Source organism: Nipponia nippon, unplaced genomic scaffold (assembly GCF_047370975.1).
Source record: "Nipponia nippon isolate SJK-2023a ecotype South Korea unplaced genomic scaffold, ASM4737097v1 scaffold_27, whole genome shotgun sequence".
Lineage (NCBI taxonomy): Eukaryota > Metazoa > Chordata > Aves > Pelecaniformes > Threskiornithidae > Nipponia > Nipponia nippon.
Genome location: NW_028262344.1, coordinates 1837099 through 1897464, shown reverse-complemented (window position 1 = coordinate 1897464; position 60366 = coordinate 1837099). Strand labels below are relative to the sequence as shown.

Here is a 60366-nt window from a genome sequence, read left to right as displayed (position 1 = left end):
AGAGAGATTTCTATGCATTGGAAAGACTGATCCTGGTCTGAGGGCTGCAAGAGAGGAAGCCTAACAGTTTTAAGACGAAATTTGATAGGGAATGAGATTTTATCTCAGAGAGATGAAGTTCATGGTCCAGAAGGTCTTTTCCAATCTCTTGCTCCTATGTTTTACTGTTTTTGTATTAAAAAGAGATGTCAAAGGGTCTGAATTACAATGCAGTGTGTGTTCAGTCACGCACACACAGAGTAGGAGCCAGTTTCTGACCCCTGTGTAAAAAGACAAGATTACGTTTGAGATTAATTCTGCATGGACAGAGGTGCCAGTACTTGCACATTAAGGAAGGGGCATTGATCGCAGATGCCAGGATCAGGCTCTGAAGTTCTGCTGCAGAGCTAGCACAAAATGAGCACACAAAATAGACAGTAGCTGGGAGGAGTCCAGAGGCGCAGCAAAAGGAAGGGACTTGTTCAAGGTCCAGTTTTAGTGTTATTTTTAGATACAGCACATTTTCACCATCCTCTGGAGAGGAAATGGGAGAACGATGCTACTGCCTTTCTGAAGGTCTTGGAGCTCAGGTGACAGAAGAAGTTAGGCGTTTTTGTCATTATTAATAATCACCTATTGGACTCATAAGTGCAATTGTTAGAAACTGGGAATGCCCAGGGAGGTGAAGAAATCAGAGCCTGAGCAGGACCAAGCTAATTCAGCCTCAGCCATGTGTAACCTTGCAGACTGGCTCAGTTACATTGAGAGATCTGTGTGAAGAGGCCGTGACTGTGATGGAAGTGCTCTGCGCTTGGTACTGTCCCAACGCACAAGAAAAGCAGTCTGTCAGAGGTAAGCCTCAGAGACCCTGGCACGCTGTCAGGAGCAGCTTTACCTCACGGACCAGAAATTAGGACATGCTGAGCTCCCATCAGTTGAAATAGTTATGTTTTGGCAGTATTCTCCCTTCCCACTTGGCCATTCCTTGACTGGATCTTCCAATTTTCAGCCACGACAGCTCCAAGCTCTAGCTCAGGTGCAGAAACCTCCGCTTGCTTCTCCCTCCTTTTCACCATGAACCAAACTCCTCCTGCCAGCCTTTCCCCCTCACTCCCCCCACTCTTTGAAACTGGCACCTTCCTTGAAGAAGAATAGCAAGAAAGAAAATGTATAGCTGTAATAGATTTTCCCCACTGGAGTGTACATTAAATTTAAGGCTTTGCTCTGGACACTGAATGGTTGGTCATTAACGCACCTCGAACCAGCAGCATAAAACAATCCTCATAAGTGCTACCGTGAAAAATGGTGGCAGAGATCAGAAGTGATCAGAATGCAGACGGGAGCTGCAGCTCTCGGCGTAAAAATGATTAATGAAAAATCCCCAGCATCCTTTCTTCTCTTTGCAAGGGAGGAAGCGAGCGAGCTTGACAAGAACAACAGCTCCTCATGTGAGGAGGATAATAGCAGGAATGATATGTCTCCAGGAGATTCCCAAGGCCTTGTGCGCACATAATAAATTGCCCTTGTCACTTTTGGGAAACTTATGAAGAAAGATCGCCAAAGCCAGCAGAAGCAGTGAGGGAAAAGAACAAAAGATTCAATCCAGAAGAGCCCAGCCTTGCGTGGGAGATGCACCGGCTCTGCTCACCCCTTTCCTCCGTTTGCTCAGCAAAGTGATTTTGAAGTGAACAGAAGGAGTTGGGTCCCCAGGCTCATAAAGTATCTGTCTAAAGTGTACACATCACATCTAAAGTGTATGATGGCAGTAAAGCCAAGAAAGGGACTGCAAGATGCAGAGCTGCAGATCTTAAGCCCTGTGTTAGAGAGAGCAGAGGATGCCACCGAAATGCTGGCCTGTGCTGCCATGGCGGGTGCTTGCAGTCAGGTGTTCCGGTGACTGACAAAGATGTCATGGTAGGTAAGCGCTTTGGCTTAGGAGAGCTTGCTTTCTTCCTGAATTGAGTCAAATTTCTTACATGAATGGTGCAAATCAGCTAATCTCTTCCTGCCTCAGTTCCCTACCTGTAGAACAGAAATGTTTCCTTTCTATGCTTCCTTGGCTACTCGTATGCAAATTCTTTGGGGCAGGCACTATCTCCCACTGTAGATGTGTATCACGCAGCTCAAGAATGCGATCCTGCAAATACAAGAGCCAATTGTCACACAAATACAGCCAAGCCTTTTGATACTGCTCTGGTTCTCCTTTCGGCATGCGGTGCCATACAAGCCGTGCCACACAGACTGAGCTTTATCCCTAAGAGTTTGCATAAGCCCACGGGTGAGGTGAGGAGGGATTCAAAGAAGGGGGTCACACTGGGAAATCTGCTTTAATTTCCTGCTCTGCCTCGAGCTTCCGTGTGACATTGTAAATCACTGAAAGCAAGAAACACGAAAATAGATGGACTTTGCAATGCTCGACTGGTACTGCCCAAAGCACACAGGGACCATCTAACAGAGTGCAATCACCACAGCTCCGGGCAGCGATTTGTGCATATGCAGGAAAGGCAATTTAACAGAGCAGGGGTCCTTCAGGCAGTGACTCGGGAGTGAGATAGTTTCCCTTTGTGAGTCATCTGGTAAGACTTAGGACCTTGCAAATGATCTTTGTGGACTTTTCCTTTAGTGTCTCTGTGTCACACTCTCTCTATTTCAGTGATGAGGATGGCAGCACTTGCTGTTATCCCTCTTTCCTGTGGGCATTCGTTTGAACACCTGCTGCAGGTGGTTCATCCTCCCTTCCTAAAGCACCATCAACCGCAGCTGTGAGAATATTTCCCTGAATACCTGCCAGGTGTGTGGAGAAGATAAAGGCAGGTCCTGCATTGATGGCTGTTCTTTGGATTTCTGCCATAGCTCCAGGACTGGTTGTGAAAGGAGGGCTGGACAGCGGTAGGTAAAAGTACCCCTTGGCAGAATGGGGATGACCACGGTCAAACAGATACCGCTAATTCTGCATTGTTATTCCACTGAGGATAATAGAGAGGAATGGCTTTTGCTCAAGCTCTCCCAGGTCTGTGTGGGGAGATAACAGCTCACTGAGGCCAGGTTAGCACTGTTGTTAGTGAGAAACCTGTTGTGGAGTTGGAGAAGCTTCATTCCACCTTCTACTTCTGGGCAGTATAAATCATTCAAGAGCTGCTGCAGAGCAGTGACTCCCCTCACCGGGATGGCCTCACCTGGACACACTTGTTTACCTACCGTCATATCCTATTAGTCCCAGTGCTTTATGCAAGGCAGGCTCTGGCCTCCCAGGCTCAGCCAAGTTCTTTCAAGGTATTTGCCTTCCTCTGTGCAGCGCGGGAATAATAGCGGCCAGTGGCAGGGTCATTTATTTGGCCTTTCATCCTGCAGCATGATGGATGAGGATACTGATAAATAGCTGCCTCCATGAGAAAGTCTATTTTTGGTCCTTAGCTCTCATATGTGGCTGTATGAATTGTCTTCCTGCTCACCTGCCTCATGAACAATTGTTAAAGACTTCTGGGTCTTTGAATGCTGTGCCCAGGGTTAAAGCTGGGCCTTATGAAAAGGGCTGGGGATTTTCTGTCCCCTTACTGTAAATAAAAGTGAATTTCTTCCCTGCTTACCGTCAGATCCTTCCCGTGGGGCAGTGTCTCCAAGGAAGCCCCACAGATGCCCCTGGGGCTGCATCAAATCTTCATGGATTTCACAGCCTGTTAAGTGTCCGATCCCTTGGCATTTCCCAGCTCTGAAGGTGCTCTGTTCCTGAGGGACTGATAGCTGCTGTAACTTCCAGGCCAAGGAAGCACAGCTGCATATCCTTCAGGAGAAGGGCAGAGGGGGAAACATCCTCATCAGTTACAGAAAAGTTAGGAAAAGGGAAGCTATGGCATGGGAGTGGTGTGCAGGAGGCTTAGGTTCGGGGCTGGTTTTGCTTCAGCTCCCTGCATGACTTTGCAGCAGTCACTGTGCAGAAGTATGTGTTTTAATTTTCTCTCCTGTTTCTGAGCATATTTTCCATTATTTTCTGTCTTGTCTATGTGAGACAGAACTCAGGATAGATTTAGATACCTGCATTCTGTGACTGTACATTTCCTAGTGCCATGGGACACTGATTTCATTTGGATTTCTAATTTATTTCACAATACTGTGGAATAATTAGAATTATTAAAGCCAAAATGTTCTTTGCTGCCTGTTTCTATTAGGCAAAGCAGCTCAAACTGTCAGGTCTTTGGGGAGGGAGGAGGAGGTTTGTTTTTTACCCCCTTCCAATCTTTTGTCCTTCATGACCTTTACTACTTTTGCTAAAATTAACATCCATGAAAAAAAAAACAGAGGTGGAAAATTGGTCCCTCTTCCCATTGCACCAAACATTCCTGCAGAGGAAAGGTTATTCTTTTCAGAGCTGGGCTATAGGGCATATTGGATGATATGATCTGCCCTTTCTTAGGCTAAATCATCAGCTCTAATACGTTTTCCTTCTTTCATTATTACTGTCCTCTCCTTGGAACATGAGTACTTTCCGTGTTGACTGTAACATTACTGTCTCTGCTGGTAGCAGATGGAAAGCCAAGCTGGAGGTACAAGTCATGTTACCATTAAGAGCCAGCAGCAAAATGTAATGGTTTCTAATGTAACCCTTCAAGTCAATGACAGAGCTGTTTCTCAAAAAAAAAACCAAAAAACAAACAAAAAAACCCCCCCACACACAAAAAAAACCCCAAACAACATAAAGGAAAAAACCCAACCCTGAGGCACAGCTAAGTGTACTGGTAAAATCCCATCTTTAAGATGTTGAGAGTTTTACAACTGGCTTTGATGGAAATGGGAATTTTTAGCTTTTTATTGGAATAACTCAATCAATCAAGTGAGAGCTTTCCTGGGCATAAGCAAGAAAGAATTCCCATACTATGAAATCAAGCAGCCACATTTTCAAAAGGAGGACTATTCCTGACAATCTAATTTGAAACATCAGTTTGGGGTCTAATCAGCTGAAGCAAATCAGGCCCACATAATCTTGAGTGCATGCAATGAAAATCAGAATTTCTGTCTGCTGGGGAGAGCCAACATGCCTGCATTTGTTCTAAGAAAATGAACAATTTAGAAATGGCAAAACATTTTGTTGCGGTTTGTTAACTTAAATTGTTCATTTTGGGCTGACCCAGTGTAATTATTCCCCCCGCTGACATTTTCCATTTCATAATGAGCTAAAGGTTCCTATGCAGATACGAAGTTCACATGCGGATTCTGGTCTCAGTTGGGCCAGCTTCATGCTGGTGCTGAGACACTGGCTTCAGGGGCATCCTGCTTGTTAACTTGCACAAGCAATGCGAAGGTCATAGCTGGATCGTTCTCCTGTAGCCAAGGCAGGTATCCTGCTGGAGATCCGGGCTGTCTGGGTCCCCGCTTTGTTCAGAACGGGCACTAGAGGCACCTCTCCCTTGCGATGGCTGTATAAGCCAGCTGGCCGTCTGGGTTAGGGAGTGCTGGAAAGGCTGAATGTGAACTCAAGCCATGCCGCTCTCCTGGATCTTTGGATATGAAAGTTAATATCCCTTAACTGTTGACTTGCCGAGGCCTCTACAAGCTTTCTAGAGCACCATTGCTGGGATTGTTCTTGCCCAGTTTAGAGAACCTTTCCTCCATTGCTTCCCAATCCTGTACAGCCAGCTGCCATTAGAGAGCAAACCCTGAACTCAGAAGGAAAGAGAGAAACTGATTTTGATTCATTTCACTTGCAAATTTAGTGCCTTGCCATTGTTACATCTTTAGGAGCCCTATAGCCAGTATGGGGTTTTAAAAGCTCTCTGTATTAGCCGTCTCTCCCTTGTCCCGTTCCGGCTCCCCCCTGAGCCTCCTCATTCCCTATTCAAGGAGCCATGGTGAGCCTTTGTGCTCCGAACACCCAGCAGCAGTCACCGTTATGTCTCCGTTCATCATTCATCAACAAAGAGAAACCTTATCTTCTGATGGACACATACAGCACATTCTCTGTGACGTTTAAATCTCCCTTTGTAGCCAACTCAGATATTTTTGCTGTTAAAAGAAGACCGTACAGCCGGGTGATTTCATTACTGCAAATGTTATTACAGTAAAAGCCTGTTTAAGACATAATGTCACTGAAGGGAAAATAGGATCTAGCAGCAAGTGTGGCCTGATGGAGAGTGCTGGGATTCATCACAGGCTGAAAGAAGCCTCTCAAACATCAGACCTGCTAATGGAGCAGCTTTTTTCTTCATCAAATCAAACCAGCCACTTCCTCAAAGCCCTAAGGCTAGGAATTAGAAAGAAGATTGAAAGGAATTAGGCACCCAACTCTCACTGACTTTATATTTGAGCTCCTAAGCTGTTCTTGCTGCTTTAGAAATTATAGCTAGGCTGCTAGGGTTCTTAGTACCATAGACACAGCGAGTAGAAACGCATTGTGTTAACGGCAGCTATGGGCCTCAAAAAGATGCTGCTGCTGTGTGTCCACGTTCATAATGATTAGTTCTTGGTCCAAGAACACTCAAGAAGAGAAATAATCAGAGACAGGTCCCAGCCTCCCTGAAGTCAGTGTGAATTTGCTAGGGACCTGGCCCCAATTTCCACCCTGACGCAGATATAATTCCTTTTTTCTCCAAAGCAGATTTCCCTAAGGATTTTGGATTTGCAAGAGTAAAATTTGAGCTTCTAGAGTCAGAGGTGTCGCGCAGACCGATCAGCACTCAGCTCTGGGAGCACACGGCTTTGCACACATGGGTTTGAGCCGCCCTGTGCAGATGCGGTGGTTAGTTACAGAGCAGAGCCATCCAAACGGACCTACAGCATGCTCCCAACCCTCTGCCTTTGAGGTAGTGTTTTTTAGTGTTGATTGGCTGTTTTGAAGATCATTTTGCTATGCAAGATAGGTGTGACCTTCATCTTAGCCTTTAAAAGGTAGCTCAGACTCCTTGCTAATGGGGATCATGAATGTCTCAGCTGTGCTCCCTTCCGGGGGAGGGTGGGTAGTTCTCTTCCATTTGACATCTTCCCAAGCATTGAAACGCAATGAGGATCAGGTCAACGGCAAACCTCCCACTAGCTTCAAGAAGGTTTGGACTGTGCCCCAGTCTGCTTTGCTAACAAGATGTGACAAGCTGAAGTGAACAGTTAGACAGAAAGCATCAGGATTTCACAGCATATTTTGCCAGCAACTTATTGTTTTTTCAGCTGTTTTTTTTTTATTATTTAATTTTTTTCCTCCTTGCACTGTAGCAACTCAAATCTATCCCAGGCTGCTTCTGACATTAACAAGACAGTGGATGACAGGCAAAATGCGTCCACGAGCAATTCAGAGTCTCCCCGCTAAGTAATCATAAACACTGCAAGTTTGCAACAAAGCAAGCAGCTGTCTTTCTCCCTCTGGACAAGGACTGCTTCCTCACAAATTGAAGCTCTGCAGGTTTTACAGCTGTCGGACAATGAGTCTGGTGCCTGTTATTTCCTCCTACTTTTTTTTTCCTTTTTCTTTCTTTTAATGGAAAATATCTCAGCATTGCCAGAGCTCAAGTGGCCCCCTCCAGCAGTGAATCAATACAGTCAAGTGACGAGGCTTTAACTTTCTGGCTGACGCTACTGGAATGGGCACAAAGGGGTTGTGTTACTTGCACATCCTCTCTTCCAAGGGTTTATTACCTTCGATCACATTTCTTACAGGCAAGCAGATAGGTATTTGGGGGCTGGGAGAGGATTTAACAGCACACAACTTCTGTCCCAGAGGTGCTGGGGGTGAGGAGGCTGGGGAGGGTGGGCTGGACTGGGGAGAGGCCCCGGCAGTGTGGTCACCTTGAGCTTTGCCATTTCATTCCAGACTGCTAGACCATGTATGGAGCCCCAAATGTAGGCAAGTAGAGAGGGAAGGTTACTCTTTGTCACTTCATTACTTTGATAGAGAGTTAATCCTACCCTGGGTTGACTAGCCACATGACCGTAGCCTTTTCAGACAAATTTTCTGTGAAATATTCTGGACCCCACCTTTACAGTGCTTCATCCATGGTGCAGTTAGAGAAGAGCCTGTGCCACAGTGCAAGCGGTGGATTTACCTCCCCCAGCTGGTAGTTATTGCCCCCTCAGCTGAGCACGCAATTCCCCCTGGGCAGTTTCAGTGCCAGGTAAATCCCATTTGTTCAAACCCCTTTCGGTATGTGGCTGTAATGCTGCTCTGTCATCCTGCACTACCCTTTTCAGCAATGCCACCTTCTTGCTCTGATTGTTAACTTACAGTAGGCTTAATTTTATCTTGTTATGCTACAGCTATCTGTGCCCTCTGCACTCCCTCCGTCTGCCACCCTCCTCTGCAGTGGGTCTATCAAATAGCACATGCTGGATGAAATGCATGTATTCTTTCTGTTTATGATTGAGTCTAATAAAGTCTGGCTCCTGTGCCTTCCAGGTGGCTTTTGGACATGCAGCATTTAGTGTGTGAAGGGATTGATCTCTGATCTTTAAAATAGAGCTGTGAAGACCACAGTGAATTTGCATGCATGGGCAGTATAAAGCCAGGAAACAGCAGCTCTGAAACTCTCTGACCCCTGCCCTTTATTTCCTTGTGTTGAGTTTTCCATGTCTGACAATGTGCACAGTGGTGATTTACGTATAACCAGAGCAGCCTCCAGTGGTTGGATCTGTGAACTTTTCCAAGCAGCCCTTTATCTTAGCTCACTTGTGGGTTTTGCAGACTCCAACCCCGATGCCTCCCTGCTCCAAGCTCAGCATAGGAGAAGGGGGGAGAGCTGGGAGCAGCGGGTGCCCCACTTATTCTGCTGGGAGCCGATTCCATCCCTAATTGTGCTGTAAACAGCTGCTCCATCCTCGCTGCCGCAGGCCTGCTGTGCACAGCAGTTTTTGACAATAACTGAGATATAGGGATATCATAGCTGCATGTGCCAGCATCCCACCCTGTTGTAACAGCAACACCCCCACAGCAGGCAAGTCTGTCAGTCAGGGGACATAGGAGATCTCTGCCAGTGCTATCCTTAAACTATCCAGCCCTATAGCTACTCTCTGCGGTGGTGCTCATGACTGGGGGAAGCCAGACCTTCCCTCTCTGTGTCTCCGTAGCTGTGCTCCCACGTAATCTTTATCTGCCAAGGGCCAGATGGTCCTTCTCAGTTAGTGGGCTCAGGCATCGTGGGGTGATAAAGCTCACAGGGAAGTGAGGTTGCAGGACACCTTTGTGTCCTCTCCTGCAGCGGGATGCTTCCCAGGGGGAACAGCTTTGAGAGAATCACTGCCAGGAGGAGAGGGAGTTTTGGAGTTTGTCCTTTAAATTCTCTCCCTGTGCCTTGGTGATTTGTTCTCAGAGTGGTTTTTGCTTCTCGGAGCCCTTCAGGGTAAAACAGGTGAGAGACAGGACTCTGACCCGGGGGTGATTAGAAGGAGGTGGGGAAACTGAGCAAGATATATGTGAACATCACAACAAACCCCAAATGGTGTTTGTGCCCCCACCGAGCCTGCAGACCAGTTCCAGTGCTCTGAGTGGCCTCTCGTCTTCCAGGACAGGAGCTTCAGAAGCAAGGTACTGAGCTGATAAATCCTACCAGGGAGCAAGGAGCAACTCGGTCTCTGCTACATCACTGATGTTTACAGAAAACAAGGAGAAGCAGTGAGGCAAAGAGGTCTGGTTTGTGTCTAAGAAACTTCCCTTATAAAAAGATAGATTGCTGACACTTTTCCTTGATGCAGCTGCCCAGGCATTTCAAAGCATCTGAGATTTCATTATCTAAGAAGCAGTCACTGGCTTTGTTGGGGACTTCTGGCTGCTTTACAAAGCAATTCCAGTATTATTATTGGAATAAAAACATAACAACTACTAATCCTCTGTTTAAATGACCAGTAAGTTCCCTGCAGGCAATGCTCTGCCAAAACATTTATCCACCTAATTTTATTTCATGTAGTGTTTTTAAATTCAGATTTAACCTTTTGTGATGGGGGTTGCAGGCACTTCTGTTTAGAAGCACATTTTACAGACTACTGGGAATGTAATTCCTTGGTGAAGGGGAGGGAGAGGGGCTCTGCTTGTCCACGTTAAAGGTGTTTCACAGAGCTGTGAAAGTACAAATTTCTTTTTAGGTCACTTAACCCCTGTTTTATGGAGGAGCGTTGCCAGGCAGAAGTGAAAAGCTCAACCTTTCTGCAGGTAAGTGGCATCAAACCCCTTGTTCAGGGTACAGGGCAGGCTTTTCCCAAGCTGGCACCATCAGAGAACAGTGAAATACTGTTAGCTCAGTGAGGACAGCGAAGCCAGCCCTCGCCCAGGACCTCCTGGGGTCCGTCCCTCACTGTCGCCTCTGCGCCCCTGGGAGTCTGGGCATGGAAGAGCTGGAGCAAACCATGGAGGAAGGGGATAAATCAGGTCTCTGGGTTCTTCTCATGTGTTGCACAGGAACCAAAGGGTGGGACCAGCAACCGCTCCTCGCTGCCTGTTGCCTGGGAGCAGAGGCAGCTGGCGGCAGGGCAGCATTTCTTGAGGGCAGGAGCTTTTGGAGGCCATGCCAGGAGAGGGGGAGGCTGCTTCTGGCCAGCCCGCAGGGCTGTACCTGGTAGCTCTGCCTTTCTGTGCCTGCAGCTGGTGGCAGTGTAGCTACCTGACATGTCACATCTGCTGCCCCAGCGTGGCTGATGGACATGGAGCCAGTCGGGGCTGGGCACAGTCACCCTGGGCATCTTCGCACAGCAGAGCTGTTTGATAAGGAGCGTTTGGGATGGATGGAGCTGGACCTTCTGTTCCCTGAGGATCAGGTGAGTGTAGCTGTCAGGAGGGCTTATGGGGACCCCCTGGATCTGCAGCTCTGAGAGCTTTGTTAGTCTTGCATGTGGGTCTCTCCTGGGACTTGTTGGCACCGGGTAAATATTTCTGCAGGTGCAAAGGAACTGAAACAGGCAAAGTCCATCACCCCTGGTACCCAGCTCCTACAGCGGCCAGCAGTAACTGCTTGGGGAAAGCAGTTAAGAGCAGGGCATATCCCAAATGCCTTCCTGAGCGTATCCTCCAGCTTCTAGGGTGTTATCAGCTTCCAAGGCTGAAGCTGTATCCAGAACTTCATGGGGAAGGCTGAGAGATCTGAAATCCAGGTGTGTCCAGAGCTTCTTGAACCCATGTATGCTGTTAACCTCCAGTACAGCTCCTGACAACCCTGTCATTTAGCTATGCACGATGCAGGGGAAAAAAACAGGCCTGTGATATACTGAAAGGTGTGTGCTGCTTTGAGGCTGCACTCCTGGGGCCTGTGCAGTCCGTGATGGATGTTGAAAAAGCCCAGCTAAACCTCGTTGCCCGTACATACTGCGGTGCAGGTAGGACAGGATGGGTATCTGGTGATGCTGAGTTCATCCTTGAAGCTTCTGAGGTTGCATCCTGGGATAACCACAAGTTCAGCTGAAAACCGAACAGGAAATTTTCCTGGTTTTTAATCAAATAGGAGTGGGAGAGGGAATGCCATAAATCTTCTCAGGATATGTCATTTGGCCTGGAACAGCATGTTTCGATTCTTCCTCAGGTTGTTTTTCCCACACTCCTACTTTCTGATTTGAGTCAAACTTTTAAATTGAAAGCCAGCACTTCAAAGGGAAGAGGAGAATATTCTGCCTGGAAAATGTTTAACTGAAATATTGCAGCACTTCTGAAATGAATGGTGTCATTTAGAAAATGTCAAAACAAATAGCTTCAATCTTTTGAGTTTCCTCTTTTTTTCTTTTTTTTTCCCCCAGAAAAAAGTATTCCCTGACTTTGACATGAATTTGTAAATAGTCTGTCATATCACCACATACATGCCCCTCCCAGGCTTATTTTCTTAGCAAATGAAGAAAATGTCACCAAGCCCTGGCTCTGCCAAAGAGACTGGGGGGGGGGGGGGGGGGACGGACGACGACATGGGGACGGGACACAAGGTCAACTGTAAAAAAAAAATATGAAGAAGCATCCTCTAGAGACGGCTGCAGATTTATGATATGGGTAATCACGTCATCAGCACCACTTTATCGGCTTTTTCTTTTCTCCTTCTCTGCACGCCTGTGGCTTTTGGTTTGCTGGAGGAGGGGTGAGAGAAAAGCTGGCAGGAGAATTTTGATATGTTACTGTTGCTGTTGTTTTTGTCTGCGTAGTAATGGGCACTTATGTGTATGTCTGTGCATGCTTGCATGCGATCTCTGCATTTGTGTCCGTCTCCCTCATTCCTCCCTTATCCATCCATGCACAGCATGATATAAACAAACCTGCCTCTGGACATGTCATGGCTTAAAATAGATGTTCATACATCAGCCTTTCTACAGCAGCGGCGGCAGCAGCAGGAAGACATGGCCGACTGGATCTGACTACAACACTCACTTTGAGCCGAGAAATCACAGCCCTCGCAAAGGTAGAGTAACGGGGTGGGCGTCTCCTTCTTCCTGCGTGTCTGTCTGTCTGTCTCCGCGGAGTGTGCGGGGCTGAGCAGCCTGTGCTCGTTCAGCGATGCCTCTTCAGAGCTCGCTGTGTGTCTAGGCAGGCTCTGGCTGTTTCTCCCCTCCCTCCGAGCATGGCACAACTGGCAGAGGGGCTCCGGAGGCAGCCATGAGCGTGCTCGGGGGAGCGGGGTCCGAGCCCCCAGGCTTGGCTGCCAAAAGGGGGGGGTACAGCCGATGCCTGTGAGGGTTTGGGGTGCCAGGAGTGCTTTGGGTTCTGTTCTGAGGTCTTGGATGTGGGGCAGTTTCTCTCCCCCTGCAGCACTTTCAGGGAGCTGGCATGGTGGTGTGTTGGGGGTGGGATGTTGGAAGGCAGCTTTGGGCCTGAGGTTTCTAGAGCTACATCCCAGGATAGGTGTGGATTGCTAGTTTTCCAGCCAGCTGTAGCAATAAGAGGGTCTGCTATTTGGCTAGTTACAGCCTTATACTGATGATTTAGCTGCTTTTTTCAGACCCTTCTGCTGTTTGTTTCTTAATGCTGCCCGGGGCTGGTGGCATATGGCTGTGCTGCAGCCAAGGTCACACAAGGTTTAAGGGCCCCGGCACACGGCCATGCCGAATGCCTTTTCCAGGTGGGGTTTGCCAAGTCTGAATTCCCAGCATGAAAGAGTCCAAAATTCATCAGGGCAGGGGAGATGTGTCAGGGTGAGATCTGGCCCATACCCCGTGCTGGGGGAGTGTGGTGTGCTCGGTGCCAGGGATGAGCAGTGCGGGCAGGGCTGACCTCTCCTGTGCAGCACCCCAGGATGCCAGGCAGCATCTGAACTGCCAGCCTGGAACAGGGAGTGGGGAGGGAGACATCCATGAGTCTCTCTGGACTCCCTCTGAGCTCCCCTCTGCCCTTGCAATGTTTTCCTCCTCTGCACATTGCCAAGAAATGGCTGGAGGCTTCTTCCTTCTGCACCGTTGGCTGCTGGCTGGTGCCTTAGGCAAAATGTCAAAGCAGATAGACGTGCTCTGATCCAGCCTGGCCAGCCCAAGGTCGCTGCGTTTCCTCCCCCGAGTCCCAGAGACAACTGGCCAGTGCTGAGCTGCTGCTGGGGGAACTATGATGGGATGCTCTTTGGGCACCTTCCAGGGCAGCTCAGGGCAGCAGCGTGATGGTGGGAAAGAGAATTGTATTCTTGGGAGGGGGAGGGGGGTCTGTCAGTGAGGCAGCAGCGGACGAGCAAAAAAAGGCAGCTTTGATGAACATCTGGTTGCAGGGACTGGTAACTGCTCCACATGGGTAAGGCTGTCCAGGGAGGTGTCTTGCAGATGTGTGACAAGTATCGGCATGATCTAAAGGTTTGAGAGCAGAGCTGTGTCCTAGAGGATCCGCTCTGTAAAAATGAGCTTTCTCATCCCCTGAAATTAACTCTTCCCACCCCAAACCAGTCCTAGATGTTCAAATGCAGCTGCAGGACTGCTGTACTTGGAGGGGTTAATCCTGCCTCTCCCTTCCCGAAGGCTTTTGTGCCTGGTCTGTAGGAGTCTGGGTCCTGGCCAGGCTCTGTGTGGTGCCATATGGAATCCTCCACCTGTTTGGGGGTTTTTCCTCCCCAATCCTGGTGGCTTGCCCAGACCTGGCCGCCTTTCGTTGCTTCTGATCACAGGTTGGCAGCATCAGTTCTCGAGCTGGCATTGTCCCGCTGGCAGGCAAAGCCCCAGAGCCAGCTCAGAAGGAAGGTGGTCCTGTGTAGAACATCTCTTGCCAATGTGGCCTCAACCCAAAGTCATGAGGCTGGAGCAAAACCTCAGCCTGTGGAGACTCAGCAATCTGGCTGTCTCTCTGGCTTCCCTTACCAGCCTTGGCATCATAAACTTCTCCCCAGCAGTATTGCTTCTTGGAAGGCAGCGTAGGTGATACTCTGTCTCACGCTGGGAACCACTGGGTAGCTGACTTGACACAGCCCTCTCATCAGGAAGGTGAGAATTGGCTGCTTTGGGCCAGTATTTCTACAAAAGGAATGGAGTGAGAGGTCCCCAGTTCTTCTAATGGCATCTCCACTGCTTCCATGACAGGACCGTGGGTGGCACCAGCAGCAGAAGTGACCTCCAGGCCACTCTCCGGCCTTCACGAACCCACAGGTATGCCTTGTGGGTCTCGGCAGCTCCAATGGCTTTCCTGTCCAGGTTCTCCAGGAATGGCACCAGGTCACCGAGCCGGGGCTCACGGGACGAGCGCAACAACCACCCCATCCTCAGCGTCTTCGAGCTTGAAAGGTTGCTGTACACAGGAAAGACAGCCTGTAATCATGCTGATGAGGTCTGGCCAGGACTCTACCTGGGCGATCAGTATGTATCAGAAGGGGACAAGAACTGGGGGGGGGGGTCAGGGCTATTTTTGTGAAAAGGGGAAATCTGGGAGGGGGAGGTTGGGAAATGTGAGGGAGAGGAGGACACAATGGGTGTGGTACATTGGGGCAAAGGAGGAGGAAGAAGGACATAAGCATGGCTGTGGAGAGAGTTCAGAGCACTGCTGTGGTGGGGTGAAGTGTCCATGGGGTCAGGGACTGCAAGATTGACTTAAAATTCAAGAATCTTAAGAGTCTGACATTTTTCCTTTGCATCCAGCTTTCTCAGACATAAATGTTTGTCCAGGACAGCCCTTACCCTGTCCTTGGAAACTTTTAACTAGTCTAAACTTATGCATCTCTGCACTGTCTCTTGTTCTCTGCAGAGATATAGCGGCCAACCGGCGCGAGCTGGCTCACCTGCGCATCACCCACATCCTCAACGCCTCGCACAGCAAGTGGAGGGGGGGTGCTGAGTACTACGAGGGCACGGGCATCCGCTACCTGGGCATCGAGGCCCATGACTCGCCTTCCTTCGACATGAGCCCCTACTTTTATCCTGCAGCTGACTTCATCCACCAAGCGCTGAATGAAGGTCGGTGGTAAAGATTTCTGGGAGAGAAGTGGGGAGCAGGCATGGGAAGAAACTCCCCTGGGCAGGTGGGAAGCTAGATTGACATCCTAATGCTAAGCATCCTGGAAAAGAAAGGTATTTCCAGCCTGGGATGGTGTCTCCCGCACTGGATCACCTCCTCCAAAGAGGGAACAGGCTAGATGAGAGCACTGGTCCTCCAGGTCACAGCCCCAGTCTGTGTCCTGAGCTGTGGCTGATCCTGTTCAGTCTGTTTTGGGAGATCACAATACACTGATCCCTTTTGCCAAGAGGGGGACCTCAGTGCATCACAGTCACACTGTAACTGGGGCCCTACATCTCACCCCAGAGGCTGCGCACCTGAGCCACAGCTCCAGGATGCACCATGGCAAACAGTTGTGTCCTCAAGTATTTTTTTAATTGGGATATTTGGTCTGCTGTGACACAGCCCCTGTGTTTCACCCCCAGGAAGGATCCTTGTGCACTGTGCTGTCGGGGTGAGCAGGTCGGCCACCTTGGTCCTCGCCTACCTCATGATCCGCCACCACATGCCCCTTGTAGAAGCCATAAAGACGGTCAAGGACCACCGTGGTATCATCCCCAACCGGGGTTTCTTGCGCCAGCTGGTCGCCCTGGACAATGCTCTGAGGCTGAAGAGGAGTGCGTGAAGGAGGACGAGAGGGGTTGTGTGGTGGGAGCGTTGTGTGTGCGGTGCTCACCTGACCCCGATGCCCGCTGAGTGGCAGAGATAGGGCTTTCCTCACAGTGCGGACGCTTGGCAGCTAATGGGTTACATGCAGCTGGCCCCAGGGCCTCCCCCTCAGCTAAGGGGGTCCCCAGACATGCGAGCTATTCCTAGTGGTAAAGCATAGGCCCTCAACCTGCAATCTTGCCACCTAGGTAGGCCTAACGTATAGCCTCTTTCCCAGCCTGCTCGCTCCAAGATGCCTCCGGAGGGACTCAGCCCCACGTTTCAGGTTACTCTATCCCTCTTGGCTCCAGGAAGCTTTCAAGGCTTCATTCTCCCACGTGGCAGATGTGTTTGCCAAGCCAGTCCTGTCCCTCCCTCCCAGGAGACTGAAGCTCTGTGTGTTCTTGTCTTGTTTCCCATTCGTTTTTGGTCTGTGTAGCAATGTGAATTAGGTCTGGTGTGTGGGCTCAGGCAAACAGGCCTTTTGTCGTAGTCTTTGGATGTCCTCCATGCCTAGTGTTAACCTGTACAAATAAAGACAGTGCTAAGGAAAAAGTTTGGCCATCCCTTGTGTGCTTTGGGACAGGCTTTATGTGTTCAGGCTGGGATCCGTCACAGGAGGCGGTGGGAGAGCATCACCCTGAGTGCTCTGGGTTGAGATGGACCCGAGTCCTCCCAGATCCTCCGTCCAGGGGCTGAACCTGTCAAACCGCACTGGTGGCCAGTGCCTGTGCTGGGCCTCCCCGCTCTTTTTTTCCCAGCAGTGGGGACAGAAAGGGGGTCTCCTGGTGGAAAGCAGAGCCGGGCTGATGGTCACCAGGGTCGCCATGCATCATGAGGTGGCAATGTGGCGATGTCGGTCTCCCAGAGGCAGGCAGGCAGGCACCAAGCTATCCACCCAAGCTTGCAGAAGGGCCGGCTGTCCGCTGGCGCCTGCAAAAAACACCTTTGCTGCTTGCGGAGGGGATGGGCGAGCTGAACCCCAGGAGGGTGGCCAGGGACAGAAGCAAGTGTCCGTGGTGGCACCGGCCACATGGGTGCTGGGTGGCCCCACGGGTGCTGGGCTGCCCCTGCACACTGCCAGCACTCATTGTCCGCCCGCTCTTAATATAGCCCCATTCTTCCTCCGCTTCCTGAGAACACAGGGAGCACCGCTCGGCTGCCGGCTATATGTTGTGCTGAGATCGTGTAAACACGTAGCGAGAGGAGCCTGAAGGGTGAGCCGCCGGGCTTGGGGCACGCCGAGGCCCATGCTGTAGCACCCCATCACTGCTAACGGGTGGCCTCAAGCAACCTTGCTCCGGGGAGGGCCTGCCTTTAGCTCGAGCGCAATAGGGAGAGCAAACTTTAGTTTGCGGCAGCTGGGGTGTCCTGTGTGTGTGTTGCCCGGCTCCTGGGCTGGGGGCTCTGCTCTTTCAGGCCCCTGAAGTGCCCCGGGGTGCTCAGGGCACGGCACCATCCCAGAAATTGCTGGCAGAGAGAACAGAGCGACTGCTGGCAGCACGGCCGAGGTTACCCCGAGCAAGGGCTGCAGACACTGAGGCAAGGAGGAACTGGCGTTGGGCAATGAGCAGGGGCTGGTCACGCTCTGTGGTGGCGCTGGGTGCTGCCGGGACTGACTGTTGGACGTGCCAGAAGCTTCGGCGGGGGGAATTGCAGCTTGGCAAGGTCCTGGGGGGGTGTAAAATGCCTCTTGTCTGATTTTGCAATTCTGCTTTGTGCTCCTTGCTGCTGCGAAGCTCCCTTTGTGCAGCCTGCTGCTGCTGGGCCCCCGAATGCAGAGCGTGGCTGTTGTTTGACAAAGCTGGGATCAGGGAGGCTCTGAGCACGAGGGGAGATCGTGTTTGGAGGATCAGCAAACTAATCCAGAGAGCAAAACCACTGACAGAGCCCGTGGTTTGCTGTACCTTACTGTGTGTTTGCAGCAGCTGGGCACCTCTGTTGGGAGATCAAATTATAGCATGGGAAGGTACCCTGATTTCAGGAGGGCTGTCAGAAATGGGCCGCAGAGACCTCCCTGATCTCTGGAGCTATTGGTGGAGGAGGATACACGGAGCCCACGATACTGCCATCCCTGACACGGGGCACGTGGGGGCACACGGAACCATTTCACAGCCCCAGGCTGCCAGTCTCGCTGCCCTCGTGGTCACCAGTCACCTGCAGGATCCAGAGTTTGGATGGAGCTGCTGATCGTGTCCAAAACCATCCCTTGCACAAGACTGAGAGCTACCAGGAGCTCAGCGCGCTCCGGGAAGTCCCCCCAAAGGGCTGGTGCGTACACAAGGACGGGCGGGCTCCAGCCGGGTGGCGTGTGAGGCAGGTAATCCAAACCTGGGTCATGTGCAGAGCATTTCTGCTGGATGATGGGGCCGTATTCGAGCAGAGCCCCTTGCCTGCGCGTGTTCCGTGGGAACGCGCGCGGCAGAAAGGCGCATCGTGGGTGCAGGTACCCCGGGGATGCGCGTGGCAGGGAACGAGGATGAGGAAAACGTGCCTGGTAGGAACGTACATCATGGGAGCAGCCTGGGCCCGGGGTTTCTCGCCGCTCACGGCCCGGGGAAGCCGCGCCTGGAGCCCCCCACGCCTCGCCCAGCTCCGGGGCCCGCCGGGGTGCTCGGCGCTGCGCCCGCCGCGGGGAGGGCTCCGGCTGGGGGGGCCGGGGCTGCCGGGGCGGGGTTTGCGGGCAGGGCCGCTCCCGGCCCGGCCCAGCCCGGCCCAGCCCCGCCGCCGGCCATGGCCCCGCACCGCGCACGGCGGAGCCGCCCCGGCCCCGCGGAGCGGCTCCCGGATGCCCCCGTTCCAGTGGTGCCACGGTGAGAGCGGGGGGCGACGGGGAGGGGGGGGGAGGCTGCGGGGCGTGAGTGTGGGGGGGGCGGGCATCCCCCCCTTCCCCAGCCCCTCGGGGCGGCTCCGGGACAGTTTCGTGCCGCCGTGCCCTTCCCTCGCCTCCCGCCCCCGGAGCGGGGCCCTGCGGGGTCCCGGGGCCCTGCGGACCCTCGGCTGCCCGGCGCCGGGAGCCCCGGTCCCGCCGCCCTGGGGCTGTGCGGGGCGGGGATGAGCCGGGGAAGCAGTTTTACTTCCAGAGCAGCGAGTCCGGCTCAGCTCCCAGGAATAAAGCCAATTACTAAATGAGTTTGCCGTGCTTTCGCTTCGTTTGCTGGTTGCGACAAAAAAAAAGCCCTCTTTTTTGTGTCCGCAGAAGTGGAATAAACTGATTTTTCAAGGGCCCCAGACAAGGCCCTGGCTCCTCGCTCTCATGTTCGCTGTAAGAAATTCTCAGGGACGTGGGACTGAGTTTGCACATGTGAGGGGGTTTTGGTTTAACTGAGAAGTGGTTTATTTTTATGACTAAGTAGTTGAGAAGCTGCGCTGGGAATTCCACCATCAAAGCCCTGCCTGAGCAACAAAGGCTGGGTTATTTTAATTTATGAAAGGGTTACAGCCTTTGAAGCTAAATATAATGCAACCAGTGGCTTCCTCTCCTGTAACGCGTACCTTGTGTGTGCCCGTGCAACTTGGGGGATAAGAAACCACCGGTCCTGCAGGCGGTTAGCCCTGGACATGTGGTGAGTGCATGGGTTTCCATTAAACAAGGTACATGGAAATGCTCCACAGAAGAAAATGCGAACTTGGCTATGTTAAAGAAACATCCTAAATAAGAGAGACTTTGCTTTTAGAGGCGCTGAGCAGCCACAGCTCTCCTCGGTTTCCCAAGGCACGGGCTTTGGGAAACACCGCAAACAGAGCCCAGCCTTGTTCAAAGGCCAAGGCGTGGGTTTAGGAGACCGGCTGCGGGCATCTGGCTTGTACCTTTTGGCTTTAAGCCCTGAGCTCGCAAATATTGAAATCAGCGGAGTCCAGCAAAATTGCTTCTCTGTGCGCTGCTAAGGTCCTGTGCAGAATCGGGGCCGTTAGTGTAAATAAGTCCGAGAGCCAGTAAAGAAATCACATTTTCAACCTAAGTAGGTATAGCCAAGATATCTTAACAGACAGCGTATACTGTGCCGCCGTGGCAATTCAGCTCCTCTTCTGCATCACTGTTTTTTGTCCTGTTGCTCAGCTGTAGCTCAGGGGACTTTGCAGTCACCGGGCACGAGCCAGGTAACTTTATTTGGAGGGGAGGTGGTTTTCCCCTGTGGAGAACTCCTTGGCTTAGGGGCAACTTTTGCAGGAAGCCTATTCCAGCATCACAGCAAAAATTATATGGAAGCTGCATTCAATTTTCTGATGCAAAGCCCACAGCTTTTGTGTGGGAGTAGAAAGAATGGTTTTATTTAATGACCTGCTGAGTTTTCCATTTGTTTTATTGAACAAGAATTGGGGTGAGGGAGAAGCTCCGCTCAGCAAAAACCCCGTGCCTGCGCAGTATGGGCAGAAACTGGGGTCTGTCCTGACTTGAAATACTGCAAACTGTTGTGTCCGGAGGCCAAACCACGCGACATCGCTGGAGCACGAGGGTCTGTGTTTGCAGAGGTGTTGGCCAGGCTGTTCAGTGGGTTGTGATGGTTAAGTCACGCTGTTGGTTTTGGGGGGGGGCGTGGGGAGCAGGGCTGGGGTCACCCCGTTAGCCAACTCAACCGGAGGCACCGTGTGTCCTCACCGCAGCTTGCAGCAGGGGTATTTAGGCCAGCTCAGCGCTTAAGTCCGCCAGGGAGCCGTGTCGGTCGGAGGAGGTGAAACCCACAGCCCCGACGGGTCAAACCGTGCCCTTGCTGCTTCTGCTTACAAAGGGGAGGGATGAAAAAACACTTTGCTGGCAAGATGAAGCAGCTTTCTGAGCACGCTTCTTGTAAAGAGAAGGGCCCAGAAAGTCAGTGCGTGTCTGTAGGTACTTTCACAGATGCCTACTGACCCCTCTTTTCTCATTTTTCAACTAAATAATCGTTCTAGCACGCTACCTGCAGGGATTCTGGTTTCAGGTACAAAACTGGTAGACTTGAGCTGGTGAAATGGGTTATTTCGGTTTGGGTTTGGTGCCCATCAGTTCTTCATTTCACGTTGTTTAAAACCAGATTTGATCCATTCCCCTTGAACTAAAAATACGGACGCCTTTGTCAGGCGAAGGGGTTTGCGCTAATCAAAACCATCACTCAGCCAGCGCCCACCATGTCGATGAGCCCTCGTGGGGAGGAGCGGGAGGGGAAGGGGCTGGCCAGGCTTGGGAGGACCTCGCTTTTCGCATTCCCTCGCTGAGACCCACTGCTCGAGGGCTTGTCCTGGCAGGACCTTCTCATCTCAGCCGAGCCGATGGCTGCTCCCCGACCAGGAAAGGGCACTTCCCCGGAGCCGTGCTCGCTTTTTGGCACCGCAGCCTGGAGCTCGTGAATTCTTGAGAGCCTATTTAACAGGAATGAGCCTTGCTAAGCTGGTGAGTCTAAAATTAGCCTTGCCAGCTGTGTTGCAGCTGGCAGGGACATGTTAGACCGGCTCCTTTCTGCTTCCTTGGGCACGGGGCTGCAAGTTACAGCATTTCTTGTTCCACCTCAGTTTTTTCCCCGCTGCTGCTGCTGGTTTGACTGCCCCTCTCTCGGCACCCGTGTGGCTTTTACATGTAGTTATTGCCACCTGTGCGGAATTTGGGCATCTAACGTGGAGCAGGGCTCAGGAAGCAGCGTGCAGGGTCAGGGAATACCACTTGTGCCCCGCAGGATGGAGCGCAGCCGGGCAGAACACAGGGATTGTAGGGACAACCCCGTGCGGAAGAGCAGTGTCTGGGTGTGATGTTCAGGAGTTCGTACGCTGGGTTTTGAGCCCCTTAAGATGAGCACAGAGGGATGTGCTGGGGAGGTCAGCATGGGATTGGCAGGGTTTGTCTCTCTCAGGGCTCTCCTTCCCAGCCTGCCTGGTGCTTCTCCTGGAAAACCTCTGGGACGCACATCCCAGCCTTTCCCTGCTCTCCGCAGGGCTGATTCTCCTGCTATCCCCAGACAAGGGCTTTGCCGTCTCGTCACGGGTGGCCACGCAGCTGCCCATGGAGCAGGTCCAGGCCGACCCTCGGCAGCTGGTGGTGAGCTGCGGCACGCGCAGAGCGAGCGCTCGCCGTGGCCAGCAGCAGCCCTTCGGGCCCCTCAAGCTGTAACTCGGGTTTGGGCTGTTTCTGTCACCACGGCTCTTGTGGCACTGTTCGGCTGGTGCTTTTCAGCAGATTCTTGGAATAGCTCTCAGTTTGAAATACACGTAGGAAGCGTTATTGTTTCACTTGTGACCCGTTATTGTTACCGCAGCCCACTGCTCTCTGGCCAGCTTCGAATGAGGCTTCCTCCGTCCATCAACAGCTGCGTTGCAGCCCGTGTCCCACTGCCACGTGCACCAGCATGACCTCATGTAGATGCTCAGTGGTTTTTTTCAGAGCTGATATACTTTTTTTTTTTTTTTGGAGCGTTTCTCAATCATTTCCAGCAGGGAAATGGGAAAAAAAAAATAACCTTTCCTATTGTCTTTTCCTGCACCTGGTGGTCTCAAGAGCAGAAGACTGAGAGAGGAGGACCTGACAAACAAATCCTCCCTTTCTTGCTCCGTAGATGAGGTGGCTGGTGAATTGTCTCCGGCGATTACAAGAGGCAAAGATCAGCAAGCGGCTCTGCCCTCTGTAGCAGGAAAACCCCATTTCCTATGGTCCAGCCTCTCGTCTGGTGCCTGCTCCCGCTGCTCAGCAGCAAACCGCGGTCCCCAGAGCCGAGTGCCTCTCTGGCCGCGGTGGCTTTGGCCATTGCATCAATGTGGCACATAAATTCAAAGCAGATACCCGGGAGGAGCTGGGAATTGAGTGTCCCAGGGCAGGAGCTCACCCCAGGGGTGCCGCCTGCCTGTCCCACTCGGGCTCCCCGTGCTATGCAGATGTCCTGGGCCTCTCTCAAGCACACGCTGCTGCCTTCTCTCTCCATCGCAGCGGGGAGGAAACCAGACAGACCAAACCTGGGATCTTGCCGCTTCTGCAGGCGTTTCTGCTGCCCGCTCTCTTCCTATCTCTGCTCTCCATGGTGGAGAGCAAATTTCATCCTCTCATGAGAAACAGGCAGAGGATTTTAGTGGGCTGTAATTAAACCCAGAAGTGTTTGTGTCGGAGCTTTTTGATGAGATTGCGCAGCGCGGGAACAGAGGGTGCTGAGCGGAAGGGGCTCGGGGGCTGCTCTCCTTTAAAGTCCTGTCGGAGTGAGATCTGATGAGAAATCAAAGCTTCAGCTCTTGTGGGGTCAGCATGATTTCGAGACATAAAAAGCGATGCTTATTTAGTGCCAGAGCCTGACTTTCCATCAGCTCCCAGCAGAGGCAGCTGCAGCGGGTCTGGTATTTCCGTGCCTTTCCCCCTTGGTTAGGTGGGACCCTCCCGGGGTGGCTGCGCCGCCACCGGCTCTGCGTGACGCCCTTCTCCGCATTTCCCCCGTCGTGTCAGACTTGCAGCGAGACGTGGTGGCCCAGGCTGCGGCGTGTGGCCGGTGTGTGCGGGTGCCCCCGGTTTTGCTCGGAAGGGGGATTCGGTCACTGTGGTGCTGAACGTGCTCCTGCACAGCCCCGGCGCCTCTCCCGGCACCAAGGATGAACCAGGCACTTGCTCTTCCTGGCTCCCACGGAGCAATGACAGACGCCAACTGTTCCTGTTTTTCAAGCTCTTTTTTTGCTCTGTCCTTCCCTAAATCCCCTTCCAGCCTCCATGTATTTCTCTGGAGATGAAAGCATGGGGCCTCCTTTTCTCCCAGACGCCTGGATTCTGCCTGGGGTACGTTTGTGCTGCTGGAGAAGGGTTTCGTGACTGTAGAAATGCGGCGGTGGCTGCTGCCTGCGCCGCACGGAGCTGCTTTAGGGGCTGCCGCTCTTCCTGGGGAGATCACCAATCTCCACAGCCCACGAGACGATGCCTTGGCGTTGGTTTCTGCCCACTTTGCTAACTCCAGAGTCAGCCCAGGCTCTCTCCGCTCTCGCAGCGCATCTTCTTCACCTCCTTTTTCCCTTCTTCCATCCTAAACACTTTTCTCTTCCCCCCCAAAGGGTGCTCCTGCAGTCTGGGGCTGATTTATACCAGTAAACACTGCACGATGCCTCCCATCACATTCCAGGATCTGCCACTGAACATCTACATGGTCATTTTTGGCACCGGCATCTTTGTCTTTGTGCTCAGCCTCATCTTCTGCTGCTACTTCATCAGGTGAGCCGGGGGCCGTGGCGGTGGGTTGGCACCCCCGGGGCACCCCCTGCCCTTCCCAGCACCCCCTTGTTTTGTCCCATAACGTGGGAGCCGCTCGCCACGAGGATCTGCCCCGAGGAGCGGGGCCGGCCGCCCGCCGTGCTCAAGCCAGGCGCGATCGTGGTCCCCTGCGGCCGGAGCAGGGCAGGAAACGCAGGAAGGGGCTCTTGTTTTCCAGGGGACCGTGCGAAGGGACGCATTGTGTCGAGCAGGGAAGGAGCGGCGCTGCACGGGAGAGGATGTGTCTTTACATTACACTCCCTGTTCAGGGAGGGCTATTTTTAAACCCAAAGCCAAGGCAGCAGCTGGCGTTTCTGCAGGGCCCGGGTGGCTCAGTCCTTCCCTGCGGGATGCCCCAGCTCCGCCGCTGTCCCGTGCATATCTCGGTCATTTTGGGGACTGCGGAAGCACGTCTCCATGCCTCGGCTGGAGGACAAGCGAAGGCTGCGAGCGGTCCCCTTCTCCCCGTGTCTTGCTGGGTTTCTCTGCCAGACGGTTTTCCCCGGCGCCCTTGCCCCGGCCAAGGTCACAGCAGGGCTGGGAGCTGCTGGCGGGCAAGCGCTGGAAATACAGCGTTTCCTCTGCCACGAACGACTTCCTAAGGCAAACAATCGGGGCTGCCGGCTGCCGGCTCTTATCGCTCCCTGCCGCCGATTCCTGCCGGCGCTGGAGGCGGCACGGGGCCCCGCAGCGCGGCTCTACCCGGGGCACGGCCTTGGGCTGGTCCTGGCCACGCTGCTCCGACAGCACAAGTGCAGCCTCAGAGCTGTTTATCCCAAATATTATTATTATTCTCCCAAATATTTTTGGCCGCGCTGTTCAGATGTGACCCTTGAGGATGCTGTAAAACTGACGGTGCCTTTTTCTCCCTCTCTGCAGCAAACTGCGGCACCAGGCTCAGAGCGAGAGGTTCGGGTACAAGGAGGTAAAGTCGATGCTTGTTGCCTGCACGTACCCACAGCGATTCGGGGCCGAGCGGGAGGTGGACGCAGCGGGGACCGGTGCTGCTCATCCCGGCCGGGCGCATTCAAAAGCGGTGTGACAGGACGCACTGCCCGCTGTGCCCGGGCTCGACCTGCCCCTGCCCGGCTCGGGTCAGCTCCCATTGCAGCTCCTGGCAAAATCCCTCCCGGTATTAAATCCTCTGCCTCCTTTTCTCCCTCAGGTGGTTTTGAAGGGCGATGCCCGGAGGCTGAATGTGCACGGGGTGAGTGGTCCCACCTCTGGGCTTTGGGGCTAACGGGGACGATGCTCCGGGGCCCATCCCCTCTGCTCCATGGAGTCGAAGGCGGCTCACAGGCAGAGTGAGGCCGGGATGGGGAAGTGCCGGCACCGCACTCATTTCCTGGGAAATGGGAGGAAAACCCCCTCCCTGGGGGCGGTTTGGGAACCGGGCTGAACTCCCAGCTGGAAATATCCGGGAAGAGGCGCCGCAGCAGTGGGATTCCCCCGGCCACAGCATTTCTGGTGGGAGCGGGGCCACGTGTGGGCGTCGCGCTGGGTCCCACGTGTTCACAACCACCCTCACCCTCTGTCTCGCCTCCCGCAGCAGACCTGTGCCGTCTGCCTGGAAGATTTTAAGGTGAAGGAGGAGCTGGGGGTGCTGCCGTGCCAGCACGCCTTCCACAGAAAGTAAGTACGGCCGCGGCGGCCGGCGGAGGGCTGCGGGGAGCGGGAATTCCCCGGCGGGGATTTGCATCCCGCCGTCTTTCTGCCCCGCAGGTGCCTGGTGAAGTGGCTGGAGGTGCGCTGCGTTTGCCCCATGTGCAACAAGCCCATGGCGGGTCCGGCACAGCCCCGCGCCGGCATCGGCACCCTCCTGGACGAGCTGGTGTGAGCAGCCCCGCTCCTCGCCGGCCAGATCCTGCCAGGGCCGTCACGGGACCGCGGCTCCCCGCACACGGCATCCCCCGGCCCCGCGCGTCCCGGCGGATCCAACAGTTCGTCTCGAAGGATTCGGGATTTCTGAGTTGGGATTTTTAACTCGCAGGTCGTTGCTTCGTTTTGGGGGGGGGGGGGTCTGTTCGGTTTTTGACGTCGCCCCGGTTGTGCTCTGCAGGGACCGCCTGGGGTGGCCGCTGGAAAGCTGAGCCCCCCGGCGCGGGCGGGGGCTGCGTCCCCCCGCTCCCCCTTTGCTGCCCAAATGGGGCATTAATTTGTATTTTTGTACCTGATCCCCCCGGACTCTCAGGCTCCCCCCGGGCCCGCGGCGGGGGGGGCGGGGGCGTGTACGGTTTTGTGTATAAACCACGATTAAACGGACAATTTCTCAGCCCGCCTCGGCTGCGAGCGCCGGCGGGGGCCGGTTGCGGTGCCGGGGGGAGGGGACAGCGTTGGCCGCGGCCCTCCGCGCGTCACAGCCGCCCTCTTCCGCGGGGAAACGTCACCTGCAGCGGCCCCAACGGCTCCCAACAGGGGTCGCGCACCGCCAGCGCAGGTGCAGTCGCCTTAACCCCAACCGCCGCTTCGCCCCTGACTTTCACACCCTCACGAGAAAATGACGCCCGCAGGACCGGCGCCGACCCCCCCGGCGCTCAGAAGGGATTGTGCCACGTCGTAACGCAAGGGTGCACACGTCACGCAGCCGCGTGCCACTCCCATTCATCATCTGCTATGAACCGGAAGGATCGGGCCATTGTTTCCCGCGCCTGATCCCAACGCCGTGCCCCTCACCCCAAGGTCGGGGCGAGGCGAGCCCGCACCGAGGCTGCGGCGGCCCCCGGTGCAGCCCCCTCCGCACCACCCGGCTCCGCGCCCCCAGCCGCCTTCTGCCCTCCCCGGGCCGCAGAGCCGCCCCTTCCCCACATTACGGTGACACATTACCCATGCTAATTTATTCACACATAGGCACGCCCGCCACCGCCTTTACGGCAAGGATGCGATTTTGCGACAGCGGCGCGGTTTGCGGCGGCTGCTGAGGGAGACGGTAGGCCTTTGCTCTGAGGGCGTTCCGGGGCGCTCTCCTCGCAGAGGGCTGCTGCCTGCGGCCAGCACAGGGAATTGTGTTTAAAGGTGTGTGGGGGGGATGTGTTTAAAGGGGTTTTAGAGCGGGGGAGGTCGCACCGCAGGGCGGGAAGTGGCCCTGCGGCGTGGGTCGGGCCATGGAGCTCAGCGGCCTAGTGCGAGCCCTGAGGCTGGAGGAGCCGCCCCCCGCCGTCCCGCCAGCCCAGCAAGTCCTCCTCCAGATCGGGCTGCTCTTCTCCGAGGGGACGGGCGGTGCCCCCAAGGCCGGCGTGGTCAGAGACCTGGGTGCGCTGGTCGAGGCTGCAGACTGCCGGTGGCTTTTTGGAGGCCTGAGCCCTGCGACGCTGGGGGAGTTGGTGGCTGCGCTGAATGGCTACGCAGCACCCCCAGCGCAGGAGCAAGACGCTGCAGATGTCCCCAGTAAGGACAGCGCGTACGCTGCCGCAGCTGAGAGAGCGGCAGATGTTGGCTCCGTGTTTCTACACCTCCTTGCGAAGCTGGAAGCTGCCAAGACCCAGGAGTCTCTGGGCGTCCCCGTGGTGCGTCCAATCCTATGTCGTGTGATGGGACCCATCTACATCTTTGCCGCAACACATATTGCGGAGAGGCCCTGGACAAATGCGCGATCTCAGTTGGTGGCACAGGAGCTGCTGGCGCTGCTGGTTCAGGCCGCAGGCTGCGGGTCGGTGGCTGAATTCCTTCGAGGAAAGAATGAAGATGAGGAAGGAAGATTTGCAGCAGTGATGGGGCTCCTGAAACCGGAGTTAACCAAGTGAGTAGGAAGGGGAGGGCAGTGATGGAGAGGGTGGTGTGTTTGGCTGGTCTCGTGGGAAGCACTGGAAACCTTTGGGAAACGGTGTGAGCTCAGGTGTTAGAAGACACTCAACAATAAATATGGCGCCAAGAGCTTTACAAATACTCTGGTAATGGAAGCAGGAGGGGAATCAATCACAGCTTATTGTCAGCTGAGAGGCCCAGATGCGTACAAAATGAGCATTCGTTAGTTCCAGTGTTCACTGAGCTTACGTTTGTATTTCCAGAGACACTTGGAAACGTAACCCTGCCACAAAGTTCGTGTTTTCCTGGACACTGCCTCATGTCACCCGGCCCTGGCTTAGCCATTACCTGGAGCGTGTCCTCCCGCCGTCGCTGCTCATCTCGGATGACTACCGGGAGGAGAATAAAATCCTGGGTGTGCGCTGCCTGCATCATATCGTTCTCAACGTGGTAAGGGATTTGAGAAATTAGATCCCTTTCTGGGTGCTGTTTGAAGGAAGGGTGGGTTGGACACCTGTTAGGATTCCTAACTTGTAATCCTGGTTCTGCTGTTAACCTAGCAATTCTGCTCCGTGCTCCATACTGTCCCTGTGTGTTTAAATATGTGTAGTTCTTATATCTATTACAGTAAGCAAAGAATCACTTTCCCACCTTTTGAACTCGGCTGATTTGCGTATCGGCCTGACAACAGTTTGCAGAGCAGGGTATTAAAGTAATGCCAGTGGAACTGCAAAACAGCAGCTGGGGAGGAAAGGAAAGTGGCTGCTCCTGTGCATGGCGGAGTTTAACCTGCATTTATTACAGCACCTGCTCCCGCTTTCTTGTAAGCAGTGTTCCTAACGCGCAGTATGTGCGAGGGTTGTTTTTATAAGACCTGGGTTTGTGAAGGCCGTTCTCTTTGATTAGGTTAAGCGGGTGCTGAATGTGATGCACAGGAATAACGTTCTCTTCTCTGTTGTTGCAGCCAGCTGCTGATCTGTGCCAGTTCAACAGAGCTCAGGTGGTGCACCACGCCCTTTACAACCACCTCTATTCACGAGAGGCCCCTCTCATCCAGGTAGGACAGCAGAACTTCATTTTAATCTGCCTTGCGGTATTGCGTATCAGCCCCGTGAGGGACAGCCAGCATAGGGCATGAGGAGGCAGAACCTGTTTCCTCGCAGACAGTGCGGTCAGGCTGTTACTAGCTGATGCTTGTGGCCAAGAGACAAAGTAACTCGATAGATTTCAGGAAAACCTCAAAGTGGAGGGAAGATCTCTTGCCTCCTGTCCCCTTCCAGGTGGCAGCCTTGCTGAAGGTGGCCGGTAACAGGTAGTAGAAGTAGCTGGGTCTGTCAGGTGAACTGCAGCAGCTGTGGGTGGTCAGCGGGGTTGGAAGTTATTGGTGTTTGGGCAAGAACATCAGCAGGATTGCCCAGATTTACTGTCTCGCACCGAACCAGGCAGTCCTGCTGTGCCTGCTGGACTTGCTGCCGATCCTGGAGAGAGCCCAGCGGCAGCAGAAGCAGGCCAGACCAACCGCCCCCTGCGATGAGGTGCTGCAGCTGGTTCTGACCCACATGGAGGCAGAGCATCGCCTTGCGCTGCGGCGGGTGTACGCCAGGACCCTGCCTGCCTTTGTGCAGAGGTGAGAGCAGCCGCCGCAGCCCTGCAGCCACTTGCTTTGGCCTTGGTCTATATCTCCCTTCTCAGTGTGTGTTTCTTTATCTCGGCAGGCTTGGCATCCTGATAGTTCGGCACCTGAAGAGGCTGGAGCGAGTTATCCTGGGGTATCTGGAAATCTGTGATGGCCCTGAGGAAGAAGCCCGACTGGGAATACTGGAGACACTGCAGTGCACCATAGAGCATGCTTGGCCCAGGTACCGGTCTGTGGGTGAAAGACACTGTAGAAAGCATATCCTGAATGCTGTCCCTCTTTCAGAGCCAAAGTTACTGTTCCTTGAGGAAAGGGCCCTGAAATCTTAAGGGAGAAGTCCGTCACAGAGAGGAATCACTGGCATTACTGCTTTGCTGAAAAACCTGGCCCCAAAATTAAGCTGGGTCCTCATTTTGATCTGACTTCTGCCTGTTCTAGAAGCGTCAGCTTGGCTAGAAACGAAATCTGTGTTCTCTGCAAGGCAGAACTGTGGAGTAAGGCCTGCGCTGTGAATGAGGCTGCCCCATGAGAGGCGTTCCTGGTACACCATCCTCGGGTTACCTCTGTGTTCAGGGCCTGTCCTCCCTCTGGTGGGCATACTGAACGAGGCAGCTTCTTCAGCCTCATCGCTGAAGCAGTTGCTCATCTTAGGCCAGCTACAATCCTGCTCCACATGTAAACGGCAACTAGCAGCTCCTGCCTGAAGTGTCTAGGAACTGCTGAACAAGGCTGTGCTTTCCTCTGGCTTGCGAAGAGGATTTAGAATAAGGCACAGTTGCCGTTTCCTTTGCAGAATGCCGTGCAGAGTCCCTGTGCTCCTCAAAGCCCTGCTGAAGATGATCTGGGACGTACACACTGACCAAGGGTCAACCGCAGAGCTGGTAAAAGCCGCCTTGCTCCAGGGGGCCACGGACTGCCTCATCCTGCTGGATCGGTGCTCTGAAGGGCAAGTGAAGGTGAGCTGGGGACCCAGCACTGCTTCACCTCTGATCCCTTCCCTCTTAGACGGGGCAGCATGGTGCGTGCAAGAGCCCGCTGGCTTCCTCAGTCCAACGGTATTTTGAAAGCATCCACCTCAACGTTAGTACTTGACTTGGTACCTGTTGATACGTGTCAAGTCACTTATCTATATATGCTTTGCATCATTCTCTTCCAACAGATAGCCGGGGGAGGGCTGATAACACCATAAACCTGAGCGTGCCGAGGCACTGGAAAATGATGCTTTTCTTGTTTCAGATCCTGCTGGAGGGCGTGTACAGCAGCTGTGAGGAGAACCGCGTACGGGAATGCATCAGAAAAGTGCAAGAGAACACGTGAGGCGTGGCTGATCAATGCTCACCCAGTGTTTTGTACAGTAAACTTTTTTTATTTATTAAAAGTTACCGTCTTTCTCATCCCACCCCTGTTAACCCCATACCTCCCCCGAACAAGATAAACTTGTGTGCTCGCCTAGCCCCACGCGGGCTTCTCCAGCTTTAGACCAAAGCAGCAGTGCCCCCCAGTCCAGGTTCCTTCCCGGAGCACAGTCCGAGCTGAGCCTTGTGTGGTTGTAGAGAGGGTGGGGTGTCTTCTTCCTTAAACCTGTGCTTCAAGCAGGAGTTGTACAAACTTGCAGCAATTGCCTGGGGTCAGGACAGAAATCCTTCTTTTCTTAAAGAAAATGATTAATTAGAATATTGAAAAAGGAGTAATTTTTGAGGGTCCTGCACAGAGCGGCAAAAGCTGGAAGGAGTTCTGCTGACCGATCTGGAGTCCTGTCATTGAGTACAAAACGCGGGTTCAGGAAGGAGTCAGGCTGCTTTTGTTTTAGTGGTTGGCTCCGTTTCTTCTTCATACTCTATTTCAATGTAGGGACGTTTTCTTCTGGCTGGTCCTTTTAGGGGAGTTTTCCCCTTAGATTTGGAGTGAGAGGCTTTCTTCTCTACTTCTTCCTCCTTTTCCTGCTCCTCTTCACTACTTGTCTCCAACTTATCCATGTCCTGAGAAAGACAGGCAAGAACGAGGTCAAAGCACGCTGTGCAACTAAACCTCCTCTTTCTGCAAAACTATCTCGTGTATCCGATTCCATTTTATAATTCCTGGCTCCCAGCTGTCTAGCGAGAGGAGCTGGGGTCTAGTGGATACAGCGCGGTCTGATTGTACCATTAGGTGCCACAAATCTGATTTTGCTGGCTCTTATCCCATCACCAGAGACGCCCAGAGGGCGGAGGTTACTTTCAAGCAGCCTAGCCTGACAGTTTATACCTGGTGCTTCACCTACCTCAAAGTCACTGAGGTCGCTGTCATCTGCTTCCACAAACTCTCTGTTATCCGTGTCCTGTAAGAAATAAAATTGTCAGCTCATACACGCACGCTGAGCACAAAACAGTGTCACGACCTGCAATGGAAGAGCCACCAAGGCCACCACTTGCACACACATGGTTTTTTTTTGAGTTCGCCTCTCCTAATCTGTTCTCACCCTGACATTCGCACTGCAGTGCCCAGCATGTAGGTGCTGCGCCAGGCCAGGGAAGGATTAGGTGCTGTGGCTGAAAGCATTACCTCGTCGTCTTCTTCTTCCTTCTCTGCATCGGACTCGCTCTCGCTTTCTGCATCTTGCTGTTGTAGAGCTTTGTCAAAGGCGTGAATGGGGAAGTTGTAAATGTCTCCATACTGAAAAGGAAAATGTGGATTTTCTGTAAGTCACAGGAGGAAGACAGCCGTTGGTGGTGGGGTCACCTAAAGCCTACGGCCTGCACGGAGGCAGTATCAGACTAGGCTGAACTTGTGGCTCGGCCCTTTGCCTAATTCTGAAGTATGCACCCCTGCACAGAAAACGAGGGGCTCTGCGTTTTGGGGAAGTCAGTCCTCCAGCCTGGTGTAAAACCACCCAAGAAGGGCAGCGTGCACTCACCCCCTACCCTTCCTACACGAGCGGTGCCTCTCTTTCGTACCAACGCCCGTGTCCCTCCCGGAGAACCGGCAGGACAGAGGGCGGTAGGAGGAATTTTACTGCTGTGCTCTGAAGGCAGCGATCCTTACCGTATCCTGTTTCAGCCTTTCCAGTAATTCCTTCTCAATGGCGTTATCCAGCTGAGCAGCGATCAGGGCTTTCTCCTAATGGAGCAAAGAGGAGCTGTGTCAGTTGTTTGAAAGACGCGTGGAACAGAAGCGATAGACGGGAGATGACACGAGAGAGTGGAATTACCTCTCGTCTCTTCTCTCGCCTTTCAATCTTTCTGCGTAAAGGAACGAGCTTCCTCCTGCAGGGAACAACAAGAGCTAGTTAGCGAATCTGTCAGCCTCTTGCGTAGCAGATGAGCAAGTGCTCCTTCAGGGCAACAACCAGCCGTTACAGCATTAGAGATGTGGCTGCAACTAGTTCAAGTGCGTTTATACACGCAGGCGACGCTGCAGTTAAATCCATTTCAGCCAGGTTCATTTGCGAGCCTGCCAAAGCCTCAGGAAAGCAGCTGGGTGCGCTGGGGCTCTGCGTGCAGCCAGCGGCGGTGGCTCCGTGGACGGGCAGCGGCTCGCTAAGTGATCGCTCTTAACTGTGTCACTTACTGTCGCTTGAGCGTCAGCTTCCGGATGCGGATGAGGTACTGCGTGATCTTAGTGAATCGCTGCTTGCATTTGTGTCGGATGAACCGCGGCCAGTAGATGAGGTTCTCGTCTATCTCTTCCAGTGCCTTCTCGTAGTTCTTGCTTAGCAGGACCTGGACGGGGGAAAGGGAAAGGGTTGAGCTACGGAGCAGCAGCAACGCGGGGACGCGTCTCCTCCTGGGAGGAGTGCCATCGCTCCTGGCCCTCCGCCGCTCTTGGTAAATGACGTTAGAGCACGCCGTCTGCTCTCGTTAACTCACCCGTTCCCACAGTCGACGGGGAAAAGCTGCCCGCTCTATCGTCTTCATGTACAGGTAACACCGGCCTAAAGAAGAGAGGAAGGTGACGCTGGGAGAGAGCCGGAGCGTGTCCTGACAGCGGGAGCGTGCTCAGAGCAGGCGGGATTCGCCCCCTCCCCACCCAAGGGGTCGTTCACTCTCACCTTTCTCCTCCCTGATGGTCGCGTACTGGCTGTTCGCCAGCGGGCAGGAGGAGCGGTTGCACAGACCCGTCAGGTTGTACTCATTGCGGCAGAAATTCTGGGTTTTTGTCCTGGAAAGAAGAGAGGTGAGAGAAAGGGGAAGGGCGGGGGTACCCCGCTGCACGCCCTGGCCCTCGCAGCCGCCCGCACCACCCTCTGTGACTGTCACGGGTGGCCGTGGTGGCACGGGGACGGGGGGCACCCACGTTTATCCCACCCCCCCCCCCGACTCCTCTCCTGGCTGGAGCATCCTGCAGCTCCCCCCTGCCGGGAGAGCTCAGCCCGTCCCCCCAAAAACTCACGTTATCTTGTAGGAGCAGAACTGCCTGTTTCCCAGCGTGTCCCAGACAACCTGCGAGGACAAACAGCGGGTGACACACACCGCCACCGCCCACCCGGCACCCTGTGCACCCCCCGGGGAGGCTCTGACGGGGGGAGGGGGGGCACCCCGCAAAGATTGGGGTCCCCTCTCTGCACCCCACTGGTGCAAGAGGAGGCAGGGACGGCCCATCTGCTGCCACGTTCCCCGTTACGGACCCTCCCCGGTCTGTGCCCCCCCCAGCGCCCCTCGGGCTGGGGACAGGGACCCCCCCGCCACGTGGTGGCTGGGGAAAGGGGGGGGGGGGGCACCCCCCCAGCCGGACGCAACCGACTCAAGCGGCGGGGCGGGCGCCGATTGGCTGCGGCGCGGCTGCCTGGGGAGGGGGGGGGGGGGGCGCGGACGGAACCGGATCAAGCGGCGGACTCACGTCGTCCGAGTGCATGGTGGTGGCGGTGCCGCCGGCCTAGCGCGCCGCCATCGCCGGAAGGGGCGGGGCGCGGCGGGATCTCGCGAGAGCGGAGGAGCCGGAGGGGAGGGGCGGGGCCGGGCCGTCATGGCGGCGGCCCCCGGGTAGGCCCGCGGCCGTGCCCGCAGCTCTGGGCGGGGAAGTCAGCCTGAGAGGAGCCCCGTCCGGCTGCTGGTCGAGCCCGGGGTCTCGCTTGAGGCACCAGGGTGGTGGCGGCGGGGGGGTCCGGCCTCAGGCCGCGTCTGCTGTGTCGTTCCTCCTGGGTGCTTTGGCAGTGGGAAATGGCAGCTGCCTCAGGGACGGAGGGGACAACCACGATGCAGACCCACGGTGTTTAATTTTACACTGCAGAAGCCGTGAGGGAAACGTTTGTCTGCAGATTCTCTCCCCAAGGGGGGGAAAACTCTTCCCTCCACAGCTCCCACGACGCGCCTTGGCTCCCTCTGCCTCCCCAAGCCGCAGAGGTGGCAGCACCTCTTTCTATCGCTGTTAATGCACTCGAGAACCATGAATTTTTTCAGCAGGGTGGGTTAAAAAAAAAAATCAGGTCGTTTGATGCAAGGATTGCAACCTAATTCTTCACTCAGAGCAGAGAAACTCCATCGTTATCATTGGCACTGCAAGTAATTTATTAATTCAGAAGTCAGAGCTGCTGGTGCCGGAGGAAGGAGTCTGACGTGCAGGAGTCAGAGGCTGGTCTGCTCTCCTGGTGCTCGCAGGGGGGATGTTTCCAGAGCAACCCGGCACGCAGAGGGGTTCAGTGGTAATATCTAACTGGGAGGTGTGAACAGATCCCCAAATAGAACAGCTCGCGTTTTTTTCCTTCCATCACAGAAAGCAAACGCGTTTTTCCTTTTATTCTTGGCAAAGCAGGGGAACAGGTGGAAGACAAAAATAACCAGTTTTTGAGAACAGGCTTAGCATTAGTCATTTCCAGTCAGCCTAAGAAATATAATTTCATCTTATATGTGCAAAGCGAGGGGCAATGGGCCCGCCGTGGATGTGGGATTGCCTGACAATAGCCATTTATGACCTTCGGTAATGAGTCATAAGGTACCAAATCTTGATGAATTGTTATTATCCTCCTGTTTCCCTGCTGGCAAGTGCATCTGCATTGTGCTGCTTGGGCTCCAGAGCAGTGAATCATCTGTTCGTTCTGGCTCTGCGTTACACAACTGCTCATTCAAGACAGAAATGAGTTTATATAAACTGCTGACAGTGGAGCCAGAGAAGTTGTAAGTTTGAAGTTTCACTGGAAAAAATGAGATCACGGGAATTTCTCTGATACTTAAAAAATGAATTTGGTACCTCTATTACTTCACTCCTCCTCTCTCTCTCTCTTGCTTAACTGTAACATACTTTTACAGACCATTATACTCAATAATTATTGTTAAGAGTGCAGCTGCTCTCTTTCTAAACTTGTGGCCAGGAAATTGCAAAAGGGCAATTAAATCAATCTATTGTGCTTCTTGCAGTGGGTTAGGATCACAAGCACAGCCCATTACCCCACCTCAGCTGAGAGGCAGGGATTTTTAAAAATGCGCTGTTAGTCGCTTAGAATCACAAGGGATCTGACTGGCTTTGTCGGCTGAGTTGAAGAGTCTAAAACTGCTTTCAGCCTTATTTCTATCTGAATTTCTTGGAGCTCTTCAAATAAATTAATTAATTTAATGGATGGTGGAGGAGACGCACAAGCAGCCATAAGTAGCACATAAATAGCACAGCACATAAAGCTATACCGAGACAGCAATAAAGGTTGTTTGTTTTTTTAACTGTCTTCAGAGGAGCATGGAGCGCATCAGCAGTACAGCGACATCTTTATTGACGGACTGGCAGTGACACAGATGGATAACGCCCTGTTGTTGCAGAAAGGTTTCATGCTGGGGATTATAGCAGATTTCTGGAGAAAATCTCCCAAAGCTGATGCTGCTGATTTCATTTTCGTTCTCTCCAGTACTTTTCTTTCAAGAACAGTAAGCGCTGTAAAGACATTAACAAATGCCACTGGACTCGTCTGGGAGAGGTGTTGATATTATCCCCGACCGCATGAGCAGGCTGTGCCCGAGACAGTATTGTTCTGCAGGACAGGATGATAGGGTTCTCCTCATCTTTGTAACTTTTTTTTTACAGATGAGATGTAGTGAGTTTGGGTAACTTGCCTAGAATTCACACAGCAAATGGGTGGCTTAACTAAACGGATAGAGCCTCCAAATCCCAGGTCTCTACTCCCTGCTGTGGATTGCGTGGCCAAGAGAACAGGGCAACGGTACAGCCTGTGTCCATCCTGTGTCCACAAGTCTTGGGGGAGGCTGGGTTATTCTTGGCTGCTAATATATCCATGTTCTGTAAAGGTAATATTAGCTTCAAAACAGGGCACGCATCCTTGCACTGGCTATTCCGCATTTTCTACCTCCACATCGCTGTCATCTGTGAGAGGGAAATCACGCAGGGTTTTCTGAGTGATGTAGCTTTTGGTTTGCATGGGGCATTCCTGGCTTAAGATTGCCTGGGTAAAGGAGAGAAGAAATCGTGCTTTAGTAAAAATAGTGATTGATTTGAATAGTTAACAGGAGCATTACCACTTTTAGAGAAAGCCAAAGCAGCCAACTTCTGCCCAGGGAATACAAGCTGTGAGTTAGGGAAAGGACCATAGCTCTAAACTTTACTGGGTTTATTGCCTGAGGTTTTTATCCCTTTTTTGAGGGCAGAGTAGAGCCCAAAAGGGAAGACACAATCCCTGGCAAATTTATTCTAATCCCCCCTCCCTAATCTCTGGATTATTAATCCCCTGTGCTTTAAAGGAATAAAGTATACTTATACTCACGATCTTCTCCTCTTTAGCGGGAGGGTTGCGCAGGTACCAACAGAGAGGAGCGTAAGCAATATTGATAACTCCAATGATGATCATCAGCCAGGGAAACCCAATAGCTCGTACAATCGCCCCGCCTGTGGAGGGACCTGCAAATTTGAAAATTAAAAAAGGTTAAGATGACAGAGAGCGAAAGGTGCCTTTCCAGTTTGGAGGGGGCCTATCAATCTATGGTGACTGGGTTGCGGACGCAGTGCCGGTTGCTTGCGGTGAACACTGGGTGGAGGAGAGGGAGCGATAAACCGAGTGAGAGACACACTGAGTGCGTCGTCTCGTGGGTAAGAGTTCATCCATACCAATCGCAAAGCCCATGCAAAAGGCAACATCAGCTATGGCGTAGACATTGCCGTAGACGGAGGTGTGGCGAAGGTCCACGAGGTATCCCATGATGGGCATCATCGAGGAGTCCACCATTCCTGCCCAAAGCGAGAAGGACCTGATCAGTCGTGGCCTTCTCCAAGGGCAGTGGTGAGAGCTGCGTGTGAGCTGTGTTGCGCAGCCTGAACGCTGACAGCTTACCTATGGCAAAGCCGAGCCCACCGTTGGGGCCAATCAGCCCGTAAATATTTTTGGCCAGAGGTACCTTTGAGCGGAGAGAGAGAATATACGAATGAGGCCAGAAGAGCCGTGTGAGGCGTGAAGGTGTAACATAGATCTGCGAAACCGATACACACGTGCGACCGCTGAACATCTACTGACTGCCGGGCACGTAACCCCGTTTCAGTACTATCGCCCACGCTGCCCCTGCTGAATCTTCTGCAGAAAGGTCTCGAAATTGTCTTGCGCTACTTACACAAAGGAGACTAATTCCCACCACAGCCATCCCGATCAGGGAGCAGAGCCACCTGCAACGAGGCCGCAGTTAGGAGAGGGCAGATATTCTCAGCGTGCACAACGCCATGAGCGTAATTCATGCTGAAAGCGCAGGGCTGGGCTGGCTTGAGCTGAAATCTCTTGTGTTCCACTTACCGGCCCATTTTGTTAGCCAGAATCCCGAAGAGATTGGTGCCGATGAGGTAGGATATACTGGCAGGGAGGAACGCCATCCCTGAGAGAGAGAGAATAATAAAGCCTGCATCATCCCCAAGCAAATAGAGGGGAATTGCAAAAATATTCACTTCGCTAACTGCCTCTCTCATTTGGAGAATATCGTGAGCCGGGCAAGGCAAGCTGGCGTCTGGCACCCGCTCTGGGGGTGCCTGGCCACGCAGCGGTGCTTCTCCGTGTCCTCCACCGCCGCTGCTCGGTGTCCCGGCTGCGCTGCCTGCCCCGTTGCTCCGTGCCCTGTAGAAGGGTGGGGATCCCTCTATGAAGACAGAGGCAGGCATAGAAAATGTGTTTGCTTTTGATGGGGGGGGAACTGAGGCACGCAGCGGTGCAGTGATTCACCCACAAAATCTGTGAGACAACCAGAAGCTAAATGCAGAACATTTTTTGTCCCCGCTGCTTTAATAAGCCCGTCCTTCTCTCCTGTCATAGTTTCCTCCTCTTCCACCTTTCTCCCCTTGCCTTCTGCTTTTCAGTTACTAAATAAAGAGGAATAAAATAACTGCTGAAGTAAAAAGCTTGGAGATCATTATGTAGTCAAAATTAAATATTTGCACTGTTTGCTGATTTACCAGTTGTTTATTTTTAATATACTCTCCCGCTGACTAAAATAAAACTGATCAGCTCCGTTTCACTAAGACAACTTCCTTATTGAGACACACTGATTTATGTTTAATTTTCTCTTCTCCTTTAACAGCTACAGAACACAGTTAATCCTGCAGGTTTAGGCCAAGCTCTTCTGGTTTTTTTTCCCAGGATTATGGGAGCGGTCAAACCAAAGCATACAAATAAAGAAGCCCCTTGAGCTGATAACAGCTTGTGCGATGGGTGGCTTGCAGTTCAACTGTGTCTAAATCCAAACTGCCCTCAAATCTCAGGTACCTGAAAATCTAGTGAATATATTTGGGATTTTCTTCGATGTCTGCTGACCCCTGGGTCCTGCTCAGTCACCTCAAAGGTTCCCCTTGAGTTCAGCGGTGACGGGAGCAGCCCCGAGTGCTTTTCTCAGCCTGTGACATTTGTGGTTACCAGGCAGCTACCCTGTCCCTTCTCCCCACTGCCAGAATCCTTGGGACGCTGCTTCACTCTCTCCCATCCTCGCTCAATCACTTGCTCATGAGAAGCATTGTAGGCTCTTACCGGGATGGATGCTCCGGCCTGGCCAGAGGATAACTCGATTAGGAGCTCTCTCAGCCCTCCCGCTCCCAGGCTGCAATTCAATTTGGGATCTAAGTGTAGCCCGGGGCACTCCCCAGGTCATTCCTCAGCCAATTGAGTTTTATAACAATTAGTTTTTATTTTTGTAGCAAACACAGACAATGTTATCTCCATATCACATTTTCTAGGCAGCTGGTAATTAGCACGTACCATCCTGTCCTGCCTGGAACTCTCTAAATGGCCTTGTTTTACTCAGAGCTGCCTCTGCAAAACCCATCTGGCTGCCACGATTTCAGCCCAGCACGATACCATTATCTGCCCTGCAGAAGACGGGATTCGACAGGCTTCCCGTGCATGAAATAGCCTTTCTTCCACCATTATTGCTCTTGTGGGGAGTCTGATTCCATGCAATTTTTTCAATAACAGAGAAAAACACATTGTATAGCTACCACTAAGGACATTTCCAGCTGAAATTGGAGAAACACGCAGCCTGGGATCACTCACTCTGTGCAGGCGAGGGTATATGTTTTCTTCTTTTTTAGAATGATATAAGAGATTATTCAATCCATCTCGCAGTGCCAAAGCAGGACCAGTTGTAGCTAAACTATATCAAGCAACTGTTTGGGAGGGAAGGCTGCAAAGCACGAGGCCTACCTAGCTGCCATTTTGGGGAGCACATGGTTTGCATCATCCAGATGGGCAAGGTGGGCTCAAGCATGGCGACCCCCATGTTGGAGAAGCAGAGGGCTCCTGATGTGGAGAAAAGGGAGAAATGCTCTATTTTAGCCACCTTCTGCTGCTGTTTCAAGCAGGCACGAGTGAATCTCTTTAATCAGGAGACGCAGGTGCACAAAGAGGAGCGCGGTGTGTGCTGACGTCCGCCTTTACCTGCAGCGACCAGGATGTAGGGGTCTCGCAGCAGGGTGAACAGCGGCGTGCCTTTGGTGCTCTGCGGGGTGGCAAAGCGGGGTTACGTCGGCTGAGAGCCGCCGGTGCATTCACACCCGCCCTCGGCTCGGTGCCTGCACAGCCCCGCGCCCGCTTCCTCCGCGCCGCCTGGCACCGGCTCACGCGTGCACGCACATCTGTACTCACCTCGGGGGAGATCTTAGAGGGCTGCAGTATGCAGAGCTGCAAAGCTGGGAAGAAAACACTGTTGTTAGCTTACTGCTGGAGACAGCATCACTTCCATCCACATTTCCCTCTGGCTTTTCCTTTAGCGCGACCCCTTTCATTGGCAGAGCCCCCGGGGATGCAGTAACTGTGTTTGGGGACGTCGTTCAAGCGGGCAGAGGGAGAGGTGGCTCCCAGCCCTGCTCCCGTGGGAGGGAGCAGCAAAACTCCCTGAAGTGGACTGTGTTAGAAGTGTTTTGCCAGCCCATGAAGCAGTCAGATATGCAAATACTCTCCATCAGGCTGCCTGCTGCCTGCTGGTGGGCTGCAACTAGAGCATGAAAGAAATTAGATGTGGAAAAGAATAGGATTAAAAAAGAAAGTTTCATATGTATGGGACCTACGTTTCATTTTCCAAAAGCTCTTACATGCTTCATTAAAGATGTCTTGCATTACATCTAGGCAAAGATGGTAATTGTGACTGTAATTTAATTAGCTTAATACTTCCCACTAAAAATGCACATTTCTGCTATCTATAACTTTGCCGTTACACTCTGAAGGCTCTCGTGGCCTGCGTCTGTAATACAGCTATCAGAGAAAGAACAAGGATCACCATTTATTCTGGCAGAGTCTAATTCCTTTGTGGCACGGCGAAGAGGCAGCAGACGAGTGTGCCTTTTACAAAGAATTCACAGTTCAAAGAGCTTTATTCAATGTGCTAGTCAAGCCATTAAAGCAATCAAGGGGTTTATTAAGTAATGAGGGACTAATTCTTACTCTATTGCTATGTCATGCATCTGGTGGTAGAAAACATATGATTTAGCAATAACGGAATAACCAGTGCTGATGATATCACCCGTCTTGTATTAATCTGCCTCTTCCTTCTCACAAACCCTGTGGGATTCTCCCCTAAACTTCTGCATTTAAATCTTTTCATGTTGTTTGTTTTGGTTTTTTTTTTTGTAGGATTAAACCATTTGGCTTCTCACCTCCATCCAAGAGGGCGAGGAACGCCAGGACCAGGAAGGGAGACGATTTCCCCACAAACTCGTACATGACGCTTCCAAAAGGAGCCCCGACTGCAAGGGAAAGGCTGTGTCACACGGCGGCAGTGCCACCGTCCCCAGCGCCTGGGCAGCAGCGCTCGGCTCCTGCCGCCGTGGTTTTCTCTGAATCCCCCGGCGGGTGTTTGGTGAAGGTGGTGGGAAGGTGTCGGATCTGGCAGGAAGTGGCCATGGAAAGTGAGCAGAGGGAAGGAGGCGGACAGGCCAGCCATGCCCGCGGGATGCTGCCGGGAAAGGGGTGCAGCCAGGCAGGTGGAAGCTGTAGGTGATGGCCAACAAGGCTCTGGAGATGCCGTTGATTTAAACCCCGTTGGGAGCAAGGTATCCTTACTCAGCACACCCAAGGCCAAGCCTCCAAGAGCGATCCCCATCGCGTTGCCCCTCTCGAAGTCGTCCGTGTACACGCTGGCCAGCATGCCCAAGCCTGGGGGCAGAGAGAAAGCAGAGGCGACGTGAGGCTGGCTGGTACCGTGGTGGTGGGGCTCCTCTCTGAAAGCAGCCTGGGCTTTGGGGAGGGTTAGCTGCTTGCCAGCTGGGCGGTCTTGGTGCACTGTCTGCACCAGCCAGGCAGGGGCAGCGAGGAGGAGGAGTTCGAAGCTGAGAAAGGCACCCAGCGTGTCCATGCTGCTGATCATTCCTGAGATGCTAATTGAACCCAGACAAGGGGAGCTAATGTGTACTACGGTGTAGCTAAAACATTTACCTGCGACTGATGAGAACGACGACCCAATGCCTTGGAGGGCTCGGGCGATGAACAGCAAGGTGTAGGTGCCTGAGAAAGCAAACACTGTGGAGGAAGGAGAGAGACGGCGTCAGGCAGAACTGCAGACTGAGCGTTAAAACCCCACAGAGGGTAAGAACGGCCTCAGCTTGCACCAGTTTGGGTCTGGAGAGGGCAGGGGACCACTTGTCTTTTCTTGTCACCAATTTCTGAGACCGGTTCCTCTGCTCTCACTCCTTTCTCCTGCACGGGAACAGCGGTGCAGGCACAGCCCCAAGTATCTTCTCCTGTGCTGCTGCGTATGAAGGGCAGACAGCAGGGCAATACTCACTGACTGTGGAGACGAACATGATGATGAATCCGATGAACATGGGGATGTGGTATCCTATCCTGGAAAGGGAAAAAAGAGGCACTATCTCAGGGAGGATTTCTCATTCCAGGTTAAGATCTGGTCTTGCTGCCCAGCCTTAACACACACGTCTCTGTGGGCTGGTGAGCATCTCCTGAACATGTGGATGTGCCCGTGAGCGCTGTTCAAGGAGGCATCCAGTGTCTGGGTGCCCCCAGATCATACCGTAAAGCACGCCCGGAGACACCGCTCTGTTTTGCCAATGCATCTGCCCACCCAGACCATGCGGAGGTGAGCCCAGCGCCCCTCACACGTGTCTGCTAGGCACAAAGGCAAATTAAAACTCAGAGGCAGAACATCTGAACAAGAACATTATATCCATAGTAGGGTGGGAATCTTGGTTTGTTTATTTGATGGTTATTGGTATTAAATAGCATCTGTCTGCACCTGAGGAGAGCATTAGTGAGGCTTATGTTGTAATATAAACTTACAAGCCATTCGTAGGCTTTTAGAAAAGGTAAAATTCATGCTTATTTTGATGCATATATTCTCCCCCTTGCTATTTTACCCACCGGTTCCTGTAATTCTGTGATTGCAGGGGCTGCACATCGGCAGCACAGACCTTTACTGCTCAGCTAATGGTGATTTCATTAGCAGGCAGGAGCTGCCTGTCCCTGAAGGGCTACACCCTAGTACAAAGCCAGGTCTGTGACCTACCTGTTGGTCAGGAGACCCACGGACGGGTTGAACACCAGCTGTACAAGAGCCTTGGAGGCAAACAGCAGCCCCACGCGGACGTTTTCCTTGGCGAGGAACTCCTCGCCCTCCGGGCAGCCACTCGGCAGCGGGGGGCTGCTGGCGGGGGGCTGCGGCAGGCGGCTGCTTTCCGTCCCGTTCGCCAGCTCCGTCGTGTTGGTGGAGCCTGAGACGATCACTGTGGTGTTGTCAAAATAGGAGAACATGGAGGAGAAAGGAGGAGCCTTCAAGGCTGGAGAAGCAGGCTCAGTCTGGGCTGGGGCAACGGAGCTGTCAGCGCCTTCGTATTCTGTTGTATAAAGGAAGGTGGGGATGATCGGTACTGGAAGAAAAGCCAGGGAAGGGATTAGTTAGTGATTTGACTTCATTTTCTGGCTCGGCATGCAGCTGAACTGAATGGTGCTGGGTAGATGTTGGTGTCCTGCAAGCTCCCTGCACCCAGCCCTCCCCAGGGCTCTCCCTGCGCAGGGACCCTGCTGGCATTGACCAGAGACCGACTGAGAAGCCGAGACCCTGCAGCGGCACCCGAAGAGCACAGCGAGAGCCGCACAGCGTACCCACGACCGTCAGCAGCATGTTGTCCAGCAGCAGCGCGACGAACACCACCACCAGCACCAGCCTCCGCGACGCCCTGCCCGCCGCCAGCCATCGCCAGGGCACGCGTTCGGCAGCCGGGGACATGGCTGAGAGCCTGGAGCTCACAGCTTGGGTCCTGCTGGCTCCTGGTCCTCAGGGCTGAAGTTCTCCTACAGCCTTTAAAGAAAACACTCCGGGTTACAACCTCCCAGAGGTCATGGCTTCTCCCTTGAGAAGGCAACTCCTGAGGTCATTTAGTGTCTGTAGTGTCTCCAAGAGCTGGGTGCTCTTCCCTAGGAGCTGGGAGCACCAGCTTTGCTATCAAAGACCGTGGTTTTACCAAGCTTGCATTTAAAGTTGCAGATGGAGTGCGCTCTAACCCATTTCCATTCTCCTGAGACATCGTGTACCTGCTTCAAGGCATCATTTAAGTCTTCTTCCAAAGACTGAAAGCACAAATCAAGCCAGTAGCTTATCTGTGGTAATCTTTTATTCCATGTTTGTTCTTTGGAGATTAAATTAGGTCTCAAAGGAAATTCATTTACCTCACATGTCTTTTCATTTGACCTAATTGAAATGTCATGGCAAGATACAGGACTTAAAAGCCTAACATATGTGATTAAGATCAGAGCTTCAGAGGGACTGAGAGAAGATCACTTGCTTGGTCACACTGAAAATATCAATCAGAAATTTGCACTAAACCAATCAAAAAATTAGCCATTTACGTTCTTAGAGCTCGTAGGCACTTCAGTGGCAAAATGGATGGAGCTGAGTCCAAAATATAGCTCTTTCCAATACTCCTGGGGTTTCCTGAAATCCCAGCCAATAATATTTTTCAATTTTTAATTTAAAAAAGCAAACCGTCCAAACCCTCTGTCATCGAATATGAGTGCCACACAAGTCAGTTGGGAAACAGGGATGGTTTCTTACTGTACCTCCAAGTAGCAGCACAGACCAAATAATAGAATTAATGCAAGAGAAGAGAGAGAAAGAGAGAGAGAGATTAAAAAATTAGAGAGAGAGAACAAGTAAGGAAGCATAGACAATAAAGACACATAGACTCATGTAGCCCTTGCGTCTCAAGCCACAAACCCTGTCCCCTTCTCAATGCAAACCTGTTGCGTGGAGCAGAGGAAAATGAACTCTTACCCTGGAGCCCATCTTGGTGCGAGGAGCCGGCTGCTGCTGCGGGAGGCGGTGTGGTCTGCAGCCACTGCTCCCGGAGGATTTATGATTACCTTTTATCAGAAGAGGATATGAGTGTCCCTCTTCCATGGAGATTTAATTGGAACCTCAAACAAGTTTCATTCAGCCCTGCAGCTCCCTCTGCGTCAGAGCAGGATGGTGGGGTGGGCTGAGGGGGACGAGCAGGAGAGAGGCAGGAGTGTTTATCTGCAGCAGAGGCACCTGCTCTCCAGGCTTTCATCAACGCTTATCTCTCTCCGAGCACCTTAACTCTTGCCTGGGTCTGAGCACTCTGAACGCGCCGCCCTGGGTCTGCACAGCCCTCTCCTCCGTGGGGGAAGGCTGCTCTGCCCCGTCGGCAGGTAGTTACGAGTGGCAGTGAACAGATTCATCCCTGGGAGGCAAGGCTGGCGTCGTTAAATGGCCCAGGGAAATGCATTTATAAAATACATAATAGTCTAGGTCTTGGACTACTGTCCAGTGACTGACGGCCATTCTCTTGCTGCCTAATGCTGCTTGTCCTTGGTACGGCTGCCCTCGTTCCAGCCGTGACTCCATCTTACACACCCGGGGGTAGAACCAGGCAGATTTCACCTAGGAGACCTGCAGCACCCCAGGGATTTTCGGTTAACTCCAAAACTCAGGGAGCACAATTTGACGAAAGAGGGACATCGCATCAGTTGCTCTTCCCCGCTCCCTCTGCACATGTTTATGCGTCACCGTGGGCCGTACGTGCGTGTTTATCGGGTTGAGCCTGCAGACGTTGGCAGCGGGCGCCGGTGCATGGGCTGGATGTGTGCGTGTCGCTGCCGCCGCGTGCACCAGGCACACGGTGAAGGAGCTGCATCAGCCAGCGAGCGGGGAAGGACTCGCTGCATGGGTGGGAGAGGCTTCTGCAGGATACACAGCCGAAAAGGCAGCAGCTGGGCGTTTTGCTGAAGGGTCTGCGGGGAGGCTTTGCAGGGAGATCTGCATTACATTACAGCCTGCGAAGGGAGGGAAGGGAGCTGCATGTCCAACAATCCCCATGGCAGGCAGTACCAGAGCTGCTGCTTCTCCCGCGGGATGTAGTACAAGGAGCTTCCTCCAAAGCATCCCTTCTCAGACAGATTTTTCCTTTATATGCTGAATGTTTTCAGCATTAGAAGGACAATAAACTGAAAGCAAGCTCTTCCTCCAAAGGAAAAGAGAAATATTTAGGTCTCTGAGTCTCAGGCTGTGGGCTGGTCCATAGGATGCTGACAAGCCGCCTCTACCTAGTCCACAACGTAGATCGGCTTTTCAGGATTTCCAAAATTATAAGTGTGATGATAAGCGTTCATAGTGGATGGAAATGTCTTTAAGGCCAGAATGCACTGATCTGGCCCATGATTTCTGAGACGTATGGGGGAATCTTGCCTCTCCCCTGGCTATCAACAGGTTGTGGTCCCTCCACATCGGAATTCTGCCCTTGCCTCCTCCCCGCAGAAGGATGCCGGCAGTGGGGTGCCTCTCCGCAGCCTTTCCCTACGCTGTTATGCTGTCTGCTTTATCTCCAGGGACAAGGAGATATTTCTTGGACTAACAAGGCCGGTTTCTCATAAGCAAAGCTGGATGGAAAATTCTATTCACGCATGGGTGAAGTACTGCAAATGCCATTGAAAATGTGGTATCTTTTCTTCCATCTTTTCTGTTTTCTTAAACTTTTGACACTTTGCTCTGTGATTTCTTTTTTTAAACCAAAACTGATACCATCATTCATTCAGGATACAGAGATTTACCGCAGAGAAAGAAAATAAATCCTAAACATATTCACCTTTTCTCTGTTGGCGTGTAAATCTGCCATTGAGGCCATTTATCTGGCCTCTGCATGGCCAAAAACTATTGCCAATAACGTGAGATGAGTACATCCTACCAAGGAATTCCCTGGGTGTGCATTAGAGCAGAAGTTGAAGCCTTTAAATATATTTCATGAGCTGAGAATTGAACGCCTAGGCCTGGAAATTACTTTCTAAATATCTGCAAAGTAGACGGCGAATGAGCAGTGCAGCACTACCACCTACTGAGGGAGCTCAGAATTGCTCAGCTGTACCTCGGGCTCTGGATAGAAGATAATTCAGATTCTGCTTCAGGTGAGGAGGGGCGTGTGGAGACAGTTGTGGTGGGTTGTTTTTTTTCTTTTGTAGGCCCCAAGGTCAGGACACCGTCTCATTTGGCAGCCCTAAGCAGCTGAAGGAGATTGCAGTCGTGCCGCTTGTTTTGCAGAGATGACGGGAAAGCTGACTCAGATGTGCTTTGGAAGCATTTCCATGTGTCTGTCAGATTTTTCCAGGCAGTTCTCTTTAAGATATTTTTTTTAAACCATTATAAATGTTTGCCATGAATTTTTCTTTCTTTAACCCTGTGGAAAAAAAAAAAATTACTACAATTTTCTTCCTGGCCAGACTGAGGTAGTAAAGTATAGTGAACATTTCTGATGTAATGAAAAGTATAAGAGAATTTATGGGCTGTCTCAAGGCCCAGCATAGGATGTGGGCCTGAAAAATCGCTGATAGCAGACCTCACGCCGGCTCTGCAAGCTGATTGCAATTCCGGTGAATTTAGTTGACAGCAGGCATCGCTCGCCAGGATTGCTCTCTGCTGCTGACTCACCTCAAAGGTGCAGTGAAATACATCTGCTGTGCAGCGCGGGCTCCTGCGTACCGGCACAAAGCAGCATTGTACAAAGCAGCGTGAGAAAAATGGCTTATGGATGTAATACCGCCAGCCTGGGGCTGGGTGAACATGACAGCGTAAACACAGATTGGAACAGGCACCCGTAAAACCATACTTTGCTTTAAAGTCACTCTCTGCTAATATTTCCTTTACCAGGTTTCTATTACGCAGCGCCGGAACGGCCGCCCTGGCAGCGGCCGCTGCCTGTTGCCTTCTGCTCTCCTGTGGGTGAATTTGCATCGTCCTCTCAAACGCTAGGAACTGAATAAAAATATTTAGAACGCAAACCGGTCTGTTTTGAGCCATTGGAGTTTGCATCCCCGGGCCACCTTTTAGGCAGGCTTTGAATGCAGGTGGAAGCAGTTTGCAAAGCGGTGCCGGTTGAAGTAACCCTTGAGGCTGCCGTTTAGTGAGTCCTGCTGGGTTGTATTTTGCTAAGTCCTTTTGGCTATTAACAAACAGGAGAGCTCGGTAATGTGCTCAAGGTCACGTTGCATTAGAAGGAGAGCTGAAACCTGGCCAAAGCCTTCCAGTTTTGTGTTTAATCCACTCGACGGCGTTTTCCCTTTGTCTGGGGATTATTTATTGTGTTTACTCCCTCCTTAGCAAAACAGTTTCTTGTGCGATTGTTGAGGTTTTTTTCCACCAGTCTCACCAGTCCTTGGTACGTTGTTGCTCCTCGAAACAAGCACAGAATTGCCAATATCGCTTTGAAAACATATTCCCCCCAAATATTTCTAGTTTTAACATAGAAGGAGATAGAATATTGTTTTATAACATCAAATAATTCTATCTCACTGCTAAGCGGGGAGGAGAACAAAGAGCAATTATTAAAATTTAACAGGTACGAAGAGATACATAACCCATAAGGAAACAGAAGGTTGACAGACTAATGGTTTCCTGGGAAAAGGTGTTTACAAATCTTTTTTTATTAAATTAAAGGTTTAGGGGGTAAGGCAGCTCTCATCCTGTCCTTTAAACAATTGTACCAGTCAGCCCTTGATATTTGGGTATGTGGCATCAGTGCTAGCAGGGTGTTTCCATTGGCAGCCCGGTCTCATTGCCAGTTCGTACTTTATTTCTTATCTCCTATCTCCCCTAAGCAGCTGCCGTTGCACTTTTAGATCAAAGCGCTGTTTTAGATTGAGGCAGAGCCAGGAAAAGATGGCTGAGGTGTAAGGACACCAAACCCCACCGCCGGAGCACAGCCGAGCTGGAGCAGTGGGGCAGAGGGCCCCAAATGTCCCCCGCACCCCTGGCCCAGGGCTGGGGACAGCTGTGCGGGGCCACCGGGGTGGGAGGCCAGGGCTCTGCTTTCCTTTTACAGCAGAATCACTCCTTTTTTATTGTCTTCTCGGCCATTTAACCTGTCTGTTGATCCATTAATTAATTAACTTTCCTTCCTTCTCTCTCTTTCTCTCTCTCTTTCTTTCTTTCTTTCTTGTTCTTTCTCTTTCGTTCCTTCCTTCCTGCTTTCTTTCTTTCTTTCCTTTTTTCCCCTTTTTCTTCCTTCCCCTTTTTATATTTTTCTCTTTTTCTATTTTCTTTCTCTTTTTCTCTTTTTCTTTTTCTTTTTATCTTTTCCTCTTTCCTTCTCTTTTATTCTCTTTCCTTTTCCCTTCTTCTTTCCCTTCCTCCTTTTCCCTTTTTTCCCTCTTCCCCTTTTCCTTTTCCTTTCCCCTTTTCCTTTTCCTTTCCCCTTTTCCTTTTCCTTTTTCTTTCCCCTTTTCCTTTTTAATTTTTCCTTTTTTCCTTTTCCTTATTTTCCTTTCCCTTCTTCCTTTTCAGTTTTCTCTTCCCCTTTTCCTTTTCCCTTTTCCCCTTTTCCCCTTCTTCCCTTTTCCTTTTCTTTTCCTTTCCTTTTCTTTCCCTTTCCCTTTCCCTTTCCCTTTCCCTTTCCCTTTCCCTTTCCCTTTCCCTTTCCCTTTCCCTTTCCCTTTCCCTTTCCCTTTCCCTTTCCCTTTTCCTTTTCCTTTTCCTTTTCCTTTTCCTTTTCCTTTTCCTTTTCCTTTTCCTTTTCCTTTTCCTTTTCCTTTTCCTTTTATCCCTTATTTCCTTTTCCTTCTTCCTTTTCCCTTTTTTTCCCCTTCCCCTTTCCCCTTTCCCCTTTCCCCTTCCCCTCTCCCTTCCCCTTCCCCCGGCCCGCCGCCCCCCCCCCGTCCCCCCCCCAGCACCGCGGCCAGCTCCCGGCGCCCCCCCGCCCCTCCCCGGGGCGCTGCCGGCGGGCGGGGCCGGCGCGGCGGCGCGCTCTATATGAGCGCATGCGCGGCGGGGCGCGGAGTCGGGGCGGCGGAGAAGATGGCGGCGGTGCGGGCGGTGCGCGGGCTGGTGAACGGCGCCGGGCCCGGCGGGCCGCGGGAGCAGGTGGCGGCCCTCACCCGCGACTACATCTCCCAGCCGCGCCTCAGTGAGTGCGGGGCCCGGCGGGGCGGCGGGCGGGCTCCCCGGGAGGCGCTGCGGAGGCTGGGCCCGGCTCGGGCTGGGCCGCACGCAGGCCGGGCCGTCCCGGAGCCGGGCGGGCCGCAGGTCGGGCGGGCGAGGCCGGCAGCCTGGGCCCCTCCTGGCGGCAGAGCCGGCCGAGCCCGGGCGCTCCGGGCACAGGCCCGGGGGTGCGCGGGGGTGTCTGGGGGCTGCGGGCCGGTGTCCCCCTCGGGCCGGGCTCTTGACTGCACCGGGTGCCCGGGGGGGGCTCGTCAGGGCCCGGTCCTGCCCGGACACTGAAAGCAGCCACCCGCTGGAACCACGAGCCTCTTCCCCGCTGGGTAACATAGGCCAGCGCCCTGTGTGAAAAACTTGGTTTTAGCAGGAACTGAAAATTACTGCAAAATGTGGGGGGTGGTGTGGCTTTTCTGCCTTTAAAATGAAGTTGAGAAATCCGATGGAAAAGGGGAAATACAGTAGCCTTGTAGAAAACCCTTTGCTGCAGTGTAGTAGGGGGGAAGCTAAAGTTGTTTGAAGGTGCACCTTTTCTGGCCTTATTTTTGATCTAGGTAGTAATTACACGAGTGACTCTACCTGCACACCTAAATAGCGTGAGTACTTACAAGGGGGTAGGTAGCCAGGGAGCTTCTCTGCGATGGTTTCTTTGCAAGTGTCGGTCTGGTTTGAAAGCCAGATTGATCCCTGCCATTCTTGCTCCCCCAAGCCTACTGCTCTGCTTTACTCTGGAGGGGAGGCTTCTGTCAAGGTTGGAGCCAAGGTGACTTTGTAGTCAATTCATGTTTTTCTATGTAGGTTTTGGCTTTTGCCCAAACTGACATTGCTTGCAAGCTGGATATGAAAAACATGGCAGTTGCTTTTGGCTTGTCATAGGACTGGTTGTTCTTATTGAGTCAGTGGCGAGCTGCTTTCAAGGGGAATTGATGCTGATTGATGTCAAGGAAACACTTTCTTGTGGACAAAGCCAGGAGCGTAAGCCCTTTCCCGTTGACTGAGGAGGAAGTGCGCACGAGACAGTCATGAGATGAAATGCTTTGCTCAAGAGAATGGTTTCCATTTCTTGCAGGCTGCAGGCACTTGCAGGCTAAGCAGAGTCCTCTTCCTAGCATAATGTTGGTGTCATTCTTGCTCAGGTGAAAGGAGCCGGCCACTGTGTGCTTCTGATCTGGACTGATCCAGGGACACATGTTGTGTCTCAGGGTGCTTAGCAGGATTTTGACAAGAGTAAAACTGAGAAATGGGAGCTCCAGCCGTAGACTATCTTACACACCCAGTGACCCTCAAACCTTATCTAATGCAGTTTTGATTCTTGCTGTTTAAGAGATTACATTGCAACAGTTCAAACTGTTTGCTTAAGTGTAAATACCGCATTGTTGACAGTCTAGACAACACCCCTAAGTGTGCCAGTCCTGGGCAGACTGAAGTGTCTAAGCCAGGTGATTCCTTGTGGCCTGCTGCTGGTGGAATTTGTGATCTTTCCGAGTACCACGAGTGCCCGTTTCCTCTGCTGTTTCCTTGCGGCGTGACCAAGAACGGGTGCTGGCGTCTCCCCTGTTCGGCAAATGGCTCCACTTGCTCATTTTTCCCTCCCAGGGATAAGTGATTAACAGTCACTCTCTTGGTCATGGCTCCTTGTGACCCTGATAAAGCTTTGACTCAATGTTGCTTTTATCTGTGGATCGAATGATGCTGGGATATCTGTGTGTCCTCAGACCAACACAAGAGGACTGTTTACTACATTTTCACAGCTTTTCCACTGGGCTGATCGCAGAGTGATGAATTCTGGGCACACGGTACCTTGGCAAGTTGTTTGTAGTGCTAATACTTGAGCTGCTGATGTTTAAGACATGAGTGTTCTGATGAGCTGGCTAGCTGTGGCCTTCTATCAGGTGTCAGTCCTTAAGTTAAACCAGGATAACCCAAGAGCAGGAGGAGTTTGGCTAAGGTGAAATTCAGCCTTTTACAGTGTAGTGCATTGACCTTTTCTCAGGAGACAGGAAAGGAATTAGAAGGTTTCATCCGAGCAGTGTGCCAAAACCCACAACTTACTGTAGAAGCTCTGCCAATCAGCTTTTGAGCACGGGATCTGCTTGCTTTGCTAAGTCCAGGCTTTCACGTGGGCTGTTTCAGTGTCATGGGGCAGGACGCTTCTGTGGTTAAAAAAAAAAAAGCCAATAAGTTGAGTATTGATATTAAGGTCTTCTCACCATTTGTTGGACATAAATTGCAGTGGCACCTTCTTTAACATCAATTACAGATGTTGTTATCCCTGCTTTTAAAGATCTTGCAACTGTATATTTTTCTTAACTTAAAATGTCAACTCTATGTTGCATTGGTGTTTCTGGTGGCATTCAGATTATCCCTGGATATAGATGTGCAGTGAATTTCTGATGGACAAGAAAATGGCAGCATCATATATCTCAATGTTACCTCGGGTAACTTTGCAAGTAGCAGCAAAAAATGCTGGCTGCACAATTCAGCATCTAATCCGTCTTGGAGAGTTCATAATAAACATAGAAGTGGTACAGAGCGGGGCCCAAAAGCTGCGAACCTGAGACTGGTGATAGGAATGAAACTTTGAAAACTGTACGTAGGATATTTCTGACGTTCTGAGGAAATACCTGACTTGTGGCTTGCTTTCTTTCAGCTTATAAAACTGTATCGGGTGTGAATGGTCCCCTGGTTATCTTGGATCAAGTTAAGGTAAAGTTTCAGATTCTTAATGAATGAAGCTTTGTGAGGGAGAGTTTACAAGAAAAGCTGTGACAGGTTAAGTCCAGACTGTTGTGAAATTCATGGGTGCACTGAGCAATTTTAATACAAGATAGGTTATATGAGAATATGCAAATGGCTGTAAAGCTAAGGAGAGTTGTCTGTGTCCTGGAAGAAAGAGTTGTAGAGTGTTGGGGGAAAGAAAGGAAACAGTGTTTCAGTTTTACCAAAATCCCCCAAATGTTGTCTAAACTTGAATGCAGAAACATACCTATTCACTTTGTTCTTGACCTTTTTGTTACCAAAGCATAAGTGCTCTGTAAAAGGGGACTGTAAACAGTTTTGGCTTGGTTTCACATTACTGCCAAGTTAGTGCTGAAGGCGAGCAACTGATGCTCTGTACAGGCAAAAGCCAGTTTTTTTCTTGTTATTGTCAGACACTGCATCGTGGCTTTCTGTTAGTATGTCAGGGCTACTAGGGGTTTTAGAATGGGTTCTGTCAGGTGTCTCTGCGGCTTGCAACTCTGAGCAGGTGTTGTACAGTCCCTGTAAAAATGACTTGAGCCTGAGAAATTTTAATTGTCTTAGAATGAGATTTGTTCTGATGATAAAATTCTTTTTAAAAATAAGTGAGTAGTTGCTAAGCTTTAAGCTGGCTTGAAACTTGTAACATTAGTTTCACGACTGTTCTTCTGGATTTTAATGCTTTCGACCATCTTTCTTGCTCATCTTCAGTTTCCTAGGTACGCGGAGATTGTCCACTTGACTCTTCCTGATGGCACGAGAAGAAGTGGGCAGGTTCTGGAAGTCAGTGGCTCCAAAGCTGTGGTTCAGGTATGACTAGGGACAGGAATGTCTCTTGTTGCAACAGAAGAATATTTTATTAATCAGCATGTGTCTGAGCCAGGTCAAATCTATCTTGTGATATGTTGTTTTGGTACTGTAAATTAAAAAAAAACCCTACTTATTCCAATAGCAAGTAGCAGGAATAATTTTAGAAGACTGAAAACTGGAGTACAGTGACTTTTTTTATTTGCATTCCCCCACTAGATTTCTTTTCTGCTAGATTAAAGGAGTCATACTGTAATTGTACAGTATTAGATTCAAGATCAATTCCTATCCTATGTGGATGCAGGTATTTCTTCTAAGCAGCTGTTATCTTGTTAATATCAATTCTTCTTATCTGAAGAACTTTACCCTGTTGGCAAAGAGAAAGACTTGAGATCAAAGGAATGGCACTGGGTTTGTTGTTGCTGCTGATACACTTCATGAATTTTGTTTAAAGTAGGTTTTTATGTGATGTTTTGTATTAGCGAGCTGCTCTTGAAATCCTTTGCTTGCAGAGGGCTGCCTTGCCTTTCTGCCCTGTGGCTGATGAAGTTCTCAAGCTGTGAAGCGGTATTCTAGTGTGTTATTTTGTAAAGCACCATGCTTACTCCTTTTTCCTGTGTGGTTTTTTTTTTCTTCTGCTGTATTTACAGGTATTTGAAGGAACTTCAGGTATTGATGCTAAGAAAACGTCTTGTGAGTTTACCGGGGATATTCTTCGAACCCCTGTCTCTGAGGATATGCTTGGTAAGTACTTGCATGTTGTTTTGCAGAATGAACAGACTTATCACACACTAACTTACTTTCACAGGAACTTGCATTTTGGTTTCATTGCTGTTTTTTGTAGGCAGAGTATTTAATGGATCGGGAAAGCCTATAGACAGAGGCCCCATTGTTTTGGCTGAAGATTTCCTTGACATAATGGGTATGTTCTTAATCTGTTTCTGGTATGGAGTTAAAGACAAATCTGGTGTTTCTGACTTCGGAATGTTGCCATAGGTTTGATTTTGGACATAGGATCTAACTGTTAGGGGGAGTTTAATCTTATTTTTAAGTATGTGTGCGGCATCAAACTCAAATTTACACAAGTGCAGGATGATGAGGTAGCAGAAAATAACTGTTTCCCGTAATGCTCGGAAGCTGTTCTTTGAAGTGTTTGTAGACTATCTTAATTTTACAGCCTCCAAAGATAAAAAGCTAATAACCTGACAGGCTTTTCATGAAGGCAGTCTTGCCCTTTACATGACCACAGAATGCCAGGGTCTTGGGATCTACAAAAGGCTCAGGTTTGACCAGGCACATCTAAAGATTTGTAGGCCTAGCAGTGGGGTTTGCACCTTTTGATGTGAGCCTTAGATCAGCACTCAAGGTCAGTGGTAGTTTGATCAAGCTTCAGACACGTACATGGAATAACATGTGTTCTCTTAAAAACAATAACAGGTCAGCCAATCAATCCCCAGTGTCGTATCTATCCAGAAGAAATGATTCAGACTGGCATTTCTGCTATAGATGGCATGAACAGTATTGCCAGGGGGCAGAAAATCCCCATATTCTCAGCTGCTGGCTTGCCCCACAATGAGGTGAGTACTCAAAGCTGCTCTCTAAGCAGTTAGTGGCTTGCATTTCACTGAGGTTAAAAAGTAAACTAAGTTAAATTCTGGTCTGTGTAATAGCATCAAATATACAGATGGACTGAAACTTTTTTTTCCCCCCTAGATTGCAGCTCAGATATGTCGCCAAGCTGGCTTGGTGAAGAAATCCAAAGATGTGATGGACTACAGTGAAGAAAACTTTGCCATCGTGTTTGCTGCTATGGGTGTAAGCCAATATTATTGGAGGAAAATGATGCTTGAGTAATAAGCAAGCTGATGCTGAGAGTAGCTGAACATTACTTTTTTGAAAGTATTCTAAGTAGATCTTAAGTATATAACTAAACAGTGCAAAACTGGCTGGCTGAATGGCTGAAAATCCCAAATGGCCAGGAGTACTGTAACAAAGTGTGTCTGATCAGGATAAAGTAGTGTAAACTTAAATCTCTAGCCTGGAATTCTAGAAATAACTCATTCTGTTGGGAATGTAGGGGAGTATTCATGATACAGAGAGCTTTGCTTATGGATTATTAATGGGGTGTTTAGACCTTAATATGATGCAAAATGTGGTAACCTAAAATCTGGTCTGGAACTGATGCCTTAATGTTGTGATTTAGGTGAACATGGAAACTGCTCGGTTCTTCAAATCAGACTTTGAGGAAAATGGGTCCATGGACAATGTGTGTCTGTTCCTGAATTTGGCCAATGATCCAACGTAAGTAGTTTAACTATGTTGGTTGGGAAAGGGCTGAGACGAACAAGGAAACTGGAAGCTGAAGCCTCACTGGTGTCCTGCCAGATGTCACTGACGTTGACGTTTTGCAGCAAAGTTGAATGTGAAAGGCTGGTACTTCAGTTGGTGCATGTACCAGATTTTCAGAGGGTTTTAAAGTATTTGTAACTTCAAACTGTTACCTTGCGGCCTGAAAGCACTTGTCATAAATAATGCCATACTGTTCTATTTCAGTATTGAACGCATTATCACACCTCGTCTAGCTCTAACAACAGCAGAGTTCTTGGCATATCAGTGTGAGAAGCATGTGTTGGTCATTCTGACGGATATGAGCTCCTATGCCGAAGCTCTGCGAGAGGTACGTGTTTATTAACTCGCATGCTGGGCGTTGGCAGAAAGGGTTCATAGTATAAAGCGAGAATGTAAGCTTCTGCTCAAGCTGTTACAATTAGTCTTCATTACAATGTTCTTAAATAGCTAGTGAGGCTTTTAGTTATTCATTGATTGTCTGGGATTATGTTCAGCAGTCAAACAGCTATTGCTTCTGTGATAGCTGGACTTATTTGACTAGTGGCCATCAGCAGTTTGATATTATAGCTTCTGATTTGCCTTGGCATCTTGTCTCATCATACATGGTTGTGGTGACTTAATTCTCTTAAGAGAGGTTTTGTGGGGCTGTATTTTGGTATCACCTGCAGGAAGAGGTACTTTAAGTCATGGTGTAGCTTAATTAGGGGAGACAGCAGGTCTGTGTGAGTGATCTGATTTCTTAGAAACGTTTTTCTGGCTTGCCTCAGGTTTCGGCAGCTAGAGAGGAAGTGCCTGGCCGCCGTGGTTTCCCGGGTTACATGTACACTGACTTGGCTACTATATATGAGCGTGCTGGGCGCGTGGAAGGCAGAAATGGTTCCATTACTCAGATTCCTATTCTTACCATGCCCAATGATGGTGAGTTATTTTCAAGTGTAATTAATAAATAGCACTTTAAAGGACTCCTTTAGAGCGACCTGCCTTGTTTTGGACACATGGCAAGATAGGAGGTCCTGTGGCTTTTAGGTTTCCATTTGAATATTGCAGTTCTTGGCTGCCTTCTCTGTATCGCTAATAGAAACGCTTTGCCCACTTCAGACTTCGGGACCATTCTCCAGCCCTCTATCAGGAGTGCTTACAGCTCTAATCGTTGCGTAAGAGCACTTAGTGATATGTGGGGATACTAATTGATGGCATTTTACTTTAGAAGTCATTTAACTGCTAAAAGCTGCAGCATCAGTGCTAGGATGGATATAAAAGGTCTGAAAACTGTCAAACCATTTTTTTTTCCACAGATATTACTCATCCTATCCCTGATTTGACTGGATACATCACTGAGGGACAAATCTATGTGGATAGGCAGCTGCATAACAGACAGGTGTGTAGCACACCGGTTAGAACATATTTAAGATTACTCTCTACTTTCTGGAGTATTAACATCAGAATTCTTGGATGTCTCTTTCCTCCAGATTTACCCACCTATTAATGTCTTGCCCTCCTTGTCTCGACTGATGAAGTCAGCTATTGGAGAGGGTATGACCAGGAAGGATCACGCAGATGTATCCAACCAACTGGTACGTAAAAACCTCTGCAGAGAAGCAGAGGCATATTTCAAATACACCTCTCGCTAACAGCCTGTAAAGGGCGTGCCAAACGGTTGCAATCCAGAACACTCCTGAGGTGGATTTAAAAGCATTGACTGAGCGCTCAGCGTAGTCAAGTGAGACAACCCTTTCGGTTTGAACAGAAATCGGTACATGGGTGATCGAGGTAAAAGCACTTCTGTTTCTGTCCCTTCTAGTATGCCTGCTATGCTATCGGAAAGGATGTACAGGCTATGAAGGCTGTAGTTGGTGAGGAAGCTCTTACCTCAGACGATCTTCTTTATCTGGAGTTTCTGCAGAAGTTTGAGAAGAACTTCATTGCTCAGGGTAAGTGTCTGTTTCAAGAACATCACAGCATGCATTAACACTTAGAAGGTCTTGTTCTCAGATCTCCCTGGTGGTGAGACACTTTCCTGCCCCATATTTCAGTCTGTGGTTGCTTTCTGCAGGTCCCTATGAAAATCGCACTGTTTACGAGACCTTGGACATTGGATGGCAGCTTTTGCGAATCTTCCCCAAGGAGATGTTGAAGAGAATTCCTCAGACAACACTGGCCGAATTCTATCCTCGAGATTCGACGGCAAAACACTAGCCACAGCTTCATCTCTTAACTCCTTGCTCTGTGAAATGCTGTTTGTTTTCTTTTTTCATGTGTTGGTGTTTACTTGTCGCCCTTACAATTAAAACCAAGACTAGGTGACATTTGTGCCAGTGTTCCAATGTACACTGATACCAGTTTTTAAAATATCCCTTCTTCCAAAGCCTGGATCTTCAGGAAAATATTTAGGCCAGCTCTTACAAATGTGCAATAGCGATCACGAAGCTTGTTTTTTGAACTGGACCTTTTGTAGACATTTCAAGGGAATGTCTGAGGATTACCAGAAATTGCAAATCCTTATTTTCAAACCAGGAGCACATGGTTTAGAAAACACGAAAGAGCAAATGTGACTTCTTTTGTCCAAAGCATCTGCTCAATCTGATCCTACGCAGTTGCCATGCTGCTGGTAGAACAGATGGCGCTCTGCTATCCTGCTGCTGTGCCTGAAGACCAGGCTAATGTGTGGAAAGCGTGGTGTGTGACAACATACCTTTCTGAAAAATGCAAGTCACTGATTTTTTCAATTATGGCTTAAGATTCTTAAAGGTATGCATGAACCGTGAGGGCACTGCAGGCACGCTAGGTGCTTTTCCACTAGTAAAGGATCTTTTCAGAGGTCACAGGCCAGTGGGTTGCTACCTGAAGGTAGCATAATAAGGCTTAGTTACTGAATTAAAGGCTGTAAATTGAAGTTTGCAGAGTAAGTTTCCTACCTACCCTTTTTTTTTTCTTTGAATTCTGGAAATGCCAGAGACACAAAACAGCAGCTAAAGCATTCCGAGATCAGTAGTGTCCCAGTGGGCAAAACTGTAGGTAATTCAAGGTTTTGTGCTGCTACTGAAGGGGATTATGCGAGATGTGAAAAAACTCTTATACCTGACACAGTTGTACTGGTGGGAGGTCAGCTTTTCGAGTATGTCTTGTACTAAATGATGCCACAGGAGAAAGCAACTTAATGTGTGAATGGATATTTTGAATTCTGTTATAAAGCATGCTCTAGGTGGCACTGGGTCCTGAGTCGTGTTTGAAACTGTTGTGGTTTGCACTCCAGGCACAGATTTGGCTAGCCAGGAGAGCTCAGCATTCCCAAACACTGCAAACTTGGCTAGTCAATTCAGTGTTGTTTTTTTAAATTGGTTCAGATGAGGCTCTGAGCCCAGTGCTGGCAGGCTTTCTTGCTTTTTTCCAGGCTTAATGTAGTCTAAGCTCTGGTCTAGCTAACCAAAGCATGTTGCACCTCTCTAAACGCCTTCGGTGCTTGTCTAGGAAGGTGCTAACATGACTGGAATGATAGCGTGCTAATTCCAGCTTTCCCTGACGTCTCCTCTGTGCAGTTCTTCCTATAGTTTGTTCAGTGTTCTCTGTAACTCGGACGCAATAGCAACTTTATTCCGGTGCATTCCACCTTAAAGCTGTGTCAAGTCTATTTTTCTTGAGGTAGGGATGGGAGGTTGGAAGTGTTGGCATGAGAATACTTTAATGTAGAGAATATCTAAATAAATTAAATATGGAAGGTGTTGAACAAAATGGAAGCTTTTGTGATTCTGTGGTTGCAAACAACTTCAGGTCTTTCAGCAGCGGCTAAGATGTCCTTTGCCACTGGGGATCCTGTTTACGTGAATGAAACTACTTCATGTGCTGAAAATGCTTTTTACTTCCCTTACTGTGTGCACGGTGAGGGCCGCTTGAGCCACCTCCGCGTGATTACTAGAGCTGGTTGCTTTTGTTGATCAGGATTTGGCCTTCAACTTCAGGACGAAGGCTTTGTGCCGGTGGAGCAGGTGGGTGGTGGAGTCATGGGTAAAGGCTTTACCAGGAATGTTGGAGGGTAACGCGATACCGCTGTTTCCACATGCATCTCAAGGGGTAGTTAGCACTAGAGGAGGCTAGGAATCCTTAAAAGGCTTCTTGAAAATGAGCTTAGGCA

The 60366-nt window shown here is 51.2% G+C and overlaps 6 protein-coding genes and 1 non-coding gene across 8 annotated transcripts; 4 read left to right on the top strand and 3 right to left on the bottom strand.

Moving 5' to 3' along the window:
- Positions 1–12024: 12024 nt before the first annotated feature.
- On the top strand, positions 12025–16510 carry DUSP26 (dual specificity phosphatase 26). The gene is made up of 4 exons (XM_009468822.2): positions 12025–12317; positions 14407–14679; positions 15065–15273; positions 15739–16510. Exons 2-4 carry the CDS (start codon positions 14501–14503, stop codon positions 15936–15938), a joined length of 588 nt encoding a protein of 195 aa, XP_009467097.1. The 5' UTR covers positions 12025–12317; positions 14407–14500; the 3' UTR covers positions 15939–16510.
- A 2144-nt stretch (positions 16511–18654) lies between these two features.
- On the top strand, positions 18655–26415 carry RNF122 (ring finger protein 122). 2 transcript variants are annotated; one of them, XM_087763098.1, is made up of 6 exons: positions 18655–18774; positions 23948–24104; positions 25023–25068; positions 25309–25350; positions 25696–25775; positions 25866–26415. In XM_087763098.1, the coding sequence occupies exons 1-6, from the start codon at positions 18750–18752 to the stop codon at positions 25978–25980; spliced, it is 465 nt and encodes a 154-aa protein (XP_087619224.1). In that variant the 5' UTR covers positions 18655–18749; the 3' UTR covers positions 25981–26415. The 2 variants fall into 2 exon arrangements, with proteins under 2 accessions (XP_087619224.1, XP_087619223.1); XM_087763097.1 differs by having other exon boundaries at positions 25693–25775.
- A 260-nt stretch (positions 26416–26675) lies between these two features.
- On the bottom strand, positions 26676–26771 carry LOC148055025 (small nucleolar RNA U13). Its single transcript, XR_015706007.1, has one exon. It is a non-coding gene; the product is annotated as a small nucleolar RNA U13 (small nucleolar RNA).
- Positions 26772–27033: 262 nt separating this feature from the next.
- TTI2 (TELO2 interacting protein 2) lies at positions 27034–30917 on the top strand. The gene is made up of 7 exons (XM_009468868.2): positions 27034–27879; positions 28148–28334; positions 28849–28941; positions 29327–29511; positions 29600–29743; positions 30314–30476; positions 30757–30917. Exons 1-7 carry the CDS (start codon positions 27245–27247, stop codon positions 30835–30837), a joined length of 1488 nt encoding a protein of 495 aa, XP_009467143.1. The 5' UTR covers positions 27034–27244; the 3' UTR covers positions 30838–30917.
- Positions 30918–31063: 146 nt separating this feature from the next.
- MAK16 (MAK16 homolog) lies at positions 31064–34436 on the bottom strand. The gene is made up of 10 exons (XM_087763000.1): positions 34336–34436; positions 33889–33938; positions 33548–33657; positions 33366–33430; positions 33067–33218; positions 32708–32762; positions 32542–32616; positions 32062–32172; positions 31781–31837; positions 31064–31499 (listed from the first exon to the last, which is right to left on the bottom strand). Exons 1-10 carry the CDS (start codon positions 34348–34350, stop codon positions 31311–31313), a joined length of 879 nt encoding a protein of 292 aa, XP_087619126.1. The 5' UTR covers positions 34351–34436; the 3' UTR covers positions 31064–31310.
- SLC18A1 (solute carrier family 18 member A1) lies at positions 34416–44409 on the bottom strand. Its single transcript, XM_087763001.1, has 15 exons — positions 44009–44409; positions 43413–43773; positions 42678–42736; positions 42329–42412; positions 41957–42049; positions 41551–41640; positions 40544–40587; positions 40337–40397; positions 40103–40198; positions 38213–38291; positions 38037–38088; positions 37763–37826; positions 37540–37659; positions 37199–37332; positions 34416–36880 (listed from the first exon to the last, which is right to left on the bottom strand). Exons 1-15 carry the CDS (start codon positions 44130–44132, stop codon positions 36767–36769), a joined length of 1575 nt encoding a protein of 524 aa, XP_087619127.1. The 5' UTR covers positions 44133–44409; the 3' UTR covers positions 34416–36766.
- A 5770-nt stretch (positions 44410–50179) lies between these two features.
- ATP6V1B2 (ATPase H+ transporting V1 subunit B2) lies at positions 50180–59971 on the top strand. The gene is made up of 14 exons (XM_087763026.1): positions 50180–50313; positions 52993–53048; positions 53793–53891; positions 54539–54632; positions 54733–54810; positions 55326–55465; positions 55602–55703; positions 56092–56189; positions 56442–56565; positions 57005–57155; positions 57533–57615; positions 57707–57811; positions 58039–58168; positions 58291–59971. Exons 1-14 carry the CDS (start codon positions 50205–50207, stop codon positions 58431–58433), a joined length of 1512 nt encoding a protein of 503 aa, XP_087619152.1. The 5' UTR covers positions 50180–50204; the 3' UTR covers positions 58434–59971.
- The last annotated feature ends 395 nt before the right edge of the window (positions 59972–60366 follow it).

Bases quoted from the DNA above. Each gene is read 5' to 3' on its own strand.
- DUSP26 (XM_009468822.2), top strand. From the start codon at position 14,501: ATGGCTTTCCTGTCCAGGTTCTCCAGGAATGGCACCAGGTCACCGAGC. The intron at 14,680-15,064 runs GTATGTATCAGA...TGTTCTCTGCAG, and splicing joins GGACTCTACCTGGGCGATCA to AGATATAGCGGCCAACCGGC. The intron at 15,274-15,738 runs GTCGGTGGTAAA...TTTCACCCCCAG, and splicing joins CCACCAAGCGCTGAATGAAG to GAAGGATCCTTGTGCACTGT.
- RNF122 (XM_087763097.1), top strand. From the start codon at position 18,750: ATGCCCCCGTTCCAGTGGTGCCACG. The intron at 25,351-25,692 runs GTGAGTGGTCCC...CGCCTCCCGCAG, and splicing joins GGAGGCTGAATGTGCACGGG to CAGACCTGTGCCGTCTGCCT. The intron at 25,776-25,865 runs GTAAGTACGGCC...TCTGCCCCGCAG, and splicing joins CAGCACGCCTTCCACAGAAA to GTGCCTGGTGAAGTGGCTGG.
- TTI2 (XM_009468868.2), top strand. From the start codon at position 27,245: ATGGAGCTCAGCGGCCTAGTGCGAGCCCTGAGGCTGGAGGAGCCGCCC. The intron at 29,512-29,599 runs GTGAGAGCAGCC...TTATCTCGGCAG, and splicing joins CTGCCTGCCTTTGTGCAGAG to GCTTGGCATCCTGATAGTTC. The intron at 30,477-30,756 runs GTGAGCTGGGGA...TTCTTGTTTCAG, and splicing joins GCTCTGAAGGGCAAGTGAAG to ATCCTGCTGGAGGGCGTGTA.
- MAK16 (XM_087763000.1), bottom strand. The intron at 32,173-32,541 runs GTAAGGATCGCT...TTTCCTTTTCAG, and splicing joins AAAGGCTGAAACAGGATACG to TATGGAGACATTTACAACTT. The intron at 31,838-32,061 runs GTAATGCTTTCA...TATTTCTTACAG, and splicing joins AGGAAGAAGAAGACGACGAG to GACACGGATAACAGAGAGTT.
- SLC18A1 (XM_087763001.1), bottom strand. From the start codon at position 44,132: ATGTCCCCGGCTGCCGAACGCGTGCCCTGGCGATGGCTGGCGGCGGGC. The intron at 40,398-40,543 runs GTGAGTACAGAT...GCCACCCCGCAG, and splicing joins CCTCTAAGATCTCCCCCGAG to AGCACCAAAGGCACGCCGCT. The intron at 36,881-37,198 runs GTGAGTATAAGT...TCCTTTACCCAG, and splicing joins CCGCTAAAGAGGAGAAGATC to GCAATCTTAAGCCAGGAATG.
- ATP6V1B2 (XM_087763026.1), top strand. From the start codon at position 50,205: ATGGCGGCGGTGCGGGCGGTGCGCGGGCTGGTGAACGGCGCCGGGCCC. The intron at 54,811-55,325 runs GTATGTTCTTAA...AAACAATAACAG, and splicing joins AGATTTCCTTGACATAATGG to GTCAGCCAATCAATCCCCAG. The intron at 55,704-56,091 runs GTAAGCCAATAT...GTTGTGATTTAG, and splicing joins TCGTGTTTGCTGCTATGGGT to GTGAACATGGAAACTGCTCG.